This window comes from Coenobita brevimanus, chromosome 117, assembly GCF_032717465.1.
Source record: "Coenobita brevimanus isolate Jiangsu-jjx chromosome 117, ASM3271746v2, whole genome shotgun sequence".
In the NCBI taxonomy this organism is placed as follows: Eukaryota; Metazoa; Arthropoda; class Malacostraca; order Decapoda; family Coenobitidae; genus Coenobita; species Coenobita brevimanus.
Genome location: NC_137070.1, coordinates 3,233,757 through 3,305,845, shown reverse-complemented (window position 1 = coordinate 3,305,845; position 72,089 = coordinate 3,233,757). Strand labels below are relative to the sequence as shown.

Here is a 72,089-nt window from a genome sequence, read left to right as displayed (position 1 = left end):
TTCCACCAAGGGCACTTCAGCTTCCCTACGTGCAGCTGCCAGCCCTAATCCACGGCAAGGCACCCCCGTGAACCGAGCCCTCAGTCCGCAGCCTCGCGCTCCCACCTGCGCACCCTCTCACGAGCCTAGGCCGGCTAGGTCTCCTCGTATTCTCAAGCGGCTGGAGGTCCCGTAGGAGACTCCTGCTGCGACTCAGATCTCCCGCTCTGCTGATCTTGCTCTGCATGATGATGAGGGTTTCACCCCCGTGGTACGCAAGGGATCGAGGCGTGGTCACCAGGGAAACGGCCCTTCTCCAGCAGTACGCACTGGGCCTCCTCTCAGGGGTCCCTCTGCTGCTCGTCCCTCCGTGTCAGTAGCTGTGCGTCCGCCGCCCCACTCTGCATTCCCAGCTTTCCGTGTGCTGGTACGGGACGGGCATGCGACGAGTTACGACGCCGTGGCTGCACTAGAGCGTCACCTGCCAGGGCTATGCTGCTCCAACCTGATAGGTCGGGATGGAAGCTCGGTGTTGGTGCCGAAGGACGAGGGAGCCTACGACCTCTTGAGAACAGCTCTGCAGGACGAGGCCTGCCTTGTCAAGCTAGTCGAGCTGACGCCCGGCCAACAGTCTACGAAGGCAGTTGTCATGGGTTATCCCTTGCGGATGCCTATGGAGATATTGCTTCAGCACCCTCAGGTCAAAGAGGCAACCCGCTGCCAGAAAGCGCGGACCAGGGAGGAGACTCGACAGGTCATCGTCACCCTGCGGGGTCCTCTGATCCCTGTGATCGACCTGGGGAACTGGGGAGAATATCACCTTCGCCCCTTCACCCCGGAGCCACTCTGTTGCTACAGGTGCCAGCAATACAGGCACCACAGAGCCACTTGCAACCGGGCCACAGTCTGTGGGATGTGCAGCGGCCCGCACGAAACGGAGAGGTGCTTGGCCAACTTCAAGGCCAAAGAAGCTGTCTCTACCTGTTGCCCCAACTGCTCGGGAAAACATCATGTGTGGCACCCCAGCTGCCCAACCAGAGTTGCTCTTGTCAATCGAGGGCGAGAACGCCAAGTTACCTGGGTGAAGGAGAAACAGGCAAGCAGCAACAAACCGGCATCTCCGGGAACTTTCATTTGGGGGCAGCAACGCCGTCCAGCAGCAACTGAACCCCCAGTGCTAGACGAGGCAGCATTTCCGCACCTCCAACTTGCTCTCACTCGTCACACGACGACTGCGGAGGTCCATCACCCTCCTCCCCCCCCAGTTCGGCAGACAGTCGAGGAGTTTACTCCACCCACGTCTCACAACACGGGCTCTCCTCTCATAATCTTCACCAGGGAAGAATTGCGTACGCTGGGGACGGAAATTGCTACGAGCTTGGCTCAGATGCTAGGGACGCTTCTCGGCAAGCCTCTGGAAATGGCACCATTGGTACAGGCTGTGAACGTCATCGTCGATCAAGTGGTGGAGGCAAAACAACACCCGTGCTCTTCTTCCCTGGTACCTCCTGCATCACCTCCCACACAGACAACCGTGGAAAAGCCGCTTCCCACCCAGCTTCCTCTGCCTTGCCTTCGTATGCCAGTCAACATTCCTTCGGGATTCACACCAGCCACAGCAGCAATCGAGGAAGAACGCAGGGCCCTTGGCCTCCAGACAGATCATTCTCAGTGCCAGACACCGCTGCCAGCCTCCGAGTCCTACAGTGGAACTGTTTAGGGGCATGGAGCAAGCTCACCCACCTTCAGGAGGCAGCTGCCAGGGACCGTCCTCATGTAATTCTACTGCAAGAGACCCTGCTCCCGGATAATACCACTTTTCGTCTCTCGGGGTACACCACCTATCTCCTTCCGTATGTTCGTGGTGTCACACGGGGATGTGCCGTTCTGGCTCAGGACCACATTACGTGCACGGATTGTGAGCCCCCTCCTTTCTGTGGACCTGATGTGAAGGTCCAGGGCGTGGTTCTCCATCTGGCTACGTCGCCCCTGACGGTATATAATATATACCGGAGTCAAAGGGGCACTCTGGAGTTGGAAGACCTGTTCTCCCAGGCTGTCAGGGGAGCCTTGTACATAGGGGGCGACTTTAACACCCACCACGCCTTTCTATCTTCGCCTCTTGAGTCCAATGAAGCAGGACGGCACATCTCTTTGGTTCTGGAGGAGATGGGTGGTGTCTCCCTACTAAATGATGTGGCAGAGGCCACCCATATTGCAGGAGGTCGCCTCGATCTTTCCCTAGTGTCGGCACCACTAGCGGGCTTGGCGTCGTGGTCACTCCGCCCACACCTTGCAAGTGATCACTTTGCCATTATTATTTACCCACCTCTCGGTCCCCTCCTGCCACCCCCACCTCCTCCACCACTGTGGGACCTACGCAAAGCAGACTGGATGGCCTTTGCCTGTGCTCTCATGGCGGCCTTTGAGACATCTCCTCCTGCCTCGGACCTCACGAGCAGAGCAGATCAGGTAGCAAGTATTTTGGCACAAGCTGCTTCTCTTGCTATCCCGCTGCAGCAGCGCTCGACGAGGTGCTACCGAGACGGCTGGTTCTACTGCGACAGGGTCAAGGAACTGAACCGGAGACTCAATGCGGCATGCAAGCAGTACCGACGGCGCCGTACATCTCCGCACCGCTGGTACCTGGTTGCCGTCACCCGGCATGTGGCTTCTGAGAAGCGCCGCCTTCGGGAGGAGGCGTGGATCAGATGGTGTCGTACCCTAGACTCTCACTCCACTCTCCGTGAGATGTGGAGGAGAATCAGGTCCGTCTCTGATCCACGCCCTCCTCGCCCTCCCTCCCATCCTGACCCTGCCGCTGAGGCCAGCCGTCTTGCTCAGCACTTCACTGACCGCTCTGCCTCTTCTAATCTCCCGCAGTCTGTCAGAGCCCTACAGGCGCAGCTGTCCGCCTCTCGCGCTGCAGCAATTCAGGCAGCGTGTGATAGACCTGACTCTGCTGACTGTCCGATCACCAGTGGGGAGCTTCACAAAGCGTTGCAGCGCAGGGAGGACACTGCAGCGGGGCTTGACGGGCTCACTTACTCTCTCCTGTCACATGCTGGAGATTGTGGCACAGAACGTCTACTTGATCTGCTCAACCTCTCGTTGTCTGAGGGGCGTCTGCCGAGGTCGTGGAAGGCAGCTGTTATCCACCCAATTCCGAAGCCTCGTGATCCCGCCGCCATGCGCCCCATCTCTCTTCTCAGCTGTGTTGCTAAGACGGCTGAGAGGGTTGTGCGAGCTCGGCTTGCTTGGCGGCTGGGACCGCTGCACCCAGGCTGCTCTCCGCCTACCATCCAGGCAGGAGTACCACCCACTGCCTCGCGTCATTCCTTGGGGAGCTGAGGGGAGGAAGGGGAATGGCTGTCTTCCTCGACCTCGAGAAGGCCTTTGAACTGGCAAGCCCCACTGTTATCCTGGCGGCTCTTGTGGCCAGGGGTGTGGGAGGCAGGCTCCTATCCTGGATCCAGGATTTTTTTAATGATCGATCTGCGGGGGTCCGATTCCAGGGACACCTTTCCCCCTTTCACCTATATCCTAACGGCACCCCCCAGGGGAGTGTTTTGAGCCCTCTCCTTTTTAATATCCTCATGGAGGGGCTCTTAACTGTAGACTATGGGCCTGGCATTACCCTCCTCTGCTATGCGGACGATCTGGCCCTCGTCTTTACCAGGAGGGACTGCTTCACGCAGGCGGACTTGGCCCTTTCTCGTCTGCATGCCAAATGCACTGAGCTAGGGCTGAAGATAGATTTTAATAAGACGAAGTGTATGCCCTTAGGACTCCGTCCCCCAGACTTTCCTATGCTGCTTGGGGGGCAGCAGCTCTCTCTTGTTACTGTGCATCAGTATCTGGGAGTCTGGCTTGACAGGGGTTTTACCTTTGCCTGCCATGTTCGGTACCTGCGGGAGCGCGCTTCCACCAGACTGGCTGCTCTCCGCTATCTCTCCAAGCGGAGTTTGGGGGCATCGTATTTAGTCCTCCTAACATTTTATATACATGCCATCCGATCCCTGGTGGACTACAGTGCCATCTGTTTGACCGGATTCGCTCCACCGGTCTCCAGATCTCTGGAGGTTATACAGAACACTGCATTCCGTATCATGCTGGGTGCTCCACCCTGGATCTGGATTGTCAATCTCCATATGGAGTGGTTTGCCTTCTCTGGTGCATCGTGTTGCGCTACGAGCGGCAGTCATCACTCTACAGCTGATACGGTGCCGGCCCCACCTGCATGTCTCTGCCCTCCTACGACGTCTTTTGTGCCGTCCACCGGAGCCTGCCACTCAGCGTGACTGGGCCCGGTCTACAACTGCTGTTATCCATGGACTGGGAGATGCTGCGAGCCTCTGCCAAGATCCTGATTCTCCCTTTCCTGGGTACACTGATCCGCCACGATGGGACCCGCCTCTTTTTAAATTTGTATGCCCCTCTGAAGCCAAACCTCGAACTTCCATTCCTGCGCTCCTCTGTCAAGAGGGTCTTAGTTGGGTTGCGGCTCTAGATTCACCAGACACAGCCACTTATTTTACGGATGGTTCAGTATCCTCTGATGGCTCTGCTGGGGTGGCCTTTGTCTCTGGGCATACAATTGAATCTTGGCGACTCTCTCAGGGTGTATCCGCATTTCAGGCAGAGCTTGCTGCCATCCTGGGTGCTTTGTGCCACGCTCATCACCACCATCATCACCGTGTCGTAATTCACACAGACTCCCTTTCCTCCCTTCAGAGGCTAAAATCTTTCTCCTTGAAGGACAACGTCTTTCTTCAGACTGCAATTTTTACTTTTGCATCCCTTCTCGTCCATAGGGGTGCCACTATTACTCTCCATTGGCTCCCAGGTCATGTTGGAATCAGCGGCAATGAGCGTGCTGATGACGCAGCACGCTCAGCTTGCTCGCTTCCTGACGTCACATTTCAACTGCGCCCCAGCCCATCGTACGTCATTAGCACTCTCACTGCTACCATTAGCAGGCTCTCTCGAGAGGAACATCAGCTTTTGGTGACAGAAGGCTCCCGCTCTGCTACATGGTACACCACCGCCACTTCATATTCTCTTTTGTTACCCTTTAAAGGCATACCCAACTATATTGTAGTGAGGCTCAGGCGCTTACGTCTGGGGTTTCCATGCTACAAACAAATTGTCGGTACAGAGCCAGACCCATGTACCCATTGTTTGGTCTCATCTGTGGAGCCCCTCATTCACTATCTTCTGTACTGCCCAGCCACTACGATGCTCAGGTCTCACCCTGACACGACTTTTGCTCGGACAGGGGATGATTTCATGGATGCCGCTTGCATCGTTGCACGTGCTCCTCTACAATTATTGATCACCACAGTCAGGGAATACCAATCCCCTCGATAATTCAGGCTCGCGCAAGTTAAGCGCATCTCTGACGGGCTCTTTGTTTGCCCGTGTCCCAGCATTGCTCGGACGAATACCTTAAAAAAAAAAAAAAAAAAAAAAAAAAAAGGCGGGTGGCCACTTCCAGTCTGTTGCTTGGCCAGGCCAGTCCTCACCATGCCCGACACGAGAGCGATTTCGCCCCCCTCTGCTCACGCCTACGACCTGTTGAGGGGGGCACCTTGTAGCAGATCACAGTCACCGAGAGCCGAGAAGATCGTGGGGACCGTGAATTGGTTCAACGTGAAAGCTAGGTACGGATTCATCAAGCGCCAGGACACTGGTGCTGATGTTTTCGTGCACAGTTTTGGGATCGTTGCACCAAATTCACGGCACCTCCAACGCTCTCTAGCCGAGGGTGAGACAGTGGAGTTTCGTCTCTCTCAGTCTTCCAGAGGTCCTGTGGCTAAGGATGTCTCTGGGCCGGGAGGTGTTGCTGTGCAGGGCTCTGCCTATGCACGGCGACGCCCCACGGCTTGGAGGCGCCGGCCTAAGGGTCCTGGAAGCTCTGGGGAGGTAAACACCATTGTTGCGATGTGCATCGCTACTGCAGAAGCTTTTTGTGGGGGTGACAAGGCGGCTTTTTCGCGTTCTCCTCCCTCAGATTTTTTAGGAGAACGGGCTGCCACGCCTTGCCATCCCTCAGAGCTTTGCTGGCAATGCAGTATCGGCCCCTCGTCAGAAGCGTCAGACCCAGCAGCTGCAGCCACCATGACCCCGCAGTACACCGCGGAAACGGCTACAGCTTGATGCCCCTCTCAACAGGGCAACTGGCTCTTCCCTGATCATTGACCCTGAACCGACAATGGACATGGAAACTGGATCCACTACGCCGAGGTCCACCCCCCACCGTCAGCAGCCGAGGGAGAACTGACCGTTTCTCCCGTCCCCTCAGTCCACCTGGACGTTGAGGGCCCTCCTTCCTCGGTGCCTCCATCTGCTGATGGGAGTTTGGTGGATCTTGCTGAATGTGCTGCATCTCCTGTTGCTTTACGCTCTTCTTCCCCATCTTCACCTCCACCTAGGAAGAAGAAACGGAAAGGCAAGGGCAAGCGTAGGAGCAAGGGCGACCCTCCATCTGTTGCCCAGCGTATTGCCGACGCCCTTCCGCCCATCGATGCCTCAATGGCCGCCCACCTGGCCTCAGCTACCGACTCAGATCTTCAGGAGATGCTCCTTGATCTTTTTACCCCTGCTGATCCCGATGATCCTTTAGCTCCAATTTCCCGCCAGCTGTATGTCGACTTCAGGGAGGCATACGTTGACCAGTCTATCTCTGGCGACCTGGAGTCTCGTTTGTTTGCTTCCCTGGCTCACGATCCGCCTCACTCTGCTGTCCTGGATTTTATTCCCACTCGTTTGCTGTCTTAAGAGCCGCCTGTTTCTTTCTTTCTTTATTTTTTCTTTTTATTTTCCAAGCTATTTCCCTGACGGGCTCTTGTTTGCCCGTGTCCTCACCTAGTGGGGCAAATATCTCAAAAAAAAAAAAAAAAGGCGGGTGGCGCACCACTCTGGCGAGCATTCTCCCCGTGTGCAGACATGCAGTCAGAGCTCTTGAGTTTTGGGACTTAGTCTCAGTTACTCTTATCGAATTTTGCTCATTTTCCCGGACTTCCAGCCACTTTTGGGACTGTTTCTGGCCCTCTTGTCTTTTTTTTTTTTTTTTCTCCACTTTACCTGATTTTGCCACCTTCTAGGACTCTGTCTCTGACACTACGAGGGGGTTTTGGGATTGGGTCTCATTTACCCTCATAGGTTTTTTCCCCTTTTTTTCGACTTTTTTGGCGTGTTTTTGGACTTTGTTTTTTTATATGCACTCTTGTCAGGCTGCCACTAGACACCCCAGGCGTAGTACGACGCTGAACCCCGAGGGTTTGTTCACTTAGGAACATCCACGAGGGGGCCCCTTAGGCAGGGGTAGTTATAGGAGGTGTCTGGGGTGGCATTGCTGTTAGGGGTTAGGTTAGGTCCCTGTGAAGGGTTACCCAAGGCATACCCACGATCCACCCCTCGTCCTCCATTAGTGGGGGGGGGGTGTTGCACTCGGGGTAATTTTAGCCACGGGTAATAGGTAGGTTTCCTGACGCTTTTTTTTTTTTTTTTTTTTTCGCCATGGACACGCCCGACCTTTGTCCTGCCCCTGAGCCTGGTGGCGACCTTGCCACTCCATCTCCACCCAATAGCGATGCACCACGCTCCTCAGCCAAGAAACCACAGCTCACTGGCCCTGACTATATCTTTGAGAACCCTTGCCTCGCTATGGATGCTGACGACAACCCTGATGCCATTCCTGAACCCACCTGCGTTGACGCCACTGACCTGACTCACCTTGCCGGCCCCTCCTCCCAGATGAATGCAGCCACTACCTCAGCTACTGTAGACCCTGCCCCCAGCAACCCTGATGACGGCTTCATCCTCGTTGACAGAAAGACAAAAAGGTGTGCACACAACCTCCCAGAAACAGCAAGCACTTCCCTCCCTGCTTCAGACCGCGCTAACCCCACTGTCACCTTACGTCGGGGCACACAACTCGCATTTCAGGCCCCCCCAGACATGACAAGGGCACACCAACAGCCTACCTCCAAGTATCCAGCCTTCCTCATCTCCAGTACTGATGCCTCCATGACCCCTTACGAAGCAGTTGTGGCTATCGAGACCGAGCTACCCCACCTTCAGTTTCGGATGGAGGCAACTAGGAACCTTAACACCATCCTCGTTCCCCTTGATGAGAATACCCTGCATGCCTTAGAAAACCTTTCCACGGTGGCAGGCAAGCCCTTACACCTTAAGAAACTGGACCCGAACCTAACCACCAGGAAGGTCGTCCTCCAGCACTATCCCCTAAATTTTCCAATCCAAGCCATCAAACACCACGACCAAGTAGAGGAAGCTTCCCGATGCGAGGTCAAGGGAGCTCCCACCAAGCAGGTTCTTGTCACCATCAGGGGCCCTATCCCTCCTACTCTAAACCTGAAATCATGGGGCATCTACAACATCCGCCCCTACACCCCAGAACCTCTCCGCTGCTTCAACTGCCAACGCTATGGCCATCACCAATCCCGATGCACCCGTCCTCCAACCTGTGCTGCCTTCAGCAGTCGTCATCCCACACAGCAATGCATCAACAAACTGAAAGCCAAACAACCTGTGACACCAAAATGTCCCAACTGCACCGGCCCCCATCACGCATGGAACAAACTCTGTAGTGCGAGGAAAGACATAGTTCAGAAGGGCATGGAAAAAGAACATCACTGGGTTCAAGCAAGGGCGACTACGGCACCGGCACCACCAGGGACCTTCGCATGGGGCCAGCAGCCTGCACCGCACCCCACACCTCAGCCTCCACCGGCCCCAGAAGAGTTCCCCCCTCTACCTCCAAGAACAGCCATGCCCTCTGCAGCCCCTTCACCTTGGACTTCCCCTCCCACCACACCCCATCCCCCTGTCCCTCACTCATCTCGTACACGTCCACCAGTGCTAACCACCAGAACTCAGATGGAACCAGACACTGCAACCCCAACCCCTCCACCAGCTCCTACACCTCCCCAGGGATACTTTCTGCTGAGCAAAGAAGACCTCTGGCTCCTCAGTCAACAGCTTGGCGAATTCATCACCGACTGGATAGCAATGATGATAGGCAAGCCCATCCCACACCCAGAGGGAATTTTCACTATGATCGACAAGACCATAGTGCAGTGTCTAGAAAAACAACCCACGACTGCCGTACCCAGCACACATCAGCACGACTCCCCTCCAACTCAGACAGTAACATTGCCGCCACCCACCATGCCCCCTCCCACTCCCTCTCATACCGTCTCCCCCACTCCTCCCCAAGCACACTGTCCTGTCAGAGCCACACAACGCCGCAAACAAAGAAGCAAGGAAGACGAGAGGAGCAGATCCCTCTTTCAAAACACACCCTGGGAACACCTTCAATCGGCTCTCGCAAACCCAAGCAGCCTAACCCTCACCACGGACATACCGACACGCACATCACATTGCCAACCTCCCACACCATCACGCTCAACCACAACCACACACAGGCCTCGCTCACGGTCCCCCATACCACCACGCACAGCAATAGACGACTGAAGGATATCCCTTCCCCTCCCCCAGACCCCAGCCACACCCCCACCGTCCCGACACTACGAATTCTCCAATAGAATATCCAAGGTGCATCGCCAAAGTGCCCCTTGTTGGAGGAAGCAGCCCACAGGGACTGACTTGACAACCTCCTCCTCCAGGAGACCCTGCTCCAACCTCTCAAACCTTTCAGGTTGCGAGGCTTCACTACCTTCCTCCTCTACAGCTCTCCAGGGGGCCCTAGGGGATGTGCAATTCTTGTACGCAGCCACATCCCAGCCACAGCCATCAGTCTCTTACCAGACTGTAGTGACCACATCGAAATACAGGGAATTGACATCACCCTGGCCGATACCCACCTCCTCATTTTTAACATCTATCGCCCCCCCAATGCCAACCTTATCCTTGGAGAAGTTGCCACTCTCTCTGCTACCTCAACGACTCTTTATCGGCGGCGACCTCAATGCCCAACACCCCAGTCTTGGTTCCAGGTCCACCACTAACACTGCTGGCCGCCATATAGCTGAGATGCTGGAAGAGGTGCCTGATATAGCTCTCCTTAACGACCCCAACATACCAACACATGTACGAGGAGGCAGGCTGGACCTCTCGTCTCCTCTGGCCTGACTACCCTTAGCACCTGGGAACTGCACCCCACCCTCACATCTGACCACCATGCTATTGTCACTACCATTCATGTGGCCCCACTCCCTGAACCTTCTGGGCCCCCACCAAGGTGGAACACCAAGAAAGCAGACTGGTCACACTTCACTGCCACACTGGAGAACACAGCAGCATTCACCCCCCCAGTCGACCTGGAAAAACATGCCACTCTACTCACAGATGCCTTCAGCACAGCAGCAGGCTCTTCCATCCCCAAAACCGCCCCACCAAAAGTCTTCCATAAGGACCACTGGTTCTATTGTGCCAGAGTGCAGGAACTTAACAGGCGCCTTAACAGAGCCAAGAAGATCCATCAAGCCAACCCGACACCTGACAGCCTAGCCCACCTTCAAGCTGTCGTCAGGCACTCCATATCCGAAAAGGCCGACATCAAGGAAGAAAGATGGTTGGAATGGTGTCGATCCCTAGGGGCTCATTCACGGCTGGGGAGCATCTGGAAGAAGCTGAGGACTGTCTCTAACCCCCATCCACCTAGTCCCCCCTCTCATCCCGATCCACAGAGAGAGGCTGAAAGGTTGGCAGCTGCATTTGCTCAGCGGACCTCTCCCACCCAGCTTCCTGATGACACTAGACGTCAGCAAGAAGCCTTACACCAAGCCAGATCAGAACTGATACACACCTGCAAGACCACCCCAGCAGACTGTGATCAGTTGTTTACCATCCATGAACTAGAGAGCGCACTCAAAACTAGCACTGACACTGCCCCGGGCCCAGATGGTATCACATATTCCATGCTTGCACACGCTGGCACCACAGCAAGATCTGCCTTCCTTGATTTAATCAACCATTCCTGGTCCATGGGCAAACTCCCAGATCAGTGGAAGACTGCCACCATTCACCCCATCCCCAAACCAACTGATCCCACCACTTTCAGGTCCATCTCCCTCCTCAGCTGCCTATGCAAGACTGCCGAGAGGATGGTGCTCCGGCGACTCACCTGGCTCCTGCCAGACCTTCACAGCCATATTTTTGCCTATGCCAGGGGTAAGGGGACTGCCGAGTGCCTGAGTTCGTTCCTTTCTGAGTTGCGTGGCGGCAGAGGCCTAGCTGTCTTCATTGACCTGGAGAAGGCCTTCGAGCTTGCATGCCCAGATGTCATCCTGGCAGCCCTTGCAAGCAGGGGTGTCAGGGGTCGTCTCTTAAGCTGTCTGGAGGGGTTTCTCCAGGGTCGAAAAGCAGCAGTACGCTTCCAGGGGCACACGTTCTCTGAACACCAACACACGAATGGCACTCCACAGGGCAGCATTCTAAGCCCAACGCTCTTCAACATCATAATAGACTGCCTTCTGCAAGTGGACCTAGGCCCTGGAGCTCGTCTCCTCTGTTATGCAGATGACATAACTTTGGTCGTCCATGGGGGCCCCTACTATGTTAAAGCCCAGAGGGCCCTGTCGAGACTGCACCAGAAATGCACAGAGCTGGGCCTTAAGATCAACCCCTGTAAGACCAAGGCCCTCCCTTTCCTCATAAACCCTCCTACAGACCAGCTCCGTCTTGGCAATTCTGTTATTGAATGTCACCACGCACAAATACCTCAGAGTCATCTTCGACTCCAGACTTTCATTTAAACCAGAAGTTTTCCACCTTCGAGAACGAACAAGGTTTTACATTAATGCTCTGAGGTCCTTGGCAGGAAAGGGGAGGGGAGCTACTTACAAAGTCCTCCGCCTCGTTTATACACAGACCATCCGTGCCTTGGTTGACTACGCGGCTCCAGCATTGCCTACTATTGACCCTCCACTGCTTGACAAACTGGAGGTCATCCAAAACCATGCTATGCGAATTATGACTGGAGCTCCCATGTGGACACGCCTTTGCAACCTCCGATTTGAATGCAACCTGGAGTCACTACACCTCTGCATAGCTGCTAGAATGGCTGGGCTTGCGGCCAAGCTAGCCCACAACGCTTCTCCCCTCCCACTCCTGCCCCGACTCGTAGCAGCAGTCAATCTCCACCCTGACCTCCTGTCACACAGCTGGATTCACAGTGCCGCGCGCGCTATTCACACCTACAACCTGGCTGATCACATCGTACAGATCTCAGCTGGACCTGCAGTCACCTACCAAGCCCAGCCTCCTTGGAGTCCCCCTCTGTTCAATCTCATCATCCCCCGCGCTCCACCCAAGAACTGTACCCCCACCCAACTGATGCGTCAAGAGGGCCTCAAACAAATCGCCTCCCTTGCAGTCCTCGACTCGGCCACGTACTACACTGACGGCTCGGTTATGTCTTCCAGGGCAGGAGCACCCTTTGTGTGTGGAGATCGTTCCCACAGCTTGCGCATCACAGATGGGGCCTCCACCCTTCAAGCTGAACTGGCAGCCATCTCTGCTGCCCTCTCTGACGTCCTAAAGCACGCCCCTACATCTCCCACCATCATACACACGGACTCAGCTTCAGCCATTCATACACTTCGCTGACAAACTCACACCGATAACACCAAACTTTTATACAACATTCTCAACACAGCCACGGAAATCTGCAATGCAGGGGGAACGATCACTGTCAACTGGATCCCAAGTCATGTCGGCATCGTCGGGAATGAGAAGGCTGACCACATAGCAAAGACCACTCTAGATAGACCTAATATTGACCTAGAAATACCAACCAGCTTAAGCCAGGTCAAACGTTCTATTGGCCATCAGGCAACTATTTTAAATAAAGCAGATCACCGTCTTCAAGTACAACTGGGCTCTCCCTCTGCCAGATGGTATGCTGCAGCCACACAGTACAAGTCCCTGCCTTTTAACGCCAAGTATGACACAAACACACTTAATCGTTTGCACTGCCTTCGCCTTGGTTATAAGTGTTTCTCCGAGATTATGGACGACGATACAGACCCTGATTCTGAGTGTCAACACTGCCAGATAACCACTCCCTTCCCCCTCCTGCACTACCTCCTCCGATGCCCGGCCACCTCCCAAATCAGAAAAAGACACCCTCTTCCCAATCCAGACATACCCCGAACCCATGCAGCTGCAAGATCAACAAATACCATCCGCTATGCCGCAGCCTATGTTGTAGCCACGACTCCCCTCCCTGTTCTAACTCAAGTTGTGCTCTCTGCTCCCCCTCCCACCTAGCATGCATGCCTAGGGTGTGCCTGTGTTGTTATACATATACACATGTGTACATCTGTGTGTGTTGTGTCTGTGTGTCGGTACATATGCATGTTAGTACGTGTATATATGTATAACTGTGTAGTTGTCTGTGTGTGTGTGTGTGTGTGTGTGTGTGTGTGTATCTACCTACTTCATTAGAATTAAGACACAGCCGAGGGGCTGCCAACGCTGCCTCTACCACTTATATATTAACGCTGAGCTCACTGACTGGGCTAATGTATGGCCCGGCCTGCACCACAGGTGCAGGAAATCTTGAACGAACGAACGAACGAACGACGGGTGACGCATTAATTTTCTCCTGAAGGTCCTGCTCCAGCGACGACGACGAAGACGATACTACCATGTCCGGACGTGGCAAGGTGAAGGGAAAGTCCAAGTCCCGATCTAGCAGGGCTGGGCTCCAGTTCCCCGTCGGCAGGATCCACCGTCTCCTTCATAAAGGCAATTACTCCGAGCGTGTGGGTGCTGGTGCCCCCGTCTACTTGGCTGCAGTCATGGAGTACCTAGCAGCTGAACTGCTTGAGCTGGCTGGCAACGCAGCCCGTGACAACAAGAAGACTCGTATCATTCCCCGTCACCTGCAGTTGGTTATCCGTTATGACGAGGAGCTCAACTCTCTGGCGTCACCATCGCCCAGGGAGGTGTCCTGCCTAACATCCAGGCTGTGCTGCTTCCCAAGAAGACGGAGAAGAAGTAAACGCTTCCAACAAATTCTTCTTCTTCTTCTTCACCTCCATCGGCTCCTTTAGGAGCCACATTCGTTTCTTGAGAGAGAATAGACTTTGGCATTGCCCAACATCATCTTTGTGTATGGATGAATGTGTTGGTATACTCTATGTATGTGTCTGTCTGTCTGTATGTGGTATGAGTTGCATGCTGGCATATGTCTGTGGCTATATTTATGTTCGGTTGGATGTAAGAAGCTACTAACATCAGTGAAGGTCGATTAATAATATTATTATTCCTACTATTACATAGCGTCTTGTCCCGTTCCCAACTGCATCTACATAATACTGTACTGTATAATTATGCCTCCTAAATAAATGCCTGGCCGGGTGGATGCATGAAAACACAGGTGATGATGGCTATTCTCCCACCATCGAAGGAATGGACAAAGTCGTTCAGTGACAGAGGATATGGTGATGTATACAACAGTATATATATTATCCGTGTGGTGACGACCATGGTGGATTTAACACCCCGAAATAAGAGCAATAATGGTAATAATGAAGAAAATACTATTCATTCATTTCTCTCGTCATTAGTAGTATTGCAAAAACTAGTTACTACAAAATAAAAAAGCAATACCACCACCATCTATCTATTCATCCATCCATCCATCATCATCATCATCAAGATTAATAAAAATATTAATAATCATCATCATCATCATCAGCAGCAGCACCCATCGAACTGCGAGCTCCGGTAGAAGCCTCCTTAGTGAAACTGTTGGGAGGCGAGTGTCAACCACTTTGTCAACCACCTCTTCTATATAATGCACTAGCGGTCGTGCAAGTACCAACCGGATCCATTTAAATTTGATTTCAGGCCTCGGCGGTTGTATGGCGGTTGATGCAATGCTTGTACGATGAGTGATTGGTGGGTTTTGGCACTTAGAGAAAACGGCCGTGACAGCGACAAATTCAAGGGATAACTTGTCCATATGCAGAGGCCCCTCACCTCGATCGAAAGAAATCTCGGCCCTTTTCAGGGCCAAAACCCTTCTTCAAAGAGAGATGATGACAGACCCTCAGTTTAGGTTTCCATATATCAGCTCTTGCTCTTCCGCAGCGAAGCATGCTCTCACACACACATACAGACGAATGAACTCCAGTACTTACATACATACATGCATTCATTCATCCTCTCTTTTTTTTTTTTTTTTTTAACCAATCATGTACTTTTTTTTTTTTTTGGAAGGGGGGGGAATACTTGCCTATTCGTTTATTTCTTTTATTGATCTGTTGTTCACGTCGCAGTTTTTGTTTTCATTATTTGCCTGTTTCTTTTACTTACTCATCTCTTCACTCACGCCCTCATAAAGGTACACAGGTTTGCACAACGAGAAAGGCATTCCCGCTGCATATTAGGAGATGCTCTCTATCCGTCATGAACGCACGGTGAATTCTTCAGTTACTATGCTGGAGAAAAAAAAAGGTGAACCTGAACCCATCGATTTTCGCCTGCAGTTGTGCGCGTGTATGTATGTTTATACTCTACCTATGTATTTGTGTGTCTTTGTTAGCATGTATGTCTGTGTGTACGGACGTATGAGCACACACACACACACACACACACACACACACACACACACACTTACGGAGGAATGAACTGTACTTATATACTTACATATATGCTCATTCATTCATCCTTTTTTCAATCATTCATTTACTTTTTTTGGGGGGAGGGGGAACTTGCCTATTCGTTTATTTATTTTGTTGATCTGTTGTTCACGTCGCGGGTTTTGTAGTCGTTATTTGCCTGTTTCGTTTACTTCCTGATTGATTCACTCACGCCCTCATAAACGTACACAGGCTTGCACAAAGAGAAAGGCATTCCCGCTGCATATTAGGAGATGCTCTGTACCCGTCATGAAGGTTTGACAGTGGCCACGAACGCACGGTAAATTCTTCAGTTACTATACTGAGAAAAAAAAAAAAAAGTGAACCTGAACCCATCGATTTTTACCTGCAATTGTGCGTGTGTATGTATGTATGTTGTATGTTTATACTGTACGTATGTGTATGTGTGTGTCTTTGTGAGCATGTATGTCTGTGTGTACGGACGTATGAAGGCTTGTGTGTATGTGACATGACTTAGTGAGTACGTACATGTGTAGGTCACTGCGCACACAGTATAAATGTATTTGTGCACATGTGTTGTTGTATGTGCAGTACCTACATATTATAGACTGACATGAATATGCATGATACGATGTCATGCATGTATTTACTGTACGCCTGTTGAGTGTGTGGGTTGGTACAGTCGGCCTAAGAAGTGCCGGCGGAGTATCCAGAAGTTTTCGGTCAGCGATAGTGTCCATACTCTTCCTTATATCTGTACGAGGTGAAACCTAATACGTAAAATTGTTACAAAAAATAATAAATCCATGACCAGTTATCTGTATATTTCCAAATTATTGTAGGAAGCAGTTGGTTAGTTACGATAATAGGAATTCCTAAACGGAACTAACTGATATTTCACAACTGTCGCTCAGGAAGAGTCGGGAACAATTATTTTGTGGAGTTCAAATCCAGCATGGTAACAGGCAGTGATTTTTGGGTAGCGTAAGACTGAACAAAAGGGAGCTTCAATAAACATTGGAAATGATTAATGATTATCTATAAAATAATAATTTCCGTTACAATACTAGGGAATAATTTCAAGTCATTTATTTCCGTTTCCAATGTCTCCATGGACGACGACAGAAAGCGGGAAGTAGGCGTAAGCCAGTAAGCTATTTTAAATGTTTCGATCAACACGCACGAAAGGAGATAACATTCACTCAAGGACATGCAGTTATTACACTGCCTTTGGCCAGTTTCCCATGAAAAAAATCTCAGGATTATTTCATATAAGACAGAGGGCTATCGGTGAAAGAAGTTAAAAAAAAAAACAAAAAAAAAACGAAATTTGCCTACATTAGAGTCGGAGCTCCTTGGGGAATGCTACCATTTGTCAGTGTCTGATACCCTCAGTGCATAATCAAATCATTAAAGGCAATTACGCCGAGCGTGTGGGTGCTGGTGCCCCCGTCTACTTGGCTGCAGTCATGGAGTACCTAGCAGCTGAAGTGCTTGAGCTGGTGGCAACGCAGCCCGTGACAAGAAGAAGACTCGTATCATTCCCCGTCACCTGCAGTTGGCTATCCGCAATGACGAGGAGCTCAACAAGCTCCTCTCTGGCGTCACCATCCCCCAGGGAGGTGTCCTGCCTAACATCCAGGCTGTGCTGCTCCCCAAGAAGATGGTGAAGAAGTAAACACTTCCAAGAAATCCTTCTTCTTCTTCACCTCCATCGGCTCCTTTAGGAGCCACATTCGTTTCTTGAGAGAGAATAGACTTTGGCATTGCCCGACATCATCATCATCATCATCATCATCTTTGTGGATGGACGAATGTGTTGGTATACTGTATGCGTCTGTGTGTATGTGCCTATAACGTGGTATGTGTTGAATGCTGACATGTGTCTTTGGCTATATTTACGTTCGGTTGCATGTAAGAAGCTACTGACATCAGTGAAGGTGGATTAATAATAATAATATTATTCCCACTACTACATAGAGTCTTGTCCCGTTCCCAACTGCACCTACATAATACTGTCCTTTATAATTATGCCTCCTAACTGCCTGGCCGGGTGGATGAATGAAAACATAAGTGATGATGATGATGATGATGGCTATTCTCCCACCATCGAAGGAATGGACAAAGTCGTTCAGTGGCAGAGGATATGGTGATGTATACAACAACAGTATATATATATATATATATATATTAGCCGTGTGGTGACGACCATGGTGGATTTAACACCCCCAAATAAGAGCAATAATGAAGAAAATACTCTTCATTCATTTCTCTCGTTATTATGAGTAGTATTGCAACAACAAGTTACTACACAATCAAAAACCACCACCACCACCATCTATCTATTCATCCATCCATTCATTCATCATCATCATCATCAGCGGCAGCGGCAGCAGCAGCAGCAGCAGCAGCAGAACCCATCGAACTGTGAGCTCCGGTGAAGTCCTGCTTAGTGAAACTGTTGGGAGGCGAGTGTCAGCCACCTTGTGGTGGTGGTGGTGGTGGGATATTCGCCTCAGTGCAATACTGAGGCACGGGCAAACTTGTGAGCCCGTTCAGTGACGTGCGGCTGCACTGTCAAATAAATGAATGGGGAGTACTCTGTAATAGGGGGATGATTAAGTTGAAGTAATTTGAAGAAGTGCTGTGGAGGTGCAATACCTGGTCGTAAAAATGGTTAGGTGTAGTGCGTAGTGCACTGTCCTTTATCGTGGGGGAGGGATATTTTTCTACTGTGGTAAGTATGGTTCTAAGTGGTGTGTTGGCTATAATAGAAGGGGCATCAATTTCATCAATGTGAGTCCAGGTGAAGCCTCTGTTTAGGCTTGCTCTGAGAGGGTGTGTGACTGGACACCTTAGGATGTAATGGTGTAGTGGCGAGGGTTCTTGGTCCTGGCAGTGATGACAAGGGCTAGGATTAGTATTAGCAATTTGATCGTAACAGTGGAATCCAAGCCGCAAGCGACGTAGGCGGACTAGGACGTAATTGGGTGTGTGCGGGGGAGGTGGAAGAGGCATACAACCCGTGGCCCTGCCGTACCATGTGGCAGAGCGGGAGGCTTCTGCAGTGAGGAGTTGGTGTTCCTCTCTAGTCCACTGCCATGTCGCTTTGATGATTGGTGCCAGGATTTTTCGAGGGGAGTCGGGAAGATTAAAGGTGATGTTGGGTAGGCCGCATGCATCTTTAGCAGCCTGATCTGCCCGCTCATTGCCCTGTAGGCCTACGTGGCCCGGCACCCAGTGTAAGAAAATGGTACCTCCATTATCTTTAATTTTCCTGGCGTAGAGGAAAATGGAGGATAGAAGGAAGGGGTTGTTTCCTAGGGTGTGAGAATGGATTGCGTGGATCGCTGAAAGTGAGTCAGAATGCACAGCGATGTTACAGTGTGCATGATGGTATGCATGCCTTAATGCTCCCAGAATAGTTGTAAGCTCCGTTTGAAACACTGATGCACCTGGCATGAGTCGCCACGACACCACCTCCTCACCACAGACGAAGGCTGCACCCGCAGCTTCGCCTGCAGTGACAGAGCCGTCAGTGTAGTAGTCTGCAGACGACCAGCATTGCAGAGCTTCTACACGAGCTAAGGCTCGCTGCCGAAGGAGAGCAGGGACGCAGTTGCGCACCCTCCCCTCCCCTGGAAAGACGAACCTGAAGGGTGGTGTTGCCCATGGAGGTGGGTTGTTGTACCCTGCGCAAGGCGCATCAGGCTCCTTGTAAATGCTTGCTGCAGTGTTAAGCCTGTGCAGCGCAGCAACAAGTCCGCGGGCCCAGTCATTGCTAGGTGCGTGGTCAGGTGGTCTTGACAGCAGACGTTTTAGCAAGACTGAGACAGGGAGCTCTGGCCTGCGCTGCACAAGCTGTAATACTACAGCAGTTGCACGGAGAGCGATACGTCCGTGTAGTGATGGAAGCTCGCCTTCCAAACGGAGGTTAACTAAACGTGTCCACATAGGAGCGTGCAGAATAATGCGGAGTGCATTGTTCTGAATCACTTCCAGCGAAGCGTGCACAGGTGGGGCCAAGTTTGGCAGACAAATAGCACTGTAGTCGATAAGCGACCGAATGGCATGCACATAGGTGCGGAGGACCTTGTAGGAGGCCCCCAGCCCCTTCCTAGAAAGATATCTGAGTGCTGTCATTCGCGAAGCCGCTTTCTCCCGCAGGTATTTGACATGCCTGTTGAACTTTAGTCCCACGTCCATCCACACACCCAAATATTTATAGGTGGTTACGTAAGCTAATGAGTGTCCTCCGAGCAGCAAAGGGTGAGGCGAAGGGTTGAGGCCGAAGGGCATATAGCGAGTCTTCGCCATATTAACCTTCAACCCCAGCTCCATCGACTTACCGTGCAGTCTAAAGAGGGCCTCATTAGCTTGCGCACAGCAATCTCTTCTCGAAAAAACTAGCACTAGGTCGTCCGCATATGACAGGAGCGTGACTCCCCGACCGTAATTGACACGGAGCAGCCCATCCATCAGGATGTTAAAAAGGACGGGGCTGATGACACTGCCCTGTGGCGTGCCATTCTCATGCTTATACGGCGGGGAGACACTCCCCTGAAAGCGGACGCTAGCAGTTCTTTCAAGGAAGAAATCCTGTATCCATCGCAAGAGCTTACCCCCCACTCCCTTATCAGCGAGAGTGCTGAGGATAGCTGTAGGGCTAGCCAGCTCGAAGGCTTTCTCTAAATCAATGAAAATCGCCATACCCACTCAACCCCGAAGTTCCCCGAGAAACAACGCTAAACAGTGGGCAGTACTGCGGCCGTGGTGGTAGGCAAATATTCTCGGATGGAGAGGACCCAGGCGCCAGGTGAGTCATGCCCGCACCACCCTCTCAGCTGTTTTACCAATACAGCTGAGTAGTGAGATGGGGCGCGTGGCGCCTGGGTCGCTCGGCTTCGGGATGGGGTGAATTATAGCGGTTTTCCATGATTTAGGTAACTTACCCTCAGACCATGATAAATTGAGCAGCTTCAGCAGTCATTTTCTCCCGCAATCTCCTGAATGTGATAGCATAGAATACGTAAGGCCGTCTAGCCCTGGTGCAGTGTCAGCCCTGCGCCGCAAAGCATCCATCAGCTCCACGTCCATGATGGGGCAATCAGCCTCATCATGGCGCTTACAAGCTGCCTGGATTGCCGCAGCGCGAGGGTCTGATAGTTGCACCTGTCGGGCTATGACGTTTCTGGGGAGATTGCGAGAGGCAGCACGGTCCGCAAAATGCTCGGCAAGACGACTGGCCTCTGAGGCAGGGTCAGGGTGAGAGGGCGGGCGGGAGGGGCGGGGGTTGGTGAAGGACCGCAACTTTCTCCACATCTCTCGGAGAGTGGAGTGAGGTCCTAAAGTCCTGCACCATCTCACCAACTCCTCCTCGCGAAGGCGGCGCTTTTCTGCTAAGACGTGTCGTGACACAGCCTCTAAGCGTATGCGTTGAGGTGAGCCTCGACGACACCTGTACTCGCGTCGCGCCGCATTCAACCACCGATTCAATTCCCTGACACGGTCGCAGTAAATCCAGCCATCCCTGTAGCTTTTCGTGGACCGTCGCTTTTGTGGGATGGACTCTGTGGCAGCCTTTTGAAAGGTGGATGTAATAAGTTGCTCAAATTATCAAGGTTAGAGGGGGAATGAGACGAGGAGAAGGCGCGAGCTAGGGCTTTTCCAAAGGCAGCCCAGTTCACCCTCTCCACATCCCACCTCAAAGGTGGCGTGGGGGGGGAGGGGGGTAAGCTCTATGTCAACAATGATCGCATAATGGTCACTCATGAGGGTGCAGTGTATGGACCAACGTGCCACATCCTTTAAAGGATCCGACACGAAAGTGAGGTCCAGACGCCCCCCCCTAACATGAGTGGACCTTGATGTGTCCGTCAGGAGAGTCACCCCGTCCATTTCCTCCATAACCAGAGATAGGTGCCGTCCTGCTTCATTGGTGGCTTGAGGGGAGTTTAGCAGGGGGTGATGCGCATTCAGGTCGCCCCCGATGATGACAGGCCCTCTGGTAGCCTGGGAGAGTAACTCCCCCAGCTCCAGGGCAGCACCAGGCCTGCTATAAATATTATAGATGGTGAGGGGCAACTCTGACAGGTGAATGCGCACCCCTTGCACTTCCACATCACTTCCACAGAAGGGAGTATACTCACAATCTGAGGAAGCAATGTGGTTCTGAACCAGGACGGTACAACCTCTGTTTACACCTCGAGTGTAAGGAAGGAGATGGGTGGTATAACCCTGCAGACGGAATTTGTGTTTTTCCCCCAGCAGAGATTCCTGCAGAAGGTACACGTGAGGGGTGTCCCTCGCCGCGGCCTCCTGCAGGAGCGGGAGCTTCCCCAATACTCCCGCGCAGTTCCACTGGAGGAGTCTGAGGGGGTGGGAGACCCCTCGTCCATGGGCAGTGCCAGTCGGAGCTGCGTTTCCGGCGATCTCCGAGGCACTCGAGGAGATTGGGGAGTCTCCTGCGTGCCTAACGGGGAACGTGAGGGATCGCAGCTCCGGTTGTTCACTGTTGCTTTGTTTGATTTCCTCGCCTTGTTTTTGCCCCTTTTCCTGCTCCTGCCTCTGCGCTCGTCTTTCTGCTGTGGTGGAGTGGGCGTAGTGCGAGATGGTGAAGGTGGAGTGGGCAGACTGCTTGGTGTTGGAAGTGTAGTTTGCAGGTTGCTTTGTTGGACTGGTGTTTCCGGCAGATTGGGAGGGCACTGCCTTACTGCAGGAGGGCACGAGCTCGATGGCTCTGGAGAGGAAGTTCTCTTTGTTGGAGGTGGGAGTTGTTGCAGCTTGAATTTTTCGAGTGCATTCTGCATCGCCAAGTCCGCTTTGGGTAGGACTGACCGTGGCAGAATCGGAAAGTGGTCGAGGAGCAGCTGTAGCAACTCCATCAGGAGTGTTTTGCCAAGTGCCACCACCCTGTCGAAGTCGAGAGCTTTCACGGGTGATGCGGGAGGCTGGGGTGACAGAGGTGTGGCGGCGGGTTGGGTGTGAGGTGGGGGGGGCGTGGACGTCTGCCCTGACTGTGACAGTCCTGTAGCCTGAGGCGTCACTTTCCCTTTCATTGTTGTTGCGGTGGGGAGAGGCGGAAAGGCGTCTGGTTGGAGAGCTGGAGTGGGAGCAGGAGTGTTCTTCTGTTGCCCCCAGACGAAAGTTCCAGGGGGCGCAGGGATGGTGAGAGTCTTGTTGCTGTTGCACCCATTTGACCCGACTCTCTATCCCCTTCTCCACTTTGCTGGTGCGTCCAGGGCAAGTCGGGTGCCAGGCATGGTGAGAACCTGTGCAATTGGGGCACCTGGCAGTCACCTTCTCCTTCGCTTTCAACTTGTCGAGGCAGATGGTTGTGTTGTGTGCCCCGCTGCACACGCCACACACATGAGGCCTCGTACAAGTTGCCCTGTGATGGCCGTACCGTTGACAGCGGTAGCATCGCAGAGGCTCTGGGGAGAAGGGGCGCAGCCAGTATTTGCCCCAATTGCCCAGGTCCAGGAAAGGCACAAGGGGGCCCCGCAGGGTCACACGGACCTCCAGTCGACAAGGTGGCTCGGTGGAGCTACGTAATCGAGACGCCACTCAACTCTACATTAAATACCTCGAGCCGCCGCTCTCACCTTGCGCCGCAGTCCAGCAGCCAACGCTCCACCACCACACGCACTTGTGGCTAACGCCACGATTGTGTACCGGGGCTCTCGCTCTTGTGAGTGCCCGCCCTTTCGTGGTTTCTTTGCTCTTCCACTATATTTCCTTTCCTGCCTTAGCGTCCCCCAACGTGAGTACGACGCTGAACCCCGCGGTTTTCGGCGCAGGCCGATGCACAAGGGGGCCCCTTAGTAGGGGTAGTTATAGGAAAACGCTGGGGTAGGCAAACTCTGATAGGATTAGGCAAGACCCTTTTGGGGCAGCGACAATCCCGTCACGACCTCCGCTAGCGGGGGGACGGAAACTACCGTTGTAGGTAGGCTACTTCCCGCGACTGTGTGCTTGTGTGTGTGACGGCCTCCGCCATGGAGTGCCGTAATCCCCCCCCCTCACCTACCCCCCGAGGACCCAGCGTATCCAGACGCTCCTCTAAGAGCCCAGCTAACCGCACCACCTCCTGCACCAAGACGCTGAGTAATCAGAAGAGGACGAGGCCCAGTTTGCCTGAAAGTACCACCTCTGACGATGAAACGACTGCACCAGCTCAGGGGACTGGGGCTCGCCCTAAAACTCCAACCCCTAATGCCTCCACCTCATCATCCTCGGATCTACCCAGAAAAATGCTTCGCCGTCACGAGGGCATGGACATGGATACCATAACACCAGCATCGCAGGATTCGTGCCCTCGTGACGACACCCCTGCTCCTTCACCTGCCACGCCCACCACTACCTCTGACGCGGCAACTCCTCCCTCTAGCGCGCCTGGAGTGGCCACGGACGCCACCATCGACGACGATGGCTACACCCTGGTGCGTCGGAAGGGAGGACAAGAGAAAAACAAGGGCAGTAAGGATTTTGCCCACCCACCTCCGGCTCAGCAACCACAAACGAGGCGCCCACCATCAGCTCAACCCAGACCATTAATGCGCACCTCAGTCACTGTAGCGGCACCACCCTCACCTACCTCAACCTTCCCCGCCTTCAGAGTTCCTCAGCAGGAGGGATTCACCCACTCATACAAGGCGGTGGAAACACTGGAGGCACAATACCCGCATCTAGAAGTAACAAACAGAATCGGGAGGGACGAGAGCTGCGTTCTAGTGCCGAAAACAGAGGAGGCATACGCTCAATTAAAAATCATTGCGGAGGACGAAGCGGCGGCAGTGCGCATTATAGAGCTCAATCGTGGAGAACAGATGACAATGGCCATAGTAATGGGCTATCCCCGCAGAATGCCAGTCGACATTTTGAAGAGCCACGCCCTTGTCGAGGAAGCAGAGCGCTGCCACCTTGTCAACCACCTCTTCTATATAATGCACTAGCGGTCGTGCAAGTACCAATCGGATCCATTTAAATTTGATTTCAGGCCTCAGCGGTTGTATGGCGGTTTATGCAATGCTTGTACGATGGGTGATTGGTGGGTTTTGGCACTTAGAGAAAACGGCCATGACAGCGACAAATTCAAGGGATAACTTGTTCATATGCAGACATTCTGTCTGTCTAACACTTAGGCATTCATATCATGCACTGTGTGTGTGGTGCCTCACTGACGTGACTGACTGTGTCTTCTATTCTCTAGGTGCATCCTTCAAGTTTGCTGCTCGTGCATATGAAGGCAGAAATACCTTGGATTAGTGGGATTTGCCTTCACGATTTATGGAGGCGACTCCCGGAGCACAGCAGAGGAGATGCTCTCGCAACAGGATGGAAATTGCCCTAATAGGTATGGAGAAAGCTTTCCTGAAATGGGGGGGGGGGAGTAGATCAGAGGGACAGAGAAAGCCATGGCCCAGCAAAATAAGTGATAATGTATATGTATGCAGACGTCCATTAAAATTAGAAGATGTAGTAGCAAAATTGACAGTTGCCTAATCCGCCCCCCTTTTTTTTTTTTAACTGCCACAGAGAGAGAGAGAGAGAGGTTTGGTATGGTTCAGTTAGGTTATGGTTGGTTTGGTTTGGTTATGTTAGGTGTGGTAAGAGTTGGTTGGGTTGCATTACATGTCTTCATATCTGTTACATCAAAAAAAAAAAAAAAAAAAATTTGGTGCTAGCTAACCTGCTCAACGTCTGCATTTACCTAGACTACTATGCCTTCATTCATTCTCTTTCACAGAAATTAGGTGTGGACCTCTAAAAGAGGTCCGGGGGTTGCTGTTTATTGTGTGCTTTGCCGTGGCCAGGTGGAATAGTGCCATGCAGTTATGCACGCACCCTCTTAACCGCCGAAGCCGTAAAGGGTGCGCCCTTGCCTCTTCAGGGCGTACACCACGTCCATCGCGGTCACGGTCTTACGCTTGGCGTGCTCAGTGTAGGTGACAGCATCGCGAATCACGTTCTCAAGGAACACCTTGAGAACACCGCGGGTCTCCTCGTAGATCAGGCCCGAGATACGCTTCACACCGCCACGACGAGCAAGACGACGGATGGCAGGCTTGGTGATGCCCTGGATGTTGTCACGAAGCACCTTGTGGTGTCGCTTGGCGCCTCCCTTGCCCAGACCCTTGCCGCCTTTGCCTCGACCAGTCATAGTGTCTACAGCTGCTGCTACTGCTCAGACCCAGTAGTGAGTGTCCACTCCGCTCCCAGCACCAACAATGATGACGACCCCGCTCGCCAACCACCCTTATATAACCCAGTGTCGGTCGTGCAAGTACGAACCTTATCCATCTAACCTTGATTTCAGGCCTAGGCCCCACCCCAGCTCCGAGGAGGCCAATCCTAGAGAGGCGTCGTAGCCAGGTCACGCCACAGGGCATGCCAAATTTTGCAAGCAAACCAGGAATTGCATCGAAAAAGCATGAACAGTCAATCACCGCCATGTACATCACACCCCGACCACTCACACGCCGCCAGTCCGGAGGCAGGCAACATAAAAAGCCACTGCCAGGCGCGGCGCGCCATTGGGTCTGGTGAACTCTTCGGTATCGGCACTCCAAGTTCAACTTACTCCAGACGTCGTGCAGCTTACCATCTCGCCCGACTTCACGCTCTGAGGAAGTAACTTACCGTGCTAACTGCCCAAGTTCCACTACCACGAGCCTGCGACAAGATCCTTCACTGCAAATACACCTTGCTTCACTGCATACCAGCCTTTCATGGTGTATCATCGCAGCCCCAGCACCCACGCCCCACGATTGTGTACTGGGGGACACACACTTGTGTGTTCCCGCCCTTTCGTGGGTTGCACCCCCCTCCTACTATCCTTCCTTTCGACCCTAGTGTCCCCCAGTGGTGGTACGAAGCCGAATCCTTAGGTTTTCTGGCGCAGGCCAGATACACGAGGGAGCCCCTTAGGCAGGGGTGGTTATAGGAAGCCACTGGGGTGGGTCAAACACTTGTTAGGGCGATAGGTAAGACCCTTCCAGGGTCAGTGGCAGGGCTTTTACGACCGCCGCTAGCGGGGGGATAGTCACCACCACTGTAGGTAGGCGCCTTCTTTTTTCTGAGTGCATGTGAGTGTGATTGGAGAGTGAAAGTGTGAGTGACGGCCGCCAAGATGGCGAGCCGAGATGCAACCCCTACCTCTAAAGAATCGCTTCCTCCTCAACCTTCCCGTGACCCCAGACTCGCCAAGAAAAGAACACTTGAGACGGAAGACGCCACCCCTACCTCCGAGAACGCCAGTGGACGAAAAGCAAGATTTGACAGCCCTGACAGACGCCAAGACCTCCCCCCACATATCAACTTCACCATGGACTATGACGACACACCATCCAGCCAACAAAACGACCCTGACCAGCACGACTCCCAAGACAATCATTACGTAGAAGACTCAGCCTCCGCCCCCCAAGACCCCGGCGATGGCTTCACACTCGTTACCAACAAAAAGAAAGGAAAAAAACAGGCACAAAATTCCTCTGACCCACGCCCCACCTATCCCAATCACCAGTCTTCCAACCCACCACCCCCCACATCCAACCTCCCAGCTTTCCTCATCCCCAAACCCAACAACTTCTCTAACACCTATGAAGTAGTGACAGCCATTGAGAACTCCTACCCCAACCTTCAATTTAAAATGACAGCCACGAAAGCCCTAAATACTATCATAGTCCCCCTTAACACTGAGTCACTGGACATCTTGGAAAACGTTCACGAGTTAGAGGGCAAACCCGTGAAACTCATCAAACTTGACCCCAACCTTGCCACAAAGAAACTTGTTGTTCAGCATTACCCCCTTAACTTCCCCTTAGAGGCTATCCTCAATCACCATCAAGTCGAGGAAGCCAAACGATGTGATGTTAAAGGGAAGCCAACCAGACAAGTAATCATCACCCTCCATGGCCCAACTCCCGACTCAACCTAAAATCATGGGGCACATATGACCTCCGCCCCTACACCCCAGAACCCCTACGATGCTTTACTTGCCAGAGGTTTGGGCACCACCAGTCAACATGCAATCGCCCTCCCACCTGTGCCCTCTGCAGCGGTCGCCACCCAACTCAACAATGCCTTGATAAATTCAAGGCAAAGCAAGCAGTCCAAGCCAAATGCCCCAACTGCCATGGCCAGCACCATGCTTGGAATAAAGCATGCCCAATCCGCAAAGCCATCATTAACAAAGGCATTAATAAAGGTCAGGGACGTGCGCAGGGTAACACCATCATCACCCCTGCCCCTTTAGGCACCTTTAAGTGGGGGCAACAGAACAAAGGCGCTAACCACCCCTCTCTTACTACAGGCAATTTCCCCCAATTGCCAACCCCAAGCAGGACTTCACCCAATACCCCCCAACCCCCAGACCCCCCCACTCACCCCCCAACCTCACCAACTGCCCCCCCTCCCTCGCCTCCTTCTACCACCCTTAAACACGCCAGTACCCAAACTACCGCATCCACCCAAACCCAGACTCCACCACCAGCCACCCCTCAACCCTCACCCCCCCCTACCCTCAGTAGCCAAGACCTCATTCTCATCTCAAACACCATCGCCCAGGGCATAGCTACCTATCTATCCACCTTGATAGGCAAACCAGTTCCCACCACCGACCTTACAAAAGTGCTCCATGACTCCATCCACTCCTTCCACAATCACTCCACTCCCCCCGACGCAAACACTGACAGCCCTCTACCCACATCAACACCAACACCTGTTGAGAACCATAACACCACTCTCACACACACACCCATACAAAAGACAACACACAACACAACCTCCACACAACCACAATCAGACACTCCATCACACCACTCCAAACACCCACAACACCAGCGCCGCAACAGAAGCAGACACCGACACTCCACAGACAGCCGGAAAAACACCTCCTCACACAGATCCCCATCAGCCACATCCCCCACCAGAACACACCACGAGCCCCGCTCCTCCTCACGTGAAAACATAGACACTAACATCTCGTCAAAATCACACTCACGCTCACCAATTTCAAAACACACACCACCGACACAAACGCCATCAGACACAGACACCCGAACACTAATATGGACAGACGACATGGACATGTAAACACTCTAACACCCTCCCCCCCACCTCCACAATATCCCCCAACCCCCCCTCACATTAAAATCCTTCAGCGTCCAGGGTCCGCAGAACAAGCGCTCCCTTCTAGAAGAAACAGCGCACAAAGACCAAATTGATGTTATCCTCCTCCAAGAAACCCTCATCCCCGCCCATAAATCTATCAAAATTCGAGGCTTCACCTCCTTTACACTCCCCCATTCCCGAGGGGGCCCCCGGGGCTTAGCAATTTATATAAAAAACCACATCCCTAACAAACCCATTCACCTCCTGCCTGACTGCGGAGATGGCGTGGAAGTACAGGGACACTCCATCACCCTTGCAACCACCCAATTACATTTATATAATATATATCGCCCCCCCAACGCACAGCTAAACCTGGACGAGGTCCTTGCCACATCACTAACAGATCATGTGCTACTTGGAGGTGACCTTAATGCCCACCATCCACGTCTTGGCTCCAGGAACACCAATCCAACAGGGCGCCACATCATAACCGCATTAGATAATACCCCCGAAATATCTCTTTTAAATGACCCTCAATCTCCCACTCACTTGAGAAGGGGCAGATTAGACCTTACCATGATTACTACTAACATTGCAAACTTAGCTAAATGGGAAATACACCCCTCCCTTGCTTCAGACCATCACGCAATCCTCTGCTCTGTTAATCTTGCTAAGCTCCCCAAACCCCCCGACCCCCCACCCAAATGGAATGTTAAAAAAGCCGACTGGGCCCACTTCACCTCTATATTAGAAGACTCCTGCAACATCAACCCCCCCATTGACCTCGAGGAACATGCGACCCTCATTACCAATGCTTTCCACACTGCAGCCACTCAAGCCATACCCACCACCAGCCCCCCCAAACACCTACACCGTGATTATTGGTATTACTGCGACAGGGTCAGAGAACTAAATAAAAGATTAAACAGGGCCAAGAAAATACATAGAGCAAACCACACCCCTGAAAGCCTAAGTTACTTACAGTCGGTAATCAGACACTCCATAGATGAGAAAAACTCCCTTAAGGAGCAAAAAGGGCTAGAGTGGTGCCAGACATTGGGAGCTCATTCAACAACAAGCAGTATATGAAGAAAGTTAAAGGCATTTTCTAACCCCCGCCCCACCCGCCCCCCCACACACCCTGACCCACAAGGAGAGGCAGAACGTTTAGCTGACAACTATGCACAGAGAACCTCCCCAAATCAACTGCCACTACTAACGAGGCAAACTCAAGACACACTACACCCCGTAAGAGAACAGCTGATTAGAGAAAGCCAGAATACACCTTCCCCCTCGGATCAAAATTTCACCCTAGATGAGCTAAACAGGGCCTTAAAAACAAGCACAGACACAGCCCCTGGAGCAGATGGAATTACATATTCCATGATTAATCATGCGGGGAACACTGCTAAAACAGCCATTCTGGACCTCATCAATCACTCGTGGCATTTAGGCATTATTCCATCTCAATGGAAGGAGGCTATAATCCATCCCATCCCCAAGCCTCTCGATCCCACCACCTACAGACCCATCTCTCTTCTTAGTTGTCTCTGCAAAACCACCGAAAGAATGGTTAAAAGCCGCCTTGACTGGGTCACCCCATCACCACATAGCCACATCTTCGCCTTCACAAAAGGCAAGGGCACAGCTGAATGCCTTAGCTCATTTTTATCAGAGCTCAGGGGAGGTAAAGGCCTAGCCATTTTCATAGACCTGGAAAAAGCTTTTGAGCTGGCATGTCCCGAGGCCATCCTTGCCACCCTTGCAAGCAAGGGTGTTAAGGGTCGCCTTCTGCGCTGGCTTGAAAGCTTTTTCTCAGGTCGCAAAGCCAAAGTCAGGTTCCAAGGCCATCTTTCAGAAGCATATAATCACACAAATGGGACTCCACAAGGAAGCATCATAAGCCCCACCCTTTTTAACACATTAATTGAATGCCTCCTTCATCTCGACCTGGGCCGAGGAGCCCGCCTTTTGTGTTATGCTGATGATATAACTCTAGTAATATATGGGGGGCGCTACTCACAGAAAGCGCAAAAAGCACTCGACATCCTGCATAAAAAATGTAGAGAATTAGGCCTGAAAATAAATCCACTCAAAACTAAGGCCCTCCCCATCAAAATTCCAACCCCACCAAAACAGCTGTTCCTCGGTAACTCTCTTATAGAGTACATCAACACCCACCGGTACCTAGGGGTATACATGGACAGAAACCTCACCTTTGACACAGAAATAAAATACCTCCGAGATATCACCAAATTACGCCTCAACGCCCTTAGATCTTTAGCTGGCAAAGGTGAAGGAGCTTCATTTAAAGCCTTACGTCTTTTCTATATTCAGGCAATAAGATCTATTATTGATTACGCAGCGCCTGCCTTACCCACCATCAACCCAAAATTAGCCGACAAACTGGAGGTTATACAGAATGAGGCACTAAGAATTATGACGGGATCACCAATGTGGACCCGTCTTTGCAACCTCAGAATGGAATGCAACATCGAATCTATTAACATCAGAATCAAAGCAAGAGTCGCTAGCTTGGCAGCCAAGCTTACACGTAAAAACTCCCCCCTCCCCCTTACAACACGATTAACGGCGGCTGCTAACCTACACCCCGACGTCCTAAACAACACCTGGAGTCACTGCGCCGCAAAAGCCATTCACTCCTTTAACCTAAATCCCATCATAAATCTCCGCCCAGATGAACCAAGTGTAGCGTATCATCCCCGCCCTCCTTGGAATCCCCCCCTATTCAATCTTATCATTACAAGCTCTCCCCCTAAAGCCCTCACTCCCGTACAACAATTACGCCAAGAGAGCTTAATGCAAATTGCCTCCCTCACCTCCCCCAACTCATCAACCTACTATACAGACGGCTCTGTGAATAACAATAAAGCAGGTGCGGCAGTCGTATGCCGACAACACTCATTTGGCCTGCGTGTATCAGATGGAGCCTCTACACTCCAGACTGAATTGAATTAATTGCAATTCTTACCACCATGGATGATGCCCTAGACATCAACCCAACATCCCATACAATCATCCATACAGACTCCGCCAGTGCAATTCAAACGCTAAGAAAACAGGAGCTGTCTGATAACACTCATTTAATTACTGACATAATTGCCACCGCGCAAGAAATACGAGATGCTGGCGGTACTATAACAATTAATTGGATACCCAGCCATGTAGGTATCAAAGGGAATGAATTGGCAGACCACCTAGCCAAAGAAGCCACGGAATATTCACACGTTCAGGTTGACATAACACCGAGCCTCACTCAGATCAAAAGAACAATTAAAATGCAGGCTGCAACAATCAACCGCTCAGAACACGAGCATCAAGTCCAGGCGGGCTCCCCTTCTGCAATATGGTATGCTGCCGCTACAAAATATGAGCCAATAAATGCTATTAACAAATTCAAAAGCAGAACACTTAAAAATATACGACGCCTCCGCCTGAGATATAAGTGTAAAGCTCATATACTCACAAATGAGGCACAACCCAGCACGTGTGAAAACTGCAACACTGATACCCCATTCCCGTTTCTCCACTATATTCTCAGCTGCCGAAACACCAATAAATTTAACAGACCTGTCAATCTCCCCAACCCAGATACGCCCCGCATAAATACGGCAGCCAGCCCCGAGGAGACACTTAAACAAGCAGCTGCTGCAGTGATTGCTAATACACCCATAACAACCCTAGCAAACATCACTGCACACTTCCCCCCACCCTTTTAAAATCACTCAGTCAGGCAGCCACAACTGTCTCAGTCACCATGCCCCCTTCCATACGGTTCAGGTACCGTTAATCCCCGCTAATCTCCGCGCCTAACGGTCACCTGATCACCTGTCCCATTATACCCTCCCACTCTAAAATCACTCGTGTGTTTGTGCCTGCATGCGTGGATGTTTTTAAACATCAACGTGTGCAGGCATATGATGCACCTGTGAGCTATATTAAAAAAAAAAAAAAAAAAAAAAAACATACAGAACCACCACGGTGGTTTCTTTCCCCTCAAATACAGCCCACACAACCAACTAAGAAATCCAGTCAAAAATCCACTGACTGGGCTAATGCAAGGCCCGGCCCTCCCTATAGGGGAGGAAATCGTCAACGAACGAACGAACGACAAGGTGGCTGACACTCGCCTCCCAACAGTTTCACTAAGCAGGCCTATCAGGACTCCATATTATAGTTACAAATCATAATAGATAGATAGATAAATAGATAGACAGACAGCCCTATGCGAGCCTGGGAAAAGGAAATGAGCTTGCAAATTACACTGAGGAAAGCTGACGACAGTGGCCAGTAAGGAGATGATGCAGTTAGTTGTCAGCAGTCCAACCGTGAACAAAGCCCTAGTGACCATACACACACATACTCACACACAGGCTTCTTAAACTTTCCATCCACAAGGAACACACGTGATACGTCTCCTGTTTCACCAGAATTTAGGAAAGAGAGCTCAGAAGGAGACAAGCCATACAAGAGGCAGGTCGCAGGGAGAAGGGCTTGGCAACTTTGAGAGAGAGACAGAGAGAGCGAGACAGAGAGATAGCTAGCGGGACTGGACTCTATACTCCGCTCTGTGTGAGAGACTTGTTAATATTTCCAAGACAAATAAAAATAGTCCCATACTATTCTTTACCTCTCCTGTCACTACATGACAAATGGGAAAAAAGATTATCTACTACAAGCTACTCCAAGATATAAAAACCGCTCGTCCACAAGTCTAATATATATATAACTCAACCACAAAGGAACCACAAAGTATTTTATGACATTTTCATTTTATGACATTTGGTAGCAGCGAATCTACGGACATCGTCTCCGAATCAAAAGCAAATTTCTACAAAAGCAGGCGAGACTCTACAAGATTAGCTTCAGTTCTACAGTGATTCCTACAAAATACAGCCTACAATGCAAATAGCCTATAAGTCTACAAAACAACTCTATAATCTTCACGTAACTTCAAGCAGCAACAAGAAGAATATAAAACAAAGCAAGTAAAGAAGAGGAAAGACCAAAGCAACAAGCACACAAGCCCCCACCACTCTCTCCCGCTATCGCTGACGCAGAGGTCAAGACACGCAGCAAAACACCAAGTCCATATTCACAACTCATCTTACTCACCCATCTTCATTCAAGTTACTCATCGCTACTCATTCACTCACCACAGCTACCAGTGTGGGAAGCCGACGTCACCATGTGCTGAGATGACATCACAACGCGAGTCTGCCATGCCAAGCAACGTGTGACTGACACCAGGCACTTCTCACCCACTACTCATTACTCATTATTCACATAGCTCCTACTCATACTCGTTTATTTTCACAGTTAAGTTGGAAATTCGACGTTCTATGCTGAGGTTTGCCTGGGACAGCCGTTAACCACCACAAGCACCAGGCCATGGAATTTCCTGAGTAATATCGTCCATCAACACACCACTAGAATTATCAAGAGATCTTCAATCAAACCTGTATTTTTCTTCCGAGATCGACTTTTGTATCGACACACCTCTACGATCTGTATCAAGTGGGTAAAATTATACTTACTCATTTCTTCTCAGTGCTAAAATTAGCTATATTCAACTTATTTACTCATCTATTTTGCTAGGACATAAATAAACAAGAGGCGTATTTCATAACACCATATCTTAATGACAGGAATATTTTTGCCACCCCTCACGTTAATACCAGATGACACACAATTTGCCACAATAACAGACTCACAATTAAGAGAGCCCCAAGGCAACACACCAGATAACACACAAATTGCCACAACATCAGACTCACAATTAAGAGAGCCTCAAGGCAGCCCACCCCTTGTACAAACCTCACCACACACTAAATATCGAGAAACAAATACGGCAGTTTCAGATGATGAGTGGGAAACCACCTCTGACGTAGGAAGTGCGGACTTTGCCGCTGCCTTGCACACGTATGCCAATACACTTAACAGGGTTCACCGGTCCAGTCGTACATATTCCACCATTCCCTCACACAACGATAAACACGTCCAAGTTGAATTAACAGGGCAAACAGTAAAAATGGATCAAGAAACAAATACCGCGGATCTAACAACCACACCTCACGTGTTTGTGTATCACGAGGATAAAACTGCCCCAAAATTCTCTGGCACAGACAAAGATCGCATTGATGTCATTTCATTAGTCAGTCAGTGCGAACAAATGTTCATCAAGCACCACATACTAGATGAACAAGAGAAAATTGCTATTTTTTCATCTTGCGTAAGCCAGGAAAGATGTCCAGCAAGCAATTTATTGCGCTCAGATAAGCTCCATCGTGCTAGGACATATGATGAATTTAAAACTGAATTTCTGAAGAAATTTTCTGGAGGTATGAACTTCTTGCCAGGTATAATTCCAGAATTACATAAAATTGTAGATCTTGTAAGGGAGCACACTACAAACCATGTGCTCAGTGAAATAACTGCTGATGTCTCCACAATCAAGAGAACTTTATTAGCTACATTGGAGAATTCTAATTGGATAACAGATGATGGAAAGATGTCCCCAGACCTCGTCGTGGACATCATTGGTTATGTAGCTGCCTTGTGTAAATTACCTGATAGGACCCTTAAGATCGCCAAGACGATCGCGTACACCCCAGGAATGTGCTTGCTAGACTTAATGAACGAGGTAGAGATGCAGTGCAGTAAAGCAGGTGTGGTCGACACACATGCACATTCTGGTAGAATCAGGGTACCTGAGACAGTATCAGCTGTGAAAACATCTACACCGACCCCAAACAGAGAACAAAATCGATCGCGACCAGAAATCAGGCAGGCCAAACAAACAAAAACGCCTAGGCCTCGTTCCCAGACGCCTTCCTACAGGCAGTTTCATAAGTTTTCGCGCAGCCCGAGCAGGTCTCACGCCATAAACAACACTTCTTATGGGAAATCACCTCGTAGGTCACAGTCAAGGGATAGGTCCATTCTATGTCATTATTGTGCAAAACCAGGACACACAAGGTATGAATGCTTTATCAAGGCAAAAGAGGACAAACAAAAGACACAAGGATTTGGTCCTTACTGTAGGCATCATAGATACCAAGGGCACTGGACTAGTGATTGCAAAACAGTAGAAAAAATTGTGTCTATGTTCAATTCGGGGGAAGACCAAGTCATGACAAAAAACGAACAAACGTAAAGAAGAACAAGGCTAAACTTCATATAGGAGGCATGTTGGGAAATGAGTGTATCTTGATACCAGCTGTATGTGAGGACCAAAACTTTTCCTTATTTTTAGATACAGGCTCTCCAGTGAACTTAATAACACATGAAGAACTAAATAGAATTCTTAAAAATAAACTTTTCTGGATGAAGCTATTTAGATTTATACACAGTAGATGGACAAGAGATTACAGTGAAAGGTATGATAAGATTAAATCTCAGTTTCACAGAAACTACAAGACCATTCTCTGCATTTTTCTATATCGTTGAAAACTTAGCAATTAAAGCTCATATGTTACTGGGCTTAAGATCCATGAGAGCTGAGAACATAACTATACTCCCACAAATGAATGGAATAGACTTTGATAATGAATTCATAGAGCCCATACCGATTGGTAGAAGAGAGCCAAAAAGAATTGGTAATATTAAAGGCTTAAACAAACATACACAAACAGATGAGTGTATAGATCCACTCCCACCACCAACCCCATCCTCCAGAATTAGTGACCCAGATAGCAGTACTGATTTATCAATTTTTCCAGCCCATCTCACTAATGATTTAGTTATACCACCTAATTCATACATGAAGGTTACCATAAAGAGCAAATTACGGAATAGTACTGTTCTTGTCTTAGAAGAATTATGTAAAGGGATTGTCAGTAGAAAACGCATTATGTCATACGAACGACGAAGGGCAAACTCAGATATTCATTATTAATCACATGAATGGGGAAGTTCAGTTGAAAAAGGGAACTTGCATAGTTAATATTGAAAAATGTCCCGCCCCTGTGAAAGAAATAGTTATAGCTGGAGTAACAAGTGAGATAAAATCTACGGATAGAGAAAGAATAAAAGAGAATTTAATTCACTCAGGTGAATTTGATGAAGAAAATTATTTGTTAACCCTGCTGGAAACACACACGGACACCGTAGCATTGCCCGGAGAACAATTAGGGTGTACTAACTTGATTAATCACATGATTAATGTGCACCCAGAAACACCACCAATTTTGGTACCAGCTTACCGCATACCACACTCCCAACGTACACTTGCAAATCAGTATGTTGATGAAATGTTAAAACTTGGAATTTTTGAGCCTTCAGTCTCCCCGTGGAATGCCCCCCTATTCTTCGTGCCCAAACGAAATGGAGAAATGCGTGCGGTAGTAGATTACCGTAAACTAAATAATCACACAATCCCAGACAGATTTCCCATGCCATTGCTAAGCGATGTTCTACAGAATATTGGTCCTGAGAATAATATATTCTCGACCATCGATCTCCTAAACGGCTACTATCAGATTCCGGTATCTAAGGAGTCACATAAATACACTGCCTTTTCAACAAACAGAGGCCATTATCAATATACAAGAATGCCAATGGGACTGAGGACAGTCCCAGGCACATTCCAGCGTCTTATGAATTACGTATTGTCCGGAATTTTAGGACAAGGAATATTTGTTTATCTTGACGATATTATTATCGCAACAAAGAATATTAAGGATCATCTCAGGAAATTAGACTTACTCTTACAAAAGCTTAGTGATGCTGGATTAAAAATTAAACTTTCTAAATGCAAATTTTGCTTTAAGGAAATAAATTTCTTAGGCCACAAATTAAGTTCTGGTGGTATTCACACCACTGATGACAAAATACAGGCAGTGAGAGATTTTCCTGAACCCACTACGACTGACGAAGTTAGACATTTTTTAGGTCTGGCTGGGTACTATAGGTCATTCGTACCACAGTTCTCTCATATAGCCTTTCCTCTATTCCAACTACTCAAAAATGATGCTGTATTCCAATGGGAAGAAGAACAAAAAAGGGCATTTAACAATCTAAAAATTAAACTAACAAATGCACCTTGTTTAGCATATCCGGATTACACAAAATCATTTCTTATTTGTACAGACGCATCACTTAAAGGATTAGGGGCTGTACTGATGCTGGAAGATAAAAGAGGAAAGAATCAACCAATTGCATTTGCCAGCAGACAAACAAGAGGTGCGGAGAAAAATTATTGCACTACAGACTTAGAGGCACTTGCAGTGGTTTTTGCATTACAAAAGTTTCGAGATTTGGTATATGGTTACGAAATCCACTTATTCACCGACCATAAACCACTGGTGGGTATGTTTAAAGAAAAACTCCTTTCTGGGAGGAGAGCAAGATGGAAATGTACAGTTGAAAACTACAATGTACATATTCATTATATACAAGGTAAAATGAACATAGTAGCTGACGCATTATCTAGGAACCCGAACACAATTCAGGTCGCGGCGTTAGATCTCAAAGGAAATATCCCAAACCACGAGGATATCGCAAAGGCACAAAGACTTGACCCAATATGGTCTAAAGTAATATACAAGTTAGAAAGTGGAGATGACATACAATTACCCAAACTGCATGTCCCACTTGAACAATTCACAATGATCAATAATACATTATACAAAATTAACTCTAAACAACCAAAACGCCAAAGAAATACTAACCAGTTGGTAGTACCTAATGACATGATACCCCAAGTATTACGATTGATACACGACAGCCCACATGCAGGACATCCTGGAAAGGATAAGACATTCAACCAAGCCCAGCTATTATATTACTGGCCTTCATTACGAAAAGATATAAACAATCATATAGACAGATGCGAATCATGTGCGAAACACAAAGGATACCCAATCACACCTGCACCGTTGGGTAATTACCCTGTACCACATCAACCATGGGACGTTGTCGCTGTTGATTTACTCAAGATGCCATTATCATACAATAATAACCTATACTTATTCGTTGCAACGGATCATTTTTCCCGTTATGTCATTTTAGCTCCAATTAAAGATAAGACAGCAGAGACAGTAGCAAAGGCAATAACAGATAATGTAATATGTCGCTTTACTACCCCAAAGGTATTAATAAGTGATAATGGAGGAGAATTTAATTCTGAGATCTTACAAGAAATATGTAAACAATACAACATCAAAAAGGTTAACGTTTTGGCCTATCACCCAGCATCGAATGGGTTAGTAGAGAGACAAAATAAAAAGGTATTAGATGTGCTACGACACATTCTCAGTGAAAAATATGCAAGCTGGGATGATTGGATTCCCAGAGTAGAGGTCTCAATTAATGGGTCTATAAATAAATCCATCGGTGACACACCACATTTCATTATATATGGCACAGATAAAAAATTACCATATGAGCTCCTAGAAGGTGACAGCATGCCTATATACAATTACGATGATTACTCTAAACTCCGTTTACGTGAATTCCAGGACATTCACAAAAGAGTCAAAAAACAATTAACGATGTCCAAGGAAGAAATGACGGAGGCATTTAACAAGAAGGCAAAAGATTCACCTATCAGCTTAGGAGACATTGTTTACGGTGTCATTCATACGAGAGACAATAAATTATCCCCAAAATCTGAGGGCCCATACAGAGTAATTAACATAAAAGCAAACAAAGTTTTAATTAAGTCACTTTCAAGTGGCGAGGAGAAACAAGTTCATATTGACCATTTAAAACGAGTTTCAAGGGAATTATCACATAATTATTCAGCCTCGGATACAACCGAACAGGTGAACGTACCTCAAGAAACCAAGCAAGAACACAACAATGATTACAAAAAGAAATTAAGGTCATATACCAAACAATCGAACATAGGTGCAACTGTTCCAATCAAATCTACAGTACATCATTTACGAGAATTAAATATCGATTTAAACTCCTTCTATAAATGAAATAACAATCACCGTAACGCACATCATCACTATCATCGACCACAGCATTATAGGAAATTAATAGATTTTTTTTTTTTTTTTTTTTTTTTTGGTAGGTTACGCTGAAGGGACTTATGCTATGGATTCTCCTCTACATAGCAAGAGGATATGCACACTTAGACCCCAAACATATAGTACGACAAGGATGCCTCATAGCTCCAACGGCCACGACTACAATCGTTAAGGACATCATGAGTACTGAAATAAGTCTAGATAACTTGTATGACTTACCTACTTATCTAGACAGACTGGCGACGCCGATGCAAACTCTGGACTTCATGATAGGAAATAATGTTTCACAAGCACATAACACCAAGGAAGTGAATGAAATGGTAAAGTTAGCGAAATGGAAACTAGAACAGGCGAAGTCAACTATGCTCGTCATGATCCAAGATCTCCCATCTTATGGAACGGAGGTACTGAGCGACAGGAACAACATCACCCGTACTCGCCAAAAGTGAGGTTTGTTCGACCTGGGCGGCGCAGTTCTTGGGAACATCTTTGGATTGGCTACAGAGGATGACCTTAAAGAAATAAACAACAAATTTAATAAGATAGCTCAGGTACTAACATACCAAGATAAATTCATCACAGGACAGAACTCAGCAATGAAGACAATTGTGAAAAATCTGAAACAAGCAGAAAACATAGCTCTCGAGAGTGTAGATAAAATAAATGAATTGGAGGGAAACGTTACCCTTTTCCAGCACTTCTCCATCATCACAGAACATATTGACACGATTCTACTACAATTAGAGAACGCTAGAGATCGTTTCAAGGCGCTTATGCAAGGAATTTCGAATGCTGGTGATGGCAAGATCACAATTGACTTACTCCCAGTTTATGAGCTACGTCAGATAGTTAGTCAAGGCATACATAAACATAAATTGAAGCCGTTGTTCCGCAGTAGGGAATTTATGCAATATTACCCGTATTTAGAAGCAACACTAACACCAACATCAGTGGTAGTTCATGTACCGTTCATCACTGAAGACCTGTTCACAGTATACCAAATACACCCCTTCCCCTATAAAAATAACAACACTTTGGTCATCATCAACATCAACACAGACACCGAACTCATCATGGTCTCCAAGAGACGGGACACTGTCACTTTCGCAAGTGAGTCAACGATTGAACGAAAGTGCCGCACATCCTTACATGCTGTTCATCTTTGTCCTGCGTACATTTTCACGTTTCAGCCTACTGATACAGTCCCTTGTGAAATGGCTATCATCAGAAATGACAATATTCATCATCATTGCAACTTCACTTTTGCTCCAGATAAACTTGTACACCATCAACGCATTGGACACTCACAGTTTTTTTATTTCCCTCATAACACATCAGTTTACATAGTCTGTCCAGATATACCACCATCTCATACATCAGCATCAGGATTATACATAGCACCAGACTACTGTGCGGTATTTACATCAGCCATGTCTACTTTATCCACCATCAATCACTACGCCATTCTCAATCATACACATAAACATTTCCACCCACTGCCTGATATGAACTTAAACATGAGCACAAGTATTAAGCTGACTTCACCTAAGTTTGAAACTATGCAGCTGATCAATGAAACAATGAAGCCCTGGGAAGATTTGAGTTTGAGTATGTTCAACCCATATTATGTGTATAGCCCAGCACCTACTGTCTTTATAATCGTCTGCATTGTAGTTGCAGTACTGCTGTTCGCAATGCACAGAATGCATGCAAGAATTGCTAATTTGGAGTCATTATTTAGTGGGGGGAGAGTTAACATCAAAGTTAACCACCCTGAATGAAGTGTATATATTTTGTATATAGTATTAATTATATATATATATATATATATATATATATATATATATATATATATATAAAATACAAAGAAGAATGACCCATATATGGCAGACCAGTACCATTATCTTTAAATGAAATAATAACTCTTACCATAATCTTAATTTTAAACTATTTTTTATTCTTGCATGTATGCATTTCACTATAATAACCCAAGTACATACTGTATTACAGTTAAATAATTTACTTTAATGCATTTATTCAAATATGTATACAACTTGTTTAAAATGTAATATTACTTAATAATCACTATTTACTATGAATATTATATGTATACAATACAATTATGTTACTTTTACAATATTATGTATTTCACTTAATTAGCTTATAAGTTCATTATAATGTATATATAATGTTTATTAATATGTTAGGACTATTAACTGTCGATGGTACGCCATTTTCGCGCGGCCGAGCAGATATCAGGACTCCATATTATAGTTACAAATCATAATAGATAGATAGATAAATAGATAGATAGACAGCCCTATGTGAGCCTGGGAAAAGGAAATGAGCTTGCAAATTACACTGAGGAAAGCTGACGACAGTGGCCAGTAAGGAGATGATGCAGTTAGTTGTCAGCAGTCCAACCGTGAACAAAGCCCTAGTGATCATACACACACATACACACATACTCACACACAGGCTTCTTAAACTTTCCATCCACAAGGAACACATGTGATACGTCTCCTGTTTCACCAGAATTTAGGAGAGCTCAGAAGGAGACAAGCCATACAAGAGGCAGGTCGCAGGGAAAAGGGCTTGGCAACTTTGAGAGAGAGACAGAGAGAGCGAGACAGAGAGATAGCTAGCGGGACTGGACTCTACACTCCGCTCTATGTGAGAGACTTGTTAATATTTCCAAGACAAATAAAAATAGTCCCATACTATTCTTTACCTCTCCTGTCACTACATGACAAATGGGAAAGAAGATTATCTACTACAAGCTACTCCAAGATATAAAAACCGCTCGTCCACAAGTCTAATATATATATAACTCAACCACAAAGGAACCACAAAGTATTTTATGACATTTTCATTTTATGACAGGCCTACACCGGAGCTCGCAGTTCGATGGCTGATGATGATGATGATGATGATGATGATGATTATTATTAATCTTGATGATGATGATGATGATGATGATGAATGAATGAATGAATGGATGGATGAATAGATAGATGGTGGTGGTGGTTTTTGATTTTACAGGAACTAGTTGTTGCAATACTACTCCTAATGACGAGAGAAATGAATGAATAGTATTTTCTTAATTATTCCTCTTATTTGGGGGTGTTAAATCCACCATGGTCGTCACCACACGGATAATATATATATATATATATATATATATATATATATATATATATATACTGTTGAATACATCACCATATCCTCTGTCACTGAACGACTTTGTCCATTCCTTCGATGGTGGGAGAATAGCCATCATCATCACCTATGTTTTCATTCATCCACCCGGCCAGGCAGTTATTTAGGAGGCATAATTATACAGTACAGTATTATGTAGGTGCAGTTGGGAACGGGACAAGATGCTCTGTAGTAGTGGGAATAATATTATTATCATTATTAATCGACCTTCACTGATGTCAGTAGCTTCTTACATGCAACCGAACGTAAATATAGCCACAGACACATGCCAGCATTCAACACATACCACATTATACGCACATACATACATACAGACAGACACATACCTTACAGTATACCAACACATTCATCCATACACAAAGATGATGATGATGATGATGATGTTGGGCAAAGTCTATTCTCTCTCAAGAAACGAATGTGGCTCCTAAAGGAGCCGATGGAGGTGAAGAAGAAGAAGGATTTCTTGGAAGTGTTTACTTCTCCGTCTTCTTGGGGAGCAGCACAGCCTGGATGTTAGGCAGGACACCTCCATGGGCGATGGTGACGCCAGAGAGGAGCTTGTTGAGCTCCTCGTCATTGCAGATAGCCAACTGCAGGTGACAGGGAATGATACGAGTCTTCTTGTTGTCACGGGTTGCATTGCCAGCCAGCTCAAGCACTTCAGCTGCTAGGTACTCCATGGCTGCAGCCAAGTAGACGGGGGCACCAGCACCCACACGCTCGGCGTAATTGCCTTTACGAAGGAGACGGTGGATCCTGCCGACGGGGAACTGGAGCCCAGCCCTGCTAGATCGGGACTTGGACTTTCCCTTCACCTTGCCATGTCCGGACATGGTAGTAGCAGTAGTATCGTCTTCGTCGTCGCTGGAGTAGGAAGACCTTCAGGAGAAGACTAATGCGTCACCTGCCTTGTTGTTGTTGTTGTGGATATTCTCCCCACGACGTGGTGGGGAACGGGCAAACAAAAGAGCCCGTCGCAGAAGAGGCGAAAAAAAGCTCCAAAAATGGAGCATAGCAGGGACGACGACGTGCAGACAGGGCAAGGGCGGCAGAGGAAGGGAACGAGGCGATGGTGAAAAAACAGCCCGATGATGGAGGAGACAACGGGGCGTGAGCGGTAGACAGGGCGGCGCCGATAGAGAGGGCGCCGGCAGGCTCAGGTGGATGACCCCATACGACTCGGTGGTGTTTCGCGGCCGGCTGCTTCGATGTTAAACGGAGGGCAGAGAGGGACGAGAGCTTGATAGACAAACCGGCGCCGATGGTAGGGCGCCGAAGCTCAGGTCGAAGTCCCGAACTCTGCCCTCAACCCCCATCGGACTCGCTCCAGCTCTCCACAGCAGCAGGTGGTGGCGTGGAGGGTAGGCCCAGTCCTGGTGGACGCAAGGGGCACAACCCCGGTCAAGGTAGTATCGGAGGAATGGCGGTCGGCCATGGAAAGGGCGGACGGCCTACATCTCCTGATGGGCTGACCGGGGCACTCCCGAAGGTGGAGAGGACAGGCCCACCCCTTGGCAGGTGCGGCTGCTGTGGAGAGCTGGTCCCGCCGGGAACAGCGGTGGAGGTGTTGCCTCGGCGAGAGGTGGACTGCGAGTGGTCACCTGCCCGCGACCTTCCCTTAAATACCCGTCTTCCCGATCCGGCCCCATCCCACCCGCGAATGGGAACGAGGCAGAAGCCGGGCTGCGATCGGGCAGCAATCACACATAAGGATTTCAGCAAGCGTGTCCCCCCCATCACTTGCTGACGACGCCTAACCGGAAGCACGCGTGTCTCGACCGCTCGCTCCTTAGCTCTCACTCTGTGACTCCCTGCCTTCATCAAAGCTGCCTAACGACTTTGTCGGCATGTGCTACCCACCCACTCATCACCTCATTAAATAAACTTCACCCATTCATCACCTCATTAATAAACTTCACCCACATCATTCCTCCTACCGCTTTTCCTGTCTTCTTCTAATTTATCTGTTATTACTAACCCCTGCTCTTTTGTGAATTCGGAGATACTTCCAGGACCCCCCCACTACCTTGTTGGGGCCACGGACATAACAGTAGCCGGGGGTCCAGCTGTGCGCCTGAGAGACTCGGCCTTTTTGTTCTCCTACTTCCTTCCCATCTTGCTGGTGATAGATTGGCTAGGACTTCGGTCCTAACAATCTGGAACCACCCTGCTCTCACAAGTTTAGTGATCAGGGTAACGGCGCCAACACCTCATCCTGCACACCCATCGCACCCCGGGATCTGTGCAAAAGTGTGGTGATTGGTTTTCTTCCCCCTCTTTTTTATTAACGTCATGCGCTACACTCTCCCCCCTCTCCCCCTTGACTAACGATGGCTTTCTCAGTTAAGTTTAAATGTACCCTCCCCTCCCTGCCTTCAGACCCTGGTCAGACCTTTTTTTGCATCACCGAAACTCCCTTTGTTAACCTTTTTTCAAGTGCAAAAGACAAAATCATTAAGATCACCTTGGCCTCTCAGGCTCATCTAGATTCATATCTCTACCCCAGTAACCTGCCCAAATACTCCCAGGCTGGATATGAACTGATCTCAACTCCTGAGCTAAAAGCTGCCTGTACAATAATTGCCCGTAATGTTACCAAATATGTTCTCAGACACACCGATGATGACCTTATGACTGAACTGTCCCTGAAAAACGACATTCACGCCACCCACATTGTTTGCTTTGACAATTCAAACAACATCAAGATTCTCTGTGCTTCACCTCAAGAGGTACAGAAACTTCATTCACACGGTGTCAGAGCGTTCAATACAATCATCCCACCCAGCAACCTTAGACTCGAACAGTGGTTTGATCTTGCTCAATGCTTTAGATGTTACCAGTATGGGCATCCAACTCGATCATGCAAAAAAACTCAAATCTGCTCAAAGTGCTCTGCCCAAGGTCATTTTCATACAAACTGCACTAGCACTACTACTAAATGCATTAATTGTGGCGAAGGACATATTGCAATCGCCGGAAACTGCCCTATTAGGAAAAACCTTCTAAAGGACGTAAGGGCTAACTGCCAGCCCGCACAACATATCAACACGCCTCAATCAAACACAGCACCCCAACAAACTTCATCCACCATGTCATATGCCCAAGCCACTCAGAACTCACAGCCCCAAACTCAAGCACCCACCACTCATCCAACACACCCCAACACCACCCCTCCCAATCCATCTTCCATTTCACCCTTTCCCCCCAACGTTACCGCAGTTGTCATGTCCGCCCTAGCCCAAGCTCTGTACTCTGATGTGCCCTTTGCATCCATCATCAATGATGCTCTAGCAGCCAATAATTTGTCCACCATAATCATCCCCCCTTCATGGCACACAGCCAAGAAATCGCCTCACATCTTCACCCCCCCTTCTCAGCAAACTGGCAACACCTCCCACACCTCAGTCCCTCCCACCTCACCCCCTCCCATCCCCTCCACCTCTCATTCGTCCTTCCCCTGCACTCCCAACCCACCCACCACACCCACTCACCCTAAACCTCATCCCACTCCTGCATCCTCAAAAGCACTCCCATCTTCCCCCCCTCACCATCCCTCCCCTCCTGCTGATTCACGTCATCCTAACCAAACCACCCAGCCCCCAACCCCATCTCCCTCCACCAGCACAACCCCCAACCAACCTAACTCCATGCCCCCTCCACCTACCCCAACCACCCCCCTCACCTGCGATCGAGATCGCAGCATCTCTTGCAAACGCAAGGCGGCTGACTCTCCCGAATCCCCCTCCTCCCTCTCCCCTTCAGTTCACACACATCAATCACGCTCCAGGAAACGCAGTGCCCCCCCTCCCAAAAAGAGAACCCCATCCTTCTCCCCTGCCTCCCCCAGAAATACCACATACATAGCACATTCAGACTCAGTTCAACACGATCACCATCATGCTTAAAATCATCCAGTTTAACATTAGACACTATTACGCAAACAGGCACCTACTTACTCAACTCATTCACGAACACGACCCAGACATAATATTACTCAACAGCACTTGCACCAACAACACCAGAAAAATCAAACACTATGCTACACTACACTTCAAACCGACGAGGGTCCACACGACGGAGTTGCTATCATGATTAAAGGCACCATTAAACACGACTTCATCACGACATGGACACACAGGCAGTTGAAACACACACTACTCTTGGCCCCCTCATAGTCTCCACCACATACACCAGACCCAACACTGGCATCCCCTTCACAGACATAAACAGACTCTTCAACAACACTGCACCAACACTATTCATTTCAGACCTAAATGCACAACACGGGACATTCCAACACAGCACAACCAACAATCATGGACGACAAATGTTCACTATATACCAACACAAAAGATTAAATTTCCTAGGACCTGATTTTCTCACAACATTTACACCTAGGGGATCAGGTAAGCCAGATCTCATCTTCACCAATAGATCATTTAACATTTTTCATCACCACATCACCCCCGGCCCCATGTCTGGGTCTGATCACATCCCCATTATAATGTCCATCTCCACCAACCCGATCCTGATCCCCAGTACACCACACTATGACTACCTACACGCAGACTGGGATGCCTTTACACAAACCCTTTCAGAACAAGAATACACCACTGACTATGAGAGAAAACACCACACTGACATTGAAGAACAATGTAAACATCTACACACGTGCATACTCAACACTGCCAACATTACCATACCCACAACCACACACACACCTATTCACACATTCATACCATCAATACGTACACAACGACTCCTAGTGTGTTACCGTCGTCGGTTTGAACAAAACAAAAACAACTTAGGCCAAGTGCGGTTCGATCTATCACACCTTCGAACACATGTAATCAATAGCCTTGAATCCGACCACAATGCACACTGGCGACGCCTCATACAAACTGCACAAAAGCACAGGAAAACAAAGCCCTGGGAATTCTGGAAACACATTCGCCGACTCAAGGGCTGTAACTTACCTAGAGTTAGGAAATTAATTGTTAACAACAGAGAAATCACAGAACCCAGGGAAATCACAAACACATTTAAAAATGCATGGCAACACGTATACCACCCTAACCCTCCTCATCCTGCCGCAACACGTCACATAAGACATATAGAACAACACCTTCACACCATCCACGAACATATCACACCAGACGCAAACATACATATAAACAACTTAGACATACATAACCCCCTCACTGCTCCCATACTGGTTGAAGAAGTCAAGTCTATGCTCGTTAGAACTCCAAAGAAGACGCCGGGTGCCACAGGCATCGGACATCACATACTCAAACACCTTCCAGACACATTCATAAATGCACTTACACACTTATACAACACTGCCTTGGCATCCGGCTACTTTCCGGATACGTTTAAGACCGCGACAGCAACTCTGATCCCTAAAAAAGACAAGAAAACAACAGACCCTTTAAACTTCAGGCCCATTAGTTTACTCGAAGTGTTAGGAAAAACGTTCGAACGAATCATCAACATTAGATTACGCCAATACTTAGAAGACGAAAACCTTCTTTTCCCCAGACAGTTTGGTTTCAGACCTAGATGATCCACACAGGACGCTCTAAACACCATCACCAATTACCTACACATCAACCAAAACATCCGCAATGCATACAAGACAGCCCTTATTACTCGTGACGTAAAACGTGCATTTGACTCTGTTTGGCACGCAGGCCTGAAGTACAAAATCTGCGAACAATTCAACTTTCCCTCACTCATTAAAAAACTACTTTGCAATTTTCTAGACAACCGCACAATGCGCATTAAATTTAAAAATAATTACTCAGACTTTTTCCAGCTTCATGCAGGTGTACCTCAGGGCTCCGTCCTCGCACCCACCCTCTACACACTCTACACAAATGACATCCCCACCCCACTACATGACGATTCACTCACCATCCAATACGCAGACGACATTACTCAACTTGTACGATCAACGACAATTGACGGAATTACCAACAAAGCAACCATAGAGCTGGACCGAATTGCACGATGGGAGCAGAAGTGGCGGATTCAAGCGAATCCCTTGAAATGCACAGTAACATATTTTCGTATCAAATCAGCCAACCCCCGCCCACTTTTTCTAAATTCGCTTGATCCCGATCGCGTTCCCATTCCTATTAGGAATACTTGCACCGTACTTGGTCTTACATACGACAAAAACTTGAAATTTCATCATCACATACGAGGCAAGGCAGGCGTGACTGGCACTGCACTCACACAAATATACCGATTCCGTAGTGCAACACCGTCAACTAAATTTCATCTATATAAAGCACTGATCAGACCACTGCTCACGTATTCACCGTTAAGCCTATCTCTTTCGGCCAAAAGCAACATTCTAAATTTACAGAGAGTTAAAAACAAAGCCATACCTTGGGCACTGAGCATACGGTGGGATGATTTTATCACCAACATACACTCTCATGAACGCGCCAACATTCCACCCATCAACACTTACCTTCACCACCTACAACAAAAACAAATCACCAAACTCACCGACGTTCACACTGACTTCATCGACTTTTTCACCCGGATCACACCCCCCACACGACCTCTAGCCAACCTCTTCCACCCTGACGCAAGACCTGCACCCACCCCATTGTTTACTTAATCACCAATAGTTTATTTTACTGACCCTTTTATTAATTAACTACTTAGTTCACCCCCTGCAATTCACTTAAGACTCAAAACCACCCCTACACCTATTATCAAGATCACGGCAGCCACGTATAACCCGCCATCCTCATATCCAGCACCCCCGCCTCAGACCCTGACCCCCCATACTCCCCTTCCTCCACCCCTCCCCTTTCCTTATCCCCCTACCCAAGCCCCCTAGGGCTACAGCACCTTACCCTAACACCCGTATCCTACCATCCTATCCCAGGCTCCTGGAGCCGGAAAAATCAGATGAACCTGAGAGGCAGCCAATAAGCTAATGCTTGGCAGAGAAAGCCGTAGCGACTCACTCCTCCCTCCCTTAAGTAACAACACTGTGCACGTGCGAGACCCCCCCCTCTTCCCAACACCAAACACACGCACGTTGGGTTAAGTCCCGACACTCTTTCTCTTAGTCTAAATTCTTCCTCTCCTACTTAAAAAAAACAAAAAACAAAAAAAAAACATGCACTTTACACAATGCAACCAGGACCAGAGCTCTCAGTAAGGCCGGGAGACTAAACTAAGGCCTAGTTCCTGCAACCACGTGTCGTCGTCCTGGTTGCATAACACTCATCACATATACACAATCATTCTTTACCTTCCTTCCTTTCCCCCCCTTTTCTATACGTCATTATTATTATTATTATGCGTCCCCCACACACACCACAAAGCCAGTCAGGAGACAGGACGTGTGTGCTGGGCATTCCCAGGTCCTGTTCTCTCCACTTACTCTTTTTTAATCAGCCCAACACCACTGACCGGGCTAATGTATGGCCCGGCCTGCACTATATGTGCAGGGAATCTTTCAACAACAACGCGTCCCCCATGTCGACTCAGTCTCTCGCTCGCTCCCGCACCGTGCACATAGAAGTACCGTCTGACTTGTCAGCGACGCCATGCCACCCAAGACCTCCGGAAAGGCTGCTAAGAAGGCTGGCAAGGCCCAGAAGGCCATTGCCAAGGGAGACAAGAAGAAGAAGCGTAGGAGGAAGGAGAGCTACAGCATCTACATCTACAAAGTGCTCAAGCAGGTCCACCCTGACACCGGCGTTTCCTCCAAGGCGATGTCTATCATGAACTCTTTCGTGAATGACATCTTCGAGCGCATTCCTGCAGAGGCTTCACGCCTGGCACACAACAATAAGCGTTCAACCATCACCAGCAGGGAGATCCAGACGGCCGTCAGGCTGCTCCTCCCTGGCGAGCTAGCCAAGCACGCCGTGTCTGAGGGCACCAAGGCTGTCACCAAGTACACCTCCTCAAAGTAGATCATCATATACGAGGCAAGGCAGGCGTGGCTGGCACTGCATTAACACAAATATACCGGTTCCGCAGTGCAACATCCTCAACAAAATTTCATTTGTATAAAGCACTGATCAGACCACTGCTCATGTATTCACCGTTAAGCCTATCTCTTTCGGCCAAAACCAACATTCTAAATTTACAGAGAGTTCAAAATAAAGCCATACGTTGGGCACTGAGCATACGGTGGGATGATTTTATCACCAACATACACTCTCATGAACGCGCCAACATTCCACCCATCAACACTTACCTTCACCACCTACAACAAAAACAAATCACCAAACTCACCGACGTTCACACTGACTTCATCGACTTTTTCACCCGGATCACACCCCCCACACGACCTCTAGCCAACCTCTTCCACCCTTACGCAAGACCTGCACCCACCCCATTGTTCACTTAAGTACCACTAGTTTATTTATTATTGACCCTTTCATTAACTTAGTTCACACCCAGCAACTCATTAAGACTCAAAACCACCCCTACACCCACTATCAAGATCACGGCAGCCACGCATTCACACGCCATCCTCATATCCAGCACCCCCGCCCCAGACCCTGACCCCCCATTAAGATACTCCCCTTCCTCCACCCCTCCCCTTTCCTTATCCCTCTACCCAAGCCCCCTAGGGCTACAACACCTTACCCTAACACCCCTATCCTACCATCCTACCCGGGCTCCTGGAGCCGGAAAAATCAGATGAACCTGAGAGGCAGCCAATAAGCTAATGCTTGGCAGAGAAAGCCGTAGCGACTCACTCCTCCCTCCCTTAAGTAACAACACTGTGCACGTGCGAGACCCCCCACCCCCCTTCCCAACACCAAACACACGCACGTTGGGTTAAGCCCCGACACTCTTTCTCTTAGTCTAAATTCTTCCTCTCCTACTATTAAAAAAAAAAAAAAAAAAAAAAAAAAGCAATTTACACAATGCAACCAGGAACTTGAGCTCTCAGTAAGGCCGGGAGTTTAAACTAAGGCCTAGTTCCTGCCACCACGTGTCGTCGCCCTGGTTGCATAACACTCATCACATATACACAATCATTCTTTACTTTCCTTCCTTTCCCCCCTTTTTCTATACGTCATTATTATTATTATTATGCGTCCCCCACACACACACCACAAAGCCAGTCACGAGACAGGACGTGTGTGCTGGGCATTCCCCAGGTCCTGTCCTCCCCACTTACTGTTTTTTAATCAGTCCATACACCACTGACCGGGCTAATGTATGGCCCGGCCTGCACTATATGTGCAGGGAAACTTTAAACGAACGAACGAACGCGTCCCCCATGTCGACTCAGTCTCTCGCTCGCTCCCGCACCGTGCACATAGTACCGTCTGACTCGGCGCCGCCATGCCACCCAAGACCTCCGGAAAGGCTGCTAAGAAGGCTGGCAAGGCCCAGAAGGCCATTGCCAAGGGAGACAAGAAGAAGAAGCGTAGGAGGAAGGAGAGCTACAGCATCTACATCTACAAAGTGCTCAAGCAGGTCCACCCTGACACCGGCGTTTCCTCCAAGGCGATGTCTATCATGAACTCTTTCGTGAATGACATCTTCGAGCGCATTGCTGCAGAGGCTTCACGCCTGGCACACTACAACAAGCGTTCAACCATCACCAGCCGGGAGATCCAGACGGCCGTCAGGCTGCTCCTCCCTGGCAAGCTGGCCAAGCACGCCGTGTCTGAGGGCACCAAGGCTGTCACCAAGTACACCTCCTCAAAGTAGAGAGGTTACGCTCTTGGCCATTTCAACATTTCCGGCTCCAATCGGAGCCACAAGATTTTCGATAAAAAGGGGAAAGACAGACTTACAAATTATCCTCTCAGGAACTCGGGTTTATCGACCTTTTTTTCTCTCTCTCCCTCTCTCGCTTTCTTTTTTCCATTCATGTCTTTCTTTCTTTTCTTTTCTCCCTTCATGTCTTTCTTTATTTCTTCCTTTTCCGCAACGGTGGTTTGGGATGGGCACGTAGGCACAATCGAAATGTTTTGAACTAGGGTTGGGGGTTAAAACAATAGAGTCAAAATAAAAGAGTAAATATGGGCGTGCGCGCCTTCTTATTCATCTGGAGAACCAACAACAACAACAACAACAACAACGTACCGTCGCCCCAAGAAGTGACGGCACAGTTTCAGATTGCTTCGGTCACTCTCCACTCCCATACGTTCTATGAAAACAGTGAATATAAGGTAAACATTCCATGCCTTCATCACGTCATGCCAAATAACGTATATATTATATCGCGAAAATAATGATGTAAAATGAATAACAGGAGGCTGTGATATATTAGATGGTAACACTTAGTTATCTTTCCCGATTTGAATGAATGTGAAATGTATTAACTTCGCGCGCGGTGGCCAGTACGCCTATAACTCCCAGTCACTTTTTTTTTTTTTTTTTGTTAATAAACTCTAATGTCCTGCTCAACAGAAAATGCTTATTTGGAAGTTTTGAACTCAATGATTTGTTTATGAACCTCTGCATTTTATTACTCTTGCGAATCGATTATGCACTGAGGATATCAGACACTGACAGAAGGTAGCATTCTCCAAGGAGCTCCGACTCTGATGTACGGTAGGCTTTTTTTTTTTTTTTTTAATACTTCTTTCACCGATAGCCCTCTGTCTTATATGAAATAATCCGGAGATTTTTCTTCATGGGAAACTGGCCAAAGGTAGTGTAATAACTGCATGTCCTTGAGTGAATGTTATCTCCTTTCGTGCGTGTTGATCGAAACATTTAAAATAGCTTACTGGCTTACGCCTCCTTCCCGCTTTCTGTCGTCGTCCATGCAGACACTGGAAACGGAAATAAATGACTTGAAATTATTCCCTAGTATTTTAACGGAAATTATTTTATAACTAATAATTAATCATTTCCAGTGTTCATTGAAGTTCCCTTTTGTTCAGTCTTACGCTACCCAAAAATCACTGCCTGTTACCATGCTAGATTTGAACTCCACAAAATCATTATTCCCGACTCTCCCTGAGCGACAGTTGTGAAACATCAATTAGTTCCGTTTAGGAATTCCTATTATCGTAACTAACCAACTGCTTCCTACAATAATTTGGAAATATACAGATAACTGGTCATGGATTTATTGTTTTGGGTAACAATTTAACGTATTAGGTTTCACCTTGTACAGATATAAGGAAGAGTATGGACACTATCGCTGACCGAAAACTTCTGGATACTCCGCCGGCACTTCCTAGGCCGACTGTACCAACCCACACACTCAACAGGCGTACAGTAAATACATGCATGACATCGTATCATGCATATTCATGTCAGTCTATAATATATACGTACATACAACAACACATGTGCACAAATACATTTAGACTGTATACGCAGTGACCTACACATGTACGTACACACTAAGTCATGCTCACATACACACAAGCCCTCATACGTCCGTACACACAGACATACATGCTCACAGAGACACACACACATACGTACAGTATAAACATACAACCTACATACATACATACATACACACGCTCAACTGCAGGTAAAAATCGATGGGTTCAGGTTCACTCTCTCTCTCTCTCTCTCTCTCTCTCTCTCTCTCTCTCTCTCTCTCAGTATATTAACTGAAGGATTTACCGTGCGTTCGTGGCCACTGTCAAACCTTCATGACGGGTACAGAGCATCTCCTAATATGCAGCGGGAATGACTTTCTCGTTGTGCAAACCTGTGTACCTTTATGAGGGCGTGAGTGAAGCGATGAGTAAGTAAAAGAAACAGGCAATAACGAAAACAAAAACTGCGACGTGAACAACAGATCAATAAAAGAAATAAACGAATAGGCAAGTATTCCCCCCCCTTCAAAAAAAAAAAAGTAATTGATTTAAAAGAACAAAAAAAAAAAAATGAGTGAATGAATGCATGTAGGTAAGTAATGGAGCTCATTTGTGTGTGTGTGTGTGTGTGTGTGTGTGTGTGTGTGTGTGTGTGTGTGTGTGTGTGTGAGCATGCTTCGCTGCGGAAAAGCAAGAGCTGATATATGGAAACCTAAACTGAGGGTCTGTCATCATCTCTCTTTGAAAAAGGGTTTTGGCCCTGAAAAGGGCCGAGATTTCTTTCGATCGAGGTGAGGGGTCTCTCTCTCGCCTTAGGCGCGCTCGCCACAGATGCGGCGGGCCAGCTGGATGTCCTTAGGCATGATTGTTACAAGCTTGGCGTGGATGACACACAGGTTGGTGTCCTCAAAGAGACTGACCAAATAGGCCTCAGACGCCTCCTGCAGAGCCATGACGGCAGAGGACTGGAAACGCAGGTCAGTCTTGAAGTCCTGGGCAATCTCACGGACGAGACGCTGGAATGGCAGCTTCCTTATAAGCAGCTCAGTGCTCTTCTGGTAGCGACGGATCTCACGCAGGGCCACAGTGCCAGGCCTGTAACGATGGGGTTTCTTGACGCCGCCGGTGGCAGGGGCGGACTTGCGAGCGGCCTTGGTGGCCAGCTGCTTGCGAGGGGCCTTGCCCCCAGTGGACTTACGTGCAGTCTGCTTGGTACGAGCCATGCCTGAGCGTGACTGAGGGAGCGAGAAGAGCGAGAGTGTTGGCGCACCGCGCCTGGCAGCGGCCTTTTATGTCGCCTGTCTCAGGACTGGCGGCGTGTGAGTGGTCGGGGTGTGATGTACATGGCAGTGATTGACTGTTCATGCTTTTTCGATGCAATTCCTGGTTTGCTTGCAAAATTTGGCATGCCCTGTGGCGTGACCTGGCTACGACACCTCTTTAGGATTGGCCTCCTGGGAGCTGGGGTGGGGCCTAGGCCTGAAATCAAGGTTAGATGGATAAGGTTCGTACTTGCACGACCGACACTGGGTTATATAAGGGTGGTTGGCGAGCGGGGTCGTCAGAGTTGGTCCAGCCACCGTGCCAGCAAGACTACAGGCGAGCTCGTGAACCTTGGCGCGCCGATACCGTAGACTTCACCATGGCTCGCACATCTGCTAATGCTTTCGACCCGTTGAGGGGAGCATCCAACAGCAGATCGGAGCTACCGGGAGCCCAGAAGATCAGGGGAACTGTTCGTTGGTTCAACGTGAAGGCTGGGTACGGTTTCATCACGTGCCAGGACACTGGTGCTGATGTTTTCGTCCCTGGCCGTTCGATCGTTGTACCAAACGAACAGCACCGCCAACGCTCTCTTGGCGAAGGTGAGACGGTGGAGTTCAGTCTTTCACAGTCTCCTAAGGGTCCTGTGGCCAGGGATGTCTCTGGGCCAGGGGGTGTAGCTGTGCAGGGCTCTGTCCATGCATGGCGACGCCCCACGGCTCAGAGACGCCGGCCTCAGGATCCTGGGAGATCTGGAAAGATGGACACCATTGTTGCGATGTGCATCGCGACGGCGAAGGCTTTCTGCGGTGATGACAGGGCGGCCCTGCGCATTCTCCTCCCTCGGATTTTCGAGGAGAATGGGTTGCCACGCATTGTCATCCCCGAGAGTTTCGCCCACGATGTCCGTTCCGCCTCTCGTCAGAAGCGTCAGCCCCGTCCTCAGCAGCCTGTCCAACCTCGCTCAACACCGCGAAAACGGCTGCAGTTGGATGCTCCTCTTAACAGAGGGACTGCCACCACTCCCGACGACCCGGCACCGAACTTGGACCTCGAACCGACTACTGATCACCACGCCTCGCCACCGGCAGTTGAGGAGGACACGGAGACCGTCCCCGACCCTCCAGACACCCTAGATCCTGCTGCCATTGACGATGGTGATGAAGACACCACCATGGACACAGGCACTGCTTCCCCTCTGCCACCAACTGACACCATCAAGAAAAAGAAAAAGGGGAAGAACAAGAAGAGGAAGGCAGAACAACTAGCCCCCTCCATCAACTCGACACTCGACCTGCCTGCACCCACCACCGCCACGAACGTCAGCCCTCAGGATCAAGCCAGACAACGCATCCGAGACATCTTGCCACCCCTCCATCCCACCATCAAGCAGCGTCTCGACTCACTATCATATGACGAACTCTTCGATCAGCGAGACAGCTACTGGGACAACAACTTCTCAGATGCCCTCGACGCCCTACTAAGACTCGCGACTCCAGTGCCATTCCAAGAACAACACGAACAATGCCTGGAACAATTAATAGACACTCACCCCGACGATACAGCGATTATGGACTACATCGTTAACAGGATCGAACACGAACGACAACAGCATCTTCACTGACCGGGCTAATGTATGGCCCGGCCTGCACTATAGGTGCAGGAAATCTACGAACGAACGAACGAACGAACGCGGGGTCGTCATCACTGTTGGTGCTGGGAGCGGAGCGGACACTCACTACTACTGGTTCTGAGCAGCAGCTGTAGACACTATGACTGGTTGAGGCAAAGGCGGCAAGGGTCTGGGCAAGGGAGGCGCCAAGCGACACCGCAAGGTGCTTTGTGACAACATCCAGGGCATCACCAAGCCTGTCATCCGTCATCTGGCTCGTCGTGGCGGCGTGAAGCGTATCTCAGGCCTGATCTATGAGGAGACCCGCAGTGTTCTCAAGGTGTTCCTCGAGAACGTGATTCGCGATGCTGTCACCTACACTGAGCACGCCAAGCGCAAGACCGTGACCGCGACGGACGTGGTGTACGCCCTGAAGAGACAAGGGCGCACCCTTTACGGCTTCGGCGGTTAAGAGGGTGCGTGCATAACTGCCTGGCACTATTCCATCTGGCCACGGCAAAGCACACAACAACAACAACCCCCGGACCTCTTTTAGAGGTCCACACCTAATTTCTGTGAAAGAGAATGAATGAAGGCATAGTAGTATAAGTAAATGCAGACGTTGAGCAGGTTAGCTAGCACCAAAATTAAGTTTTTTTTTTTTTTTTTTTTAATGTAACGGATATGAAGACATGTAATGCAACCCAACCAACTCTTACCACACCTAACATAACCAATCCTAACCTAACTGAACCATACCAAACCTCCCTCCCTCTCTCTCTCTCTTTTTCTCTGGCAGTTAAAAAAAAAAAAAAAAAAAAGGGGAGGGTTAAGGCAACTGTTAATTTTGCTTCTACATCTTCTAATTTTAATGGACGTCTGCAGACATATACATGATCACTTATTGTGCTGGGCCATTGCTTTCTCTGTCCCTCTGATCTAACCCCCCCCCCTGCATTTCAGGAAAACTTTCTCCATACCTGTCAGGGCAATTTCCATCCTGTTGCGAGAGCATCTCCTCTGCTGTGCTCCGGGAGTCGCCTCCATAAATCGTGAAGGCAAATCCCACTATTCCAAGGTATTTCTGCCTTCATATGCACGAGCAGCAAACTTGAAGGATGCACCTAGAGAATAGAAGACACAGTCAGTCACGTCAGTGAGGCACCACACACACAGTGCATGATATGAATGCCTAAGTGTTAGACAGACAGAATGTCTGCATATGAACAAGTTATCCTTTGAAATGGTCGCTGTCACGGCCGTTTTCTCTAAGTGTCAAAACCCACCAATCACCCATCGTACAAGCATTGCATCAACCGCCATACAACCGCTGAGGCCTGAAATCAAATTTAAATGGATCCGGTTGGTACTTGCACGACCGCTAGTGCATTATATAGAAGAGGTGGTCGACAAGGTGGCTCGACTCTCAAGGTGGCTGGGTGCTCGAGTGCTCGAGTTGTTTTCGCTGCTGTTGCTTGCCGTCATCATCCCGACCACGCCTTGGTCACCCACCACTGCTGTGTACCGGGGTGCTCACACTTGTGTGCACTCGCCCTTCAGTGGTTTTTTTTTTTTTTTTCTTTGCCTTCTCCTGTATTTCCTTTCTGGCTCTAGTGTCCCCTGTTTAGAGTGGTACGAAGCCGAACCCCGTGGATTCCAGGCGCAGGCCTGGTTCACAAGGGGGCCCCTTAGTAGGGGTGGTTATAGGAAGCCGCAGGGTGAGCCAAACACTTTGTTAGGGGTTAGGCAAGACCTTCAGGGCAGTGGTAGGGCTGTCACGTCCTCTGCTAGCAGGGGGGCAGAAACCGCCACTGTAGGTAGGCTTCTTCTTGCGCCTGTGTGATTGTGTGAGTGCCTGTGTGTGTGACTGTGTGAGTGACGGCCACCAACCATGGCGAGCCGTAGTTCCTCCACCCCACCTGCCCCATGGCCCTTCCAAGATCCTGGCATCGCCGCCAATAGCTCTGTTGCTGACGACGCCACCTGCAACAAGAAACCTGGACAACAAAAACGCACGCGCCATGGTTCTGAGGATGGTGACTCCTCCGACTCTAAACGAATTATGGCTGCAAAAGAACAAGGAGCTCGCCCGAAATACCCTGACATGAAAGCTGCCTCCACCTCCTATGATGACCCCAGGAAAATGCTGCGCAGACATGAAGGTATGGAGTTTGATGCCATACTCCTGGCCCCGCTTGACTCCAGCCCACCCACCCACCTCACAACCTCCAAAGATGCCACTGCTACCACTGATGCACAACCAGCACCTGCAACCACTCCCGCACCTGGTGTAGCCTCGGACGCTAACACCGACGACGATGGCTTCACCCAGGTGCGGAAGAGGGGGGGGATGCAAGAAAACAAAACCGGCAGGGGATTTTTCACCCACACTTCCTACCCAGCCCACTCCACAACCGCGCCCACCTCCCACTATGCCCACTCAGAAAACGCGCACCTCTGTCTCAGTCGCAGCACCAGCGCCACCCCCCTCCCTCTTCCCAGCTTTCCGAGTGCCGCATCGGGAGGGTTATACGCATTCATACAAAGCGGTGGCGGAACTCAAAGCACTATTCCCGCACCTGAATGTCAGCAACAGGTTCAGGAGGGACGACAGCTGTGTTTTGGTCCCCAAAACAGAAGAGGCCTATCACCTACTAAAACAGATTGCGGAGGACGAGACAGCGACAGTGCGAGTTATCGAACTGCATCGAGGGGACCAGCTAACCAAAGCAATAGTCATGGGTTATCCGCGCCGATGGACGGTAGACATTCTGAAAGAACACGACCTTGTGGAAGCAGCAGAGCGTTGCCAAAATCAGAAAACGCGCGAGGAGACACTGCAGGTTCTTGTGACCCTGCGGGGCCCCCTCGTGCCAGAACTAGATCTGGGAAATTGGGGGAAATTCTATCTGAGACCCTACACTCCAGAGCCTCTGAGGTGTTATCGATGCCAGAGATACGGGCATCACAGGGCGAATTGTGCGAGGCCCCATACATGTGGCGTGTGCAGCGGGGCGCACGACACGACCATATGCCTCAACAAACTGAAAGCAAAGGAAGACAACTGCCAGATGCCCCAACTGCACAGGGTCACACCACACCTGGCACCCATCATGCCCCGCACGCACACGCAGAGTAGACCAAGGGAGAGAGAGCCAGGTGAAATGGGTGCGGGAAACACAGGACACTCTCATGACCCCGGCGCCCCAAGGAACCTTCATCTGGGAACAGCAGAGGACGAAAACACCTGCGCCTCCCCCCGCCCTTGCCCCAGAAAACTTCCCGCCACTCAACAATATGCAGACAGCAAGCGCAACAGCGGCCCCTCCAACCGCCGAATCATCACTGTCACAGCAGACATTCACGCACCACCCGCCACCCACCAGCGCTCCCACCACACCCTCAACACCACTGCCAACCGCACGAGAGGAACCTCTAACTTTCACTTTCGAAAAAGTGGCGGAACTCGGCAAATCTCTCCTTCTGGCCCTACTGAACCTGCTCTTCGATCACTTCCCAATACTGCCGAGAACGGTGCTAAAAACAGCAGATGAGACCATGCAGAATATAATAGAGAAATTCACATCTGGCCAGCTCCCACTAACATCACAGACAGCTCCCTCTCCTGCAGTGGCGAGAACCACTTCCCCCACAGCTGCCAGATCAAGCTCGCCGGCAACGAACCATCGCTCTCCCAGTCCACCGACACCAGAGGAAACAAAACAACGCCAACCCAGTCAGCCAGAACCAGCTCCCTCTCCTGCAGTGGCAAGAACTCTTTCCCCCGCAGCTGTCAGATCACGCTCACCTGTAATGAACCATCGCTCTCCCAGTCCACCGACACCAGAGGAAACAAAACAACGCCAACCCAGTCTGCCAGCACCAGCTCCAACACAACAGGAACAGAAAGAGGGCGCAGACAGAGAAAGGAGCAGGAAGAGAAACAGAGACAAAACACGAAGACGTTACAAGTCCAAAAAAGACAGCTTGAGTCGCAGTTCCCCACGTTCCCCGTCAGGCACCCAGGAGATTCCCCTATCTCCTCGTGTGCCTCGGAGATCGCCGGACACTCGACTCCAGCTGTCCATGGACGAGGGGTCTCCCACACCTTAAGAATCCTCCAGTGGAACTGTGCGGGAGCAAGGAGGAAGCTCCCGCTCCTGCAGGAGACTGCGGCGAGGGATAACCCCCACGTAGTCCTTCTGCAGGAAACTCTGCTGGAGGAAAAAGATAAACATAAATTCCGTCTGCAGGGCTACACCACCCATCTCCTCCCTTACACTCGAGGTGTAAACAGAGGTTGTGCCGTCCTGGTACAGAACCACATTGCTGCCACAGATTGTGAGCATACTCCTTTCTGTGGTGGTGATGTGGAGGTTCAGGGGGTGCGCATTCACCTTCAGGAGTCGCCCCTTACCATTTATAATATCTATAGCAGGCCAGGTGCGAACCTGGAGCTGGGGGAATTATTCTCCCAGGCTGCCAGGGGGCCTGTGCTCATAGGGGGCGACCTGAATGCGCATCACGCACTACTTAACTCTCCTCAAGCCACTAATGAAGCAGGACGGCATTTATCCCTGATTATGGAGGAGATGGATGATGTGTCTCTGCTGACGGACACCTCACGGTCCACTCATGTAAGGGGGGGGCGTTTGGACCTTACATTCGTATCGGCTCCTTTAAAGGATTCAGTGCGTTGGTCCATACACCCCACCCTCATGAGTGACCACTACGCCATAATTCTCGACCTCAACTTAACCCCCCCTCCCAACCCCCGAGCCCCCATTAAGGTGGGATGTGGAGAGCGTGGACTGGGCTGCCTTTGAGAAAGCCATAGTCTGCGCTTTCTCCTCATCTCACCCCCCTTCTGATCTTGACGGGTTGAGCAACTTTATAACATTGGAATTTCAAGAGGCAGCCACAGAGACGATACCACAAAAGCGCCGGTCCACGAAGTGCTACAGAGACGGTTGGATCTACTGCGACCGTGTCAGGGAACTGAACGGGCGGCTGAATGCGGCGCGTCGCGATTATCAGCGACGTCGGGACTCACCTCTACGCAGACGCCTAGAGGCTGTGTCCCGACACGTCTTGATGGAGAAGCGCCGCCTTCGGGAGGAGGAGATGGTGCGGTGGTGCAGGACTCTAGGGCCTCACTCCACTCTCCGTGAGATGTGGAGAAGGCTGCGGTCCTTCACCAACCCCCGCCCCTCCTGCCCGCCCTCACACCCTGACCCGGCCTCAGAGGCCAGCCGTCTTGCAAGGCACTTCGCGGACCGCGCAGCCTCCCGCAATCTACCCAGAGACGTCACAGCCCGACTGGTGCAACTGTCAGACTCTCGTGCTGCGGCCATCCAGGCAGCTTGCAATCGTCCTGATGCGGCAGACTGCCCCATCACGGACGTCGAGCTACTGGCAGCTTTGCAGCGCAGGGCTGACACTGCCCCGGGGCTTGACGGTCTCACATATTCGATACTAGCACACTCAGGAGATTGCGGGAGGTAATGGCTGCTGCGATTGCTCAACTTGTCATGGTCGGAAGGTAAACTACCTAAATCATGGAAGACCGCAATAATTCAACCCATCCCGAAGCCAAGTGAACCAGGTGCTACGCGCCCCATCTCACTGCTCAGCTGTATTGGCAAAACAGCTGAGAGGGTGGTGTGGGCGCAGCTCTCATGGCGACTGGGTCCTCTCCATCCAAGGATTAATGCATACCATCACGGCCGCAGTACTGCACACTGTCTAGCGTCATTCCTCGGGGAGCTTCGGGGTGGAGTGGGTATGGCGGTTTTCATCGATTTAGAGAAAGCATTCGAGCTCGCTAATTCCACCGTTATTCTGAGCACTCTCGCAGCTCGAGGAGTGGGAGGGAGACTCTTATGCTGGATTCAGGATTTCTTCCTTGACAGAACTGCTAGCGTCCGCTTCCAGGGGAGTGTCTCCCCGTCGTGTCGGCATGAAAATGGCACGCCTCAGGGCAGTGTCATTAGCCCCACCCTGTTTAACATCCTGGTGGAGGGGCTGCTTCATGTCAACTACGGTCGGGGAGTCACGCTCCTGGCATATGCTGACGACCTAGTTCTAGTTTTTTCAAGCAGAGCCTGCTACACACAAGCTAATGAGGCCCTCTTTAGACTGCATGGTAAGGCGATGGAGCTGGGGTTTAAGGTGAATATGGCGAAGACTCGCTATATGCCCTTTGGCCTCTGCCCATCGCCGCACCCATTGCTGCTTGGACACGCATTACCTTGTGTGACCACCTACAAATACCTAGGAGTATGGATGGACGTGGGGCTAAAGTTTACAGCTCATGTCAAATACCTGAAGGAGAAAGCGACTGCACGTATGGCAGCACTGAGATTTCTTTCTCGGAAGGGGCTGGGGACCTCATACAAGGTCCCCCGCACCTTCTATGTGCAAGCCATACGGTCACTTATCGACTACAGCGCTATTTGTCTGATTAACTTAGCCCACCTGTGCTCGCATCGCTGGAAGTGATCCAGAATAACGCACTCCGCATTATTCTCCGTGCACCCATGTGGACACGTCTTGTGAACCTCCGCTTGGAAGGCGGTCTTCCCTCGTTACGTGGAAGAATCGCCCTCCGTGCTACTGCTGTAGTACTGAAGCTGGTGCAGCGCAGACCCGAGCTCGCTGTCTCAGCCCTGCTAAAAAGATTGCTGTCACGACCACCTGACTTTGCACCTAGCAGGGACTGGGCCCGCGGGCTTGTAGCTGTGCTGCACGAGCTAAATGCTGCAGCAAACATTTGCAAGGAGCCTGATGTGCCTTGTGATGGTTACACTGACCCACCTCCATGGGCAACACCACCATTCAGGTTTGTTTTTCCGGGGGAGGGGAGGGCGCGTAATACCGTCCCTGCCCTCCTTCGGCAAAACGCCTTAGCTCAGGTAGTGGCTCTGCGGCGCTCGTCATCTGCAGACTACTACACCGACGGCTCTGTCGCTGCAGGCGGCACTGCAGGAGCAGCCTTCGTCTGCGGTGAAGAGGTGGTGTCGTGGCGAATCACTCAGGGCGCATCAGTGTTCCAAACGGAGCTCACAGCTATCCTTGGGGCACTTAAGCACTCATGTCAACATGCACACAGAAATATAGTTGTGCATTCTGATTCACTTTCAGCGATACAAGCAATCCATTCATACAATATAGATGAGAACCCCTTTTTAATATCATCCGTTTTCTTTCACGCAGAGAAAATCAACACTCGCGGGGGGGTGTCACCTTACACTGGGTTCCCGGGCATGTGGGGTTGCTAGGCAACAAACGCGCTGATCAAGCAGCGAAGGCTGCCTGCTCCTTCCCCACCATCACCTTCTTTCTCCGAGACAATGCCACCAAAATCCTGGCACCAGTTGCTAAAACAATTTCAGGGTGGAATAAAGAGGAACATCAAATTTTAACTGCAGAAGCCTCCCGTTCAGCGACGTGGTATGGCAGGGCCACAGGCTGTGAGCCACTACCACCACAGCCACATACACCTAACCACGTTCTTATACAACTACGTCGCTTGCGGCTAGGCTTCCTATGCTACAAACAAATCAAGAATCTCCAACCAGACCCCTGTCAGCACTGCCAGGAAATGGAAGAATCCCCACTCCATCACTTCATCCTACGCTGCCCCGCCACTCACCCTTTACGAGCCAGCCTTAACGGGGGCTTCACCTGGTCACATGTTGACGAGGTGGATGCCCCTACAGTTATTAAAAACACCAACCTTCAACTACTACTCACTGTCTTAGAGAAGTACCCACCCCCTCGATAACTAGATAGTGCAGACGGCACTCCACTGAACGGGCTCACAGGTTTGCCCGTGCCCCGGTACGCCGGGGAGAATATCGAACACACACACAAGGTGGCTGACACTCGCCTCCCAACAGTTTCACTAAGCAGGCCTACATCGGAGCTCGCAGTTCGATGGCTGCTGCTGCTGCTGCTGCTGATGATGATGATGATTATTATTATTAATCTTGATGATGATGATGATGATGATGAATGAATGGATGGGTGAATAGATAGAAAGTGGTGGTGGTTTCTGATTTTACAGGAACTGGTTGTTGCAATACTACTCCTAATGACGAGAGAAATGAATGAATAGTATTTTCTTAATTATTCCTCTTATTTGGGGGTGTTAAATCCACCATGGTCGTCACCACACGGATAATATAATATAATATATATATATATATATATATATATATATATATATATATATATTGTTGAATACATCACCATATCCTCTGTCACTGAACGACTTTGTCCATTCCTTCGATGGTGGGAGAATAGCCATCATCATCACCTATGTTTTCATTCATCCACCCGGCCAGGCAGTTATTTAGGAGGCATAATTATACAGTACAGTATTATGTAGGTGCAGTTGGGAACGGGACAAGACGCTCTGTAGTAGTGAGAATAATATTATTATCATTATTAATCGACCTTCACTGATGTCAGTAGCTTCTTACATGCAACCGAACGTAAATATAGCCACAGACACATGCCAGCATTCAACACATACCACATTATACGCACATACATACATACAGACAGACACATACATTACAGTATACCAACACATTCATCCATACACAAAGATGATGATGATGATGATGATGTTGGGCAAAGTCTATTCTCTCTCAAGAAACGAATGTGGCTCCTAAAGGAGCCGATGGAGGTGAAGAAGAAGAAGAAGGATTTCTTGGAAGTGTTTACTTCTTCTCCGTCTTCTTGGGGAGCAGCACAGCCTGGACGTTAGGCAGGACACCTCCCTGGGCGATGGTGACGCCAGAGAGGAGCTTGTTGAGCTCCTCGTCATTGCGGATAGCCAACTGCAGGTGACGGGGAATGATACGAGTCTTCTTGTTGTCACTGGCCGCATTGCCAGCCAGCTCAAGCACTTCAGCTGCTAGGTACTCCATGACTGCAGCCAAGTAGACGGGGGCACCAGCACCCACACGCTCGGCGTAATTGCCTTTACGAAGGAGACGGTGGATCCTGCCGACGGGGAACTGGAGCCCAGCCCTGCTAGATTGGGACTTGGACTTTCCCTTCACCTTGCCTCCCTTGCCACGTCCGGACATGGTAGTAGCAGTAGTATCGTCTTCGTCGTCGCTGGAGTAGGAAGACCTTCAGGAGAAGACTAATGCATCACCCGCCGTTCGTTCGTTCGTTCAAAGATTTTCCCCCCCTGTAGAGGGGACCGGGCCATATATTAGCCCAGTTGGTGGGTTATGGGCTGAGAGTAATTGTTTGTTCAGTCTTTTTTTTTTTTTTTTTTTTTTTTTTTTAAATATTAAGTTGGAGGGGGAGTGCTGCGCACTACTTCAATAAGAGTGGGAAGGTGGGAGGTGGCAACAACTGTGGCGGCAGTGTTTCTAAGTGTTCTTTCAGGTTTTGCTGCAGTGTGGGACCGAGGGATGTCGGGGTTTGGGTATCGGGAGCTTGTTCTGATGCGGGAAGTGGCTGGACAGCGGAGGAGGTAATGTAGGAGTGGGTAGGGCGTGATCATTTTGCAGTGTGAGCATTCAGTGGTGGGGTCGTTATCTGTGGTGATAAGGTTACTCTGGCACATGTATCCCAAGCGAAGACGGTGTAGGTGCGTAAGTGTTTTGTTGTCAATGGATTTGGTAATTTTAAGTGGCTTGTATTGTGTGGCCATGGCAAACCACGTGGCAGAAGGTGAGCCCAGTTGTACGTGTACTTGGTGATCTTCGCGGTTGAGAATGAGCGCCTTCTGTTTTATGGTGCGCTTGATGTGGCTTAGGCTAGGTGAAATGTTGATGTCGATGTGAGGGTGTTCAATGGCGCTCTTTGCGATTTTGTCAGCTTTTTCATTTCCAGCTATGCCAACATGGCTGGGGACCCAGTGAATGGTGATTGATCCTCCAGTGTCGTGGATTTTTTGGGCGGTGGCTAGGATGTCAGAGGTTAATTGGATGTTGTCGGTATGGTGGGATCGTCGTAGCGTGTGTATAGCAGTTGCAGAGTCTGTGTGGATGATGACTGTGGATGCAGGGGCGTTGGCAAGGGCATCTGAAAGGGCGGCTGAGATGGCAGTCAGTTCAGCCTGTAGGGTGGAGGCTCCGTCGGTGATGCGAAAGCCACATGTTCTGTCTCCGCAGACGAAGGCAGCACCGGCTCTTGATGCAGCAACGGAGCCGTCAGTGTAGTAGGTGGTGGAGTTCAGTGGAGTGAGGAGGGCTATACGCTGGAGGCCCTCCTGACGGAGCTGTTGGGTGGGAGTTTGGGCTTTGGTTGGTGAGTGAGGGAGAAGGAGATTTAACAATGGTGTGTTCCACGGTGGTTGTGGATGGTAGGACGAGCTGGGTGTGTCGGAGGCTTGTGTAATGAATGGGTTGAGTTCAAAGGTGTGAATGGCACGTGCAGCAGAGTGTACCCAGTTGTTGGATAATACCTCGGGGTGAAGGTTGGATGCGGCTCTGAGCCGTGGCAGGAGAGGAAGAGGGGATAAGATGTAGGCAAGTTTGGCGGCGAGGCCTGCGACTTTTGCTTGTATGCGGAGGTGTAGGGATTCAATATTGCACTCCATACGGAGATTGCAAAGTCGGGTCCACATTGGGGAGCCAGTCATGGTGCGCAGGGCCTCATTCTGGATTACTTCCAGTTTCTTGATTAATGGAGGGCCAATGGTTGGTAAGGCTGGGGCATAGTAATCCACTATGGACCTGATGGCCTGAACATAAAACAGACGGAGAACTTTGTAGGAGGCACCCCCTCCCTTTCCTGCTAGGGCTCGAAGAGCACTGAGGCGCAGCCTGGTTCTCTCCCTGAGGAGCTGGACTTCTGCTTGGAAGGAGAGTTTGTGGTCAAATATCACCCCCAGGTATCGATGGGTGGTGACGTATTCTACTGTTGTTGTACCGAGGTATAATTTGTCTTTGGGGGGGTAGATGCCGATGGGTAGGGCTTTTGTTTTTGTGGCATTGATTTTCAACCCTAGTTCGACGCATCCCTGATAGAGCTTGGATATGGCTCTTTGAGCTTTGGTGTGATAGGGGCCGCCGTGAATAACTAGTGTGATATCGTCAGCGTAACATAGCAGCCGTGTCCCAGGACCGAGGTCGATTTGCAGGAGGCGTTCTACGAGAGTGTTGAATAGGGTGGGGCTGATTACACTGCCCTGAGGAGTACCATTTGTATGGTGGTGTGCTGAAGATGTATGACCCTGGAAGCGGACTGCCGCTTCTCGGTCGTTGAAAAAGTTTTCGATCCAGCCAAGGAGGCGGCCCCCAACACCCCTGCTTGCCAGGGTTGCCAGGATAGCCTCAGGGCACGCCAGCTCGAAAGCCTTTTCTAGATCGATGAAGACGGCCAGTCCTTTGCCACCGCGTAGCTCCGAGAGGAAGGAACTCAGGCACTCTGCTGTCCCTCTGCCCTTGGTATAGGCAAAGATATGGCTGTGAGGGGCAGGGAGGTGCCAGCCGAGTCGCCCTAGGACCATCCTCTCGGCAGTTTTGCTTAGGCAACTTAGGAGGGAGATGGGCCTGAAAGTCGTAGGGTCGTGTGGTTTTGGGATGGGGTGTATAATGGCCTGTTTCCATTGTGTGGGGAGCTTGCCCAGAGACCACGAGTGGTTGATAAGGTCTAGAAAGGCCGACTTGGCTGTGGGTCCAGCATTGTCAATCATAGAATAGGTAATTCCGTCGGGGCCTGGGGCGGTGTCTGAACTGGACTTGAGGGCCTGATTAAGCTCGTGAATGGTGAAGAGGTGGTCAGTGTCAGCTGGGCTGGTCTTGTTCGCCAGGATGAGTTCTGATCTTGTCTCGTGTAACTCTTCCTGCCGGAGTCTAGTGCCTTCTGGGAGTTGAGTGGGAGAGGTTCTGTGGGCAAAGGTTACAGCCAGCCTTTCGGCTTCGCCTTGTGGATCAGGGTGTGAGGGAGGCCGAGCAGGGCGGGGGTTCGAGACAGCTCGTAATTTTTTCCATATGTCCCCAAGTTTAGAATAAGCCCCGAGCGACTGGCACCACTCCAACCACTTTTTCTCCTTTATGTCATTTTTCTCTGCTATTGAATGACTGATGACTGCTTGCAGGTAATGGAGTGCTTCAGGTGTGGGGTGGGCTCTGTACAGCTTTTTTGCCCTGTTAAGCCGGTGATTGAGTTCGCGCACTCTGTCGCAAAAGAACCAATGGTCTTTGTGGTGGACTCGAGGGACAGTGGTTTTCGGGATGGATGTTTCAGCAGCGGCACGGAAGGCATCTGTCAGACAGGCAGCATGTTCATTGAGGTCGAGAGGGGGAGTATAGGAAGTTAGTTCCTCTAGTGAGGAGGAGAAGAGGGCCCAGTTGGCTTGCTTGGTGTTCCATCTGGGTGGGGGCCCGGGGGGTTTGGGAATTACAGCCACGTCAATGGTACATATGATGGCATGGTGGTCGGAGGTGAGGGTGGGGTGTACCTCCCATTTTGTGAGGGTGGCAAGATCTGAGGAGACAAAGGAGAGGTCCAGCCTGCCGCCATGTAAGTGGGTTGGAATTTGAGGGTTATTGAGGAGGTGGATGTTAGGTATGTCTTCCAGCAGCTCGGCGATGTGACGTCCGGTGGCATTTGCTATTCTGCTTGAGCCGAGACAGGGGTGGTGAGCGTTTAGGTCGCCACCGATGAAAATCTGTTCGGTGGTGGGGAGCGTGAAGAGCTGCCCGAGGTTTGCTTCGGCTGTGGGGGAACGGTAGATGTTGTAAATGTTGAGATGGCCGTTTGCGAGGGTGATGGTGATTCCCTGGAGTTCGATGGAGCCGCCGCAGGTTTGAAGGGGGTCGATGGCAGAGGTGGGGATGTGGTTGTGCACCAGGATGGCACACCCCCGAGGGCCTCCGTGGGCTCGTGGCAGGAGGAAGGTGTTAAAGCCTCGTAGTCGTAGTGGGCGGTGTTCGGTAAGAAGCGTCTCCTGGAGGAGGAAGATGTCGATATGGTCTTGGTGTGCTGCTTCTTCCAGCAAGGAGCGCTTGCCTGATGCACCGAGGATGTTCCACTGTAGAATACGAAGCTTTGAGGTGGAGGGGGGCGTGATTGACTGTGAGTAGGGGGGAGGGAACTTGTTATTTCTCTGTGTCTGTGGGTGTCAGTATGGGGGATCGTGAGCGCTGTCTGTGTGGTGACTTGTTCGTAGTGTGTGTTGGTTTGCTTGTGTCTGTGGGGGCACTGTGTGCGTGTTTGCGGGATCTGTTTTTGGATGAAGATCGGCTCCTTGGGTTTTCGGGGGCTGGACGTGTAGAGGGTTGTGGTGCTGGCTGCTTGTGTTTGTGTGTACGGAGTGTGCTGTGGGGGGTTGTATGTTCGGTAGTGGTGGGGGTCGTGGTGGGTTGTTCTGTTGTCTGTGGTGGTGGACAGTAGATCTGAGCTGGAGGTGTCGTGGGGTAGGGGATTTTCCATCCAGTCGCTGACTGTTCTGTCGGCAATCAGGAGGATTGGTTCTGGGTTGATGGGGCGGCCTATCTGTAGGGCGATCCCGATTGCAATGGCTTCGCCTAACTGCTGACCTAGGACTCGGAGGTCGTCTTTGGTGATTATCATGTGGTCTGTTGTCGGTGTGGGGGCAGGAGGGGGGGTTTGGGTGGAGACCTCGGATTCGGTCTGAGTGCCAGTGTCCAGCTTTGGATGTGTGATGGGTGGCTGTTGGGAGGACAGAGCTGGTGTTGCAGTTTGATGGGTTGGTGGGCTCAGCCGGCGGTGATGGGTCTCTGGGGGAATCTGCTTGTCTGATGGTAGGGGTGGAAAGTCTGCATGTGTGAGGACTTGAGGGGCTGTGGTGGTTTGCTGACCCCATGTGAAGTTTCCAGGTGGTGCAGGTGATGTTATTACCCTTTCTTGGACCCAGCGTTGCTCCCTGTCGATGCCCCTCTGAACTTGTTCTTTCCGGGCAGGGCAGATCTTGTTCCACGCATGGTGGTTCCCTTGGCAGTTTGGGCACTTGGCTACGACGGGTTGCTTTGCCTTGATTTTGTCGAGGCACTGTTGCGTGGGGTGGCGCCTGCTGCATATGGCGCATGTTGGAGGGCGCGTGCACCTTGTTTGGTGGTGTCCAAACCTTTGGCAGTTGAAACACCGAAGTGGTTCTGGGGTGTAGGGGCGAAGGTCGAAAGTGCCCCATGAGTTTAAATTGAGGTTTGGTGGGATAGGGCCTCTCAGTGTGATGAGTACCTGTCTGGTGGGTTCCCCTCTGACCTCGCACCGCTGGGCTGTCTCCACCTGGATGTGGTTGAGGACGGGTTGTAGGGGAAAATTTAGGGGATAGCGCTGTACGACAAATTTGCGTGTTGCGAGATTTGGGTCTAATTTCTTTAGATCGATGGTTTTGCCTGCTACAGTGTTCAAGTCGTTAAGGGCATGGAAGGTGGCTTCGTCAAGGGGAATAATGATGGTATTCAGGTTTTTAGTGGCTTCAAGTTTGAATTTGAGGTGGGGGTGCTCGGTCTCGATGGCAGTGACTATGTCGTAGGTCGTGGGGAAGGCATCGTTAGGAGCAATGAGGAATGCTGGGAGTTTGGAGTGTGGTTGGGGTGGAGCTCTGGTAGTGTCTGTAACGGGGTGGGATGCTTGTGGGTGGGTACGGGGGTGGTGGGTTGCAGGATGTGAGGTGTTGGCATCAGACAGGTGGTTGAGTCTTTTTTCCTGCCTTCTTTTTGTGACAAGGGTGAAACCGTCGTCAGTGTCTGAGGGCGCCAGGGTGGCGGCGGATCGGGGTGCGTGCTCAGGAACTGAGGGCAAGGCGGCATTGTCAGTAAGGTCTGGATCAGGTCCGGGTTGGTCGGCAGGGAGATCCTCGGTTTCCATGGCAGGAGTGGAGGAAAAGAAGTCGTCACAGTTGTATTCTGGGCCAGTGAGTCTTGGTTTCTTAGCAGAGGAGCGCTTTCTGGGAGATGTGGGTGGAGCCTCTGCTGACTCTGCTTCCGAAGTGGGTGTGGCTCGCTGAACGTCGGAGCTCATGGCGAAAGAGTGATCTCAAAAAAAAAAAAAAAAAAAAAAAAAAAAA

At 49.8% G+C, this 72,089-nt stretch overlaps 6 protein-coding genes and 2 pseudogenes across 6 annotated transcripts; 4 read left to right on the top strand and 4 right to left on the bottom strand.

The window, feature by feature from the left end:
- The first annotated feature begins 13,619 nt into the window (after positions 1-13,619).
- LOC145419063 (histone H2A-like) lies at positions 13,620-13,975 on the top strand (annotated as a pseudogene).
- An 11,456-nt stretch (positions 13,976-25,431) lies between these two features.
- On the bottom strand, positions 25,432-25,743 carry LOC145419120 (histone H4-like). The gene has a single exon (XM_080287363.1). The coding sequence runs from the start codon at positions 25,741-25,743 to the stop codon at positions 25,432-25,434; it is 312 nt and encodes a 103-aa protein (XP_080143489.1).
- Positions 25,744-43,386: 17,643 nt separating this feature from the next.
- On the bottom strand, positions 43,387-43,746 carry LOC145419062 (histone H2A-like). The gene has a single exon (XM_080287309.1). It carries the CDS (start codon positions 43,744-43,746, stop codon positions 43,387-43,389), a length of 360 nt encoding a protein of 119 aa, XP_080143435.1.
- A 6,744-nt stretch (positions 43,747-50,490) lies between these two features.
- On the top strand, positions 50,491-50,862 carry LOC145419024 (histone H2B-like). Its single transcript, XM_080287269.1, has one exon. It carries the CDS (start codon positions 50,491-50,493, stop codon positions 50,860-50,862), a length of 372 nt encoding a protein of 123 aa, XP_080143395.1.
- A 1,390-nt stretch (positions 50,863-52,252) lies between these two features.
- LOC145418917 (histone H2B-like) lies at positions 52,253-52,624 on the top strand. Its single transcript, XM_080287174.1, has one exon. The coding sequence runs from the start codon at positions 52,253-52,255 to the stop codon at positions 52,622-52,624; it is 372 nt and encodes a 123-aa protein (XP_080143300.1).
- A 2,392-nt stretch (positions 52,625-55,016) lies between these two features.
- LOC145419061 (histone H3-like) lies at positions 55,017-55,427 on the bottom strand. The gene has a single exon (XM_080287308.1). The coding sequence runs from the start codon at positions 55,425-55,427 to the stop codon at positions 55,017-55,019; it is 411 nt and encodes a 136-aa protein (XP_080143434.1).
- Positions 55,428-57,239: 1,812 nt separating this feature from the next.
- LOC145418954 (histone H4-like) lies at positions 57,240-57,551 on the top strand (annotated as a pseudogene).
- An 8,257-nt stretch (positions 57,552-65,808) lies between these two features.
- Positions 65,809-66,180, bottom strand: LOC145419060 (histone H2A-like). Its single transcript, XM_080287307.1, has one exon. It carries the CDS (start codon positions 66,178-66,180, stop codon positions 65,809-65,811), a length of 372 nt encoding a protein of 123 aa, XP_080143433.1.
- Positions 66,181-72,089: the final 5,909 nt, after the last annotated feature.

Bases quoted from the DNA above. Each gene is read 5' to 3' on its own strand.
- LOC145419120 (XM_080287363.1), bottom strand. From the start codon at position 25,743: ATGACTGGTCGAGGCAAAGGCGGCAAGGGTCTGGGCAAGGGAGGCGCC.
- LOC145419062 (XM_080287309.1), bottom strand. From the start codon at position 43,746: ATGTCCGGACATGGCAAGGTGAAGGGAAAGTCCAAGTCCCGATCTAGC.
- LOC145419024 (XM_080287269.1), top strand. From the start codon at position 50,491: ATGCCACCCAAGACCTCCGGAAAGGCTGCTAAGAAGGCTGGCAAGGCC.
- LOC145418917 (XM_080287174.1), top strand. From the start codon at position 52,253: ATGCCACCCAAGACCTCCGGAAAGGCTGCTAAGAAGGCTGGCAAGGCC.
- LOC145419061 (XM_080287308.1), bottom strand. From the start codon at position 55,427: ATGGCTCGTACCAAGCAGACTGCACGTAAGTCCACTGGGGGCAAGGCC.
- LOC145419060 (XM_080287307.1), bottom strand. From the start codon at position 66,180: ATGTCCGGACGTGGCAAGGGAGGCAAGGTGAAGGGAAAGTCCAAGTCC.